The sequence below is a fragment of the Castanea sativa genome, chromosome 6, assembly GCF_040712315.1.
Source record: "Castanea sativa cultivar Marrone di Chiusa Pesio chromosome 6, ASM4071231v1".
Lineage (NCBI taxonomy): Eukaryota > Viridiplantae > Streptophyta > Magnoliopsida > Fagales > Fagaceae > Castanea > Castanea sativa.
The window spans coordinates 58,087,308-58,158,561 of NC_134018.1; the positions used below are offsets into that span (position 1 = coordinate 58,087,308).

General features: G+C 35.6%; 6 protein-coding genes and 1 non-coding gene across 10 annotated transcripts in view; 3 read left to right on the plus strand and 4 right to left on the minus strand.

Annotated features, from left to right (window-relative positions):
• The first annotated feature begins 2,394 nt into the window (after positions 1–2,394).
• On the plus strand, positions 2,395–7,395 carry LOC142638135 (exocyst complex component SEC10a-like). 4 transcript variants are annotated; one of them, XR_012844979.1, is made up of 10 exons: positions 2,395–2,504; positions 2,680–2,775; positions 2,921–3,148; positions 3,295–3,369; positions 3,811–3,912; positions 4,037–4,087; positions 4,169–4,274; positions 4,875–4,994; positions 6,745–6,823; positions 7,080–7,395. XR_012844979.1 is itself a non-coding variant. In XM_075812135.1 (9 exons), the coding sequence occupies exons 2-9, from the start codon at positions 2,680–2,682 to the stop codon at positions 7,167–7,169; spliced, it is 906 nt and encodes a 301-aa protein (XP_075668250.1). In that variant the 5' UTR covers positions 2,395–2,504; the 3' UTR covers positions 7,170–7,395. The 4 variants fall into 4 exon arrangements, 3 of the variants coding, with proteins under 3 accessions (XP_075668250.1, XP_075668252.1, XP_075668251.1); XM_075812135.1 differs by lacking the exon at positions 6,745–6,823 and having other exon boundaries at positions 7,042–7,395; XM_075812137.1 differs by lacking the exon at positions 6,745–6,823.
• Positions 7,396–9,738: 2,343 nt separating this feature from the next.
• Positions 9,739–13,691, plus strand: LOC142640805 (conserved oligomeric Golgi complex subunit 4). The gene is made up of 3 exons (XM_075815078.1): positions 9,739–9,980; positions 10,098–11,735; positions 12,874–13,691. Exons 2-3 carry the CDS (start codon positions 10,119–10,121, stop codon positions 13,501–13,503), a joined length of 2,247 nt encoding a protein of 748 aa, XP_075671193.1. The 5' UTR covers positions 9,739–9,980; positions 10,098–10,118; the 3' UTR covers positions 13,504–13,691.
• A 6,154-nt stretch (positions 13,692–19,845) lies between these two features.
• On the minus strand, positions 19,846–23,266 carry LOC142640483 (pyruvate dehydrogenase E1 component subunit alpha-3, chloroplastic). The gene is made up of 3 exons (XM_075814608.1): positions 22,691–23,266; positions 21,112–21,892; positions 19,846–20,434 (listed from the first exon to the last, which is right to left on the minus strand). Exons 1-3 carry the CDS (start codon positions 22,934–22,936, stop codon positions 20,157–20,159), a joined length of 1,305 nt encoding a protein of 434 aa, XP_075670723.1. The 5' UTR covers positions 22,937–23,266; the 3' UTR covers positions 19,846–20,156.
• A 3,702-nt stretch (positions 23,267–26,968) lies between these two features.
• Positions 26,969–27,040, plus strand: TRNAC-GCA (transfer RNA cysteine (anticodon GCA)). The gene has a single exon. It is a non-coding gene; the product is annotated as a tRNA-Cys (tRNA).
• Positions 27,041–27,411: 371 nt separating this feature from the next.
• On the minus strand, positions 27,412–45,732 carry LOC142641177 (uncharacterized). Its single transcript, XM_075815579.1, has 21 exons — positions 45,553–45,732; positions 45,157–45,201; positions 43,212–44,887; positions 42,164–42,475; positions 41,812–42,051; positions 41,574–41,694; positions 41,345–41,502; positions 40,586–41,219; positions 39,891–39,955; positions 39,700–39,801; positions 39,453–39,595; positions 36,863–36,918; positions 34,585–35,243; positions 34,285–34,475; positions 33,863–34,169; positions 31,657–31,944; positions 31,442–31,551; positions 29,118–29,445; positions 28,115–28,525; positions 27,783–28,023; positions 27,412–27,697 (listed from the first exon to the last, which is right to left on the minus strand). Exons 3-18 carry the CDS (start codon positions 44,724–44,726, stop codon positions 29,292–29,294), a joined length of 5,055 nt encoding a protein of 1,684 aa, XP_075671694.1. The 5' UTR covers positions 44,727–44,887; positions 45,157–45,201; positions 45,553–45,732; the 3' UTR covers positions 27,412–27,697; positions 27,783–28,023; positions 28,115–28,525; positions 29,118–29,291.
• A 6,485-nt stretch (positions 45,733–52,217) lies between these two features.
• LOC142640268 (uncharacterized) lies at positions 52,218–52,784 on the minus strand. The gene has a single exon (XM_075814339.1). It carries the CDS (start codon positions 52,782–52,784, stop codon positions 52,218–52,220), a length of 567 nt encoding a protein of 188 aa, XP_075670454.1.
• Positions 52,785–63,859: 11,075 nt separating this feature from the next.
• The window catches only part of LOC142641176 (uncharacterized), an 18,549-nt gene continuing 11,154 nt past the window's right edge, over positions 63,860–71,254 (minus strand). Inside the window, 8 exon segments of the mRNA XM_075815578.1 lie at positions 63,860–64,139; positions 64,225–64,443; positions 64,446–64,464; positions 64,556–64,717; positions 64,720–64,965; positions 65,558–65,888; positions 68,883–68,992; positions 69,108–69,395. Coding sequence (XP_075671693.1) covers positions 64,114–64,139; positions 64,225–64,443; positions 64,446–64,464; positions 64,556–64,717; positions 64,720–64,965; positions 65,558–65,888; positions 68,883–68,992; positions 69,108–69,395 — 1,401 coding nt within the window. The 3' untranslated portion in view covers positions 63,860–64,113.

Consider the following 71,254-nt stretch of genomic DNA (forward strand, 5'->3'; position numbering starts at 1 on the left):
GAGAGAGAGATTCTAAGGAGCACAAAAAAAGTATATATTTTAAATTTACATATTTCAGATTCAAAGTTCACTAATAATACAGACTTTATAGACTTTTGGACTCTTTTTTTTTTTTTTTACTATAGTTTCATTTTGTGCTAATTAGACTTGGTGTTAATAACTTAGTCTTAGTATTTAACTCTACTGCTTAGTATTTAACTTAGTGTTAGATGTTTAGTAGTGTAGACGTGTAGTTGTAGATACTTTTTCCTTTTGTATTTTTTTTCCTTTTAATTACTTTTTTTTAATAAATGGGGGCATGGCCATTGCCACTGGTGGCTACTAAATGACTAGGTAGTGTCAGTGCAATGCTTTTTGTCTTTATGTAAATGCATCTAGTACCTTGGCATGTAGTCTAAATATTTGCTAGGGAAAAAAAGTTTTAAGAAATGAGTTGGGTCACGAGTTAGCCGAGTTAGCCCGTAAAAGGGGGAGGGGGGGATCGCAAGTTGGCCCTGTTTTTTATTCGGATAAAAAAAATTGAGTTCAAGTTGGGTTGGGTTAGCAAATTTTGACTCATTTTGCGATGTGTAATAAATCCACCCATTTCCTCCTATTTTAAAAACAGATGAAAGACACTTGGCATCCAATAAATCTAAAGTTAAAAAAAATACCACGTCAAACACAATTTAATTCACACCTCTCAGCATACTCTTCTTCTTCATATACTTTGCCTTTCTTTCTCAATGTTGAACATCTATTACAATTTTCTTTAAACATGTTTCTTTAATATAAATATACTTAAAATTACAATTAAACTTATTACATGATATTAAACTGATTTTTAGTAAGGACTGAATAATATTATCTAAAGTGTTTAATACGATAATATCACAACAAAACAAAAAGACTAATATTCATGCATTTAAATGCTTAGTAATACAAATTAAGTCTTTAATATTAATAGACCTAGGCGGGGCTTAAAGGCCTATACCCATCATCACTTTGCCTTGAGATGCGGGGAAAATATCTTGTCCCATCCTGCCCTACCACCTTTGAGGGGTGAGAAAAACCCTAGCGAGGTGAAGCAGGTCAGGGCAGGGTGAAGAGAAATTGCCATCTCTAGCTCTATGCCTTGGTGTGGGTTTGCCTAGGAGGTTGATGAAGGGGTTGGATTTGGAAAAGAGAGAAATAAATTATATTTTGAAGTGGCATGTTTTTGACCTTCAAATTTATTAGTTGCCACATGTCTTTCATTTGTTTAAAAATGAGAGGATTTACGCTCCATTTGTTTTGATGAAAAACCATGTGTGAAGATAATTTTATGCGTTTTAAAGCATTTGATAGCATCATAAAAAATGAGTCAATGAGAAACTATTTCTAGTCAATATAAAAAGTATGAATTATTTTCTAAAGGTTGTTTTTTACTAAATTTTTTTGAAAAATAACTCTATTTCATTGCAATTTAAACAGTAGAGTAGCTAAGCCCCAAGGCCACTGCGCCTTTTTTACTTCTTTTTTTTGTCTTTTTCTTTCAGGTTTTTTCTTTCTTATATATAATAAAATAAAGTGTAAATTTTTATAAATTTTATTTTAATATTTTTAATTGATAACAAGTAATAATTTGATTATTTAATGAGTATAAAATATATTATTTTATACATATTATGTAATAAGAGTATAAGAATAGATTTACATAAGTTACGTTTTCTATTGTCTTTTTCTTTCCTCAACTAAACAAAAAAATTTGGGTAAAATATTATTTTAGTTTTTTAAATTTTATTAAAAGTTTACTTTTCATCTCTAAACTTTAAGAAGTTCATTTTTGTCCCTAAAATATTGAAAAGTTCATATTTCATCTCTAAACTATTGAAAATGTTTTATTTATATCCTTAAACTTTATTAAAAGTTTATTTTTTTATCCCTAAATTATTGAAAAAGTTCATTTTTCATTTTTATTTTTGTTTTTATACAATCCAAAAAACTCTGTACAAAATTTAGAGATAATTTTTTTTTTTTAAAATTTAAGAACGAAAAATAAACTTTTAATACAATTTAGAGACCAAAATAGGAGTTCAAATCTTCTGTCCCACTTTTCCTGCTCCACTCTATACTCCACCAATAAAAACTTGCCACGTGTTTACTTAATTAATTAAATATTACTATTAATTAATAATGGTAGCATTAATAAGTTAATGATGATAATATTTAATTAATTAGGTGAACACGTGGCAAGTTTTTATTGATGGAGTATAGAGTGGAGTAGGAAAAGTGAGAAAGAATATTTGGACTCATAATAACAAGAGAAGTCCAGCTCCATTGTTTTCACATTGTAAATTACCAACTTTACCGTCAATATCAAGCACCACGCGTGAATAATCAGAAGGCCAAAATCGTCATTCCCGATATTTCATTTTCATCGCGGTCTTCGTTGGCACAGAACCAAGGAATCAAACTCAGACTCAGCGCCACCGTCTCTGTGTGTGTGTGTGTCTCTCCGACTCTCTCACTCACTCTGGCCAGAGGTACCAATTTCCATTTCTACCCTCCACAAGATCCAAATCAAAAATTAAAAAAAAAAAACACTTTCAAATTCGTCGTTGTTGCATGAAAATGTAGTAATTTCAATTTCGTTTTTAATTGCATTATTATCAATGAGCTTTTGAAATCGTGACCTTATCAATTTTATTGTTGTAGTAGATGAAAGAAAGTAGGAATGAAATGAAGAATGATAGAACTTCAAACTCTTCATCAGTTAGCTCTCTTCCACTCATTCTCGACGTAGATGACTTTAAGGTAAGCCTATAAAAAAAAACCGAATCGATTTCAGTTTCGGAATCATAGGTCTTTGGCTCTTTTGTGATTGGTAGTAGTAGTAGTAGTAGTGTTATTAACATTAGGTTTGAGAACTTGCTTAATTTGAAGAGAAAAACACTTGTAGGGTGATTTTTCATTTGACGCGTTGTTTGGGAACTTGGTGAACGAGCTTCTTCCGTCGTTTCAAGACGAAGAAGCGGATTCATCGGAAGGAGGGGGGCATGGTGGAAACGATGGGTTGTCGAATGGACATTTGCGAGGTGCGGCCGTCGCACCTTTGTTTCCAGAAGTTGATAAGCTCTTAGCTTTGTTCAATGATTCTTATAAGGAGTTGGTTGATCTTCGAAAGCAGGTGCGGTTTTTTTTTTAGAACCCTAGGTTATGAAATGTTGACTTTGATGAAAAAAAGAAAAAAAAAAAAAGAAGAAAGGAAATTAGTTGTTTGCCAAGGTTTTATTATTTATTTATTTATTTATTTTTGTTTCATACTGCTTGAAGATTGATGGAAGACTGTACAATTTCAAGAAGGAGGTGTCTATTCAAGATTCTAAGCACCGCAAGACACTTGCTGAGGTAAGGAGTTGATTTTTAATATTTTGTGAAACATTATGAATGCTAGATACGGAAAAATAAAATAAAAACCCAAATTACTGGTTTTTGTGAAACCTCCAAAGTAGTGAAAATTTGTGTACTTTTTGGATATTTGGGAACCTTGCTTTATTTCTTGGGTGGGTGTGGATTGAATTATATTGGTCTTTTCTGTAGTTTCCACAATACTGGTTCAGGACCATGAGTGGGGGGTTGGGATTGATGCGATCTTGCGCTCTGTATTCTTGTGGATTAGAATCTGAAGAATGGAGTTGCATATAGAAAACGGATTTTTTGTTGTTGTAATTTTTGTAGTTGCTTTGCGTTCATCATGGTGAATATGAGGTGATCTTCTGCATTGATAAATTTTATTACCTATCCAAAAAAAAGGGAGTTGCATACAATAACTATGCATCTCATTTTCAGCTGGAAAAAGGTGCGGATGAGTTGTTTGGTAGCTTTGCAAGGTTGGATTCACGTATTTCAAGTGTAGGACAGACTGCTGCCAAGATAGGAGATCATTTGCAGGTAAAGCTTTCCTATGCTTTAATGCATTATGTCCTAGATCCCTGAACTTAATAAAATCTTGGTATCATCTCCATTGAAACTTTGTTATTTTATGTTTTTGTTTATATGTTATTTTTCTTGTCAGAGTGCAGACGCTCAGCGAGAAACTGTGAGTCAAACAATAGAGCTGATAAAGGTATTTGGTAATTGACCATTTAGGTTATGCTACCCTTTGTTTAATATCACTAATTCCATGTTATTAATTTAATTCTTGCAGTACTTGATGGAGTTCAATAGCAGCCCAGGAGACCTAATGGAACTTTCACCTCTATTTTCTGATGACAGCCGTGTTGCTGAGGCTGCTTCAATTGCACAAAAATTGCGTAAGAAGGCCTCACTTTCCTATATAGTTATATTTTCATGAGCCAACTCCTTATTGGTTTGCAAAGCTTGATGATGTTCTCTCCAAACTTAACTGCTTTTCGTGACCTATTCAAGAATCATTCTTTTGTTAGTAGAATTAGTTGTCAGAAGAGCAATGAAGACTTATACTGAAGAAGCATGAGAAAAATAGTTTGAGCTTCTTTGCAAATGCGAGAAGAGGGTTGAAGACCAAGGAAGGTTTAGTGGAAGATTGTATGATATAAACAGAATTAAATGATCTAAAGTTTCTCTTTATTGAGAATGGTTAGAGATGAATGTGCATAGGTCATCATTAGTTTGGAAGCTATTCCCATGATTAGGTTTCTTTTATGTTTACACCAATAACCAGACCAACAGTTACATGGCAAGAATGTTAGAGAAGTTTACAATATGATTGTGTCATATGTGAATTATCTGTGCTAATATTTTGAGGCTTTCATAAATGAAAGGAAGTTGGGGGTGGGGGGGCAAAAGGTTTTTTATCATTAATATTGCTTTTTATATACTTTTTTATGCTTTCCAATGCCTGCCAATCATCTTATTGTTTCTATTGATTTCAGGGTCTTTTGCTGAGGAGGATATTGGAAGACAAGGCATAGGTGCAGCATCAGTTATGGGAAATGCAGCTGCTAGCAGAGGATTGGAAGTTGCGGTTGCTAATCTGCAGGATTATTGTAATGGTAAGTTTTACACAATAGTGGACATTTTTTTTATTATTAATATCAAAACTATTTATTGTGTTTTACATAATTTAAGAAGATCACTTTGCTTGAAAGAATTTGAAGAGTGTGTGTATATATATATATATTTATAAAATGCTTCGATATAATTTCTTTTTGCTTGGATGACCCAATTTGAAATTTATGTTGGAAGTTGATATTGTTTTTCAATCGTAGTTCATCCGGGCAAAAAATTGAAAAATAAGATTGTTTGATATAAACAGAATTTGTAATCTTAGTGTCTATTGAGGTTCTTGTATGATTGGATGACTGCGTTGGGTAGCATCCCTTTGATGTCCTCTTTTGATTTTATAGACTTGTATGCGTGATTGTATTTTTTATATAGGGATAGATTCACGTATCTTATATGTTATCTTCCCCTCTTCTTTTTTGAATTAATTTGTTTACTTTTTAAGAAAACATAGATGGTACAAATAATAACTATATACAAAGTTTCAACAATGTTGCATAGTACTTTATAATTCTGCATTTTTGTAAGTAATAATTTCATTAAAAATGCAAAAAGGGCCAAGAGTCCAAGGCCCTAGTACATGGGATGTATGCAAAGGAAGAGCCAAAAACAAAGAGAAGAATACAATGAATTATCTAAAACTCATGTTATCCAAGAAATCAACTAATCAAGCAAACTTGAGGTGGAGAAAGACGATGCTAAAGTCCACTCATTTAGAGTCTTTAAAATAAAAATTTCAGCCAAGAGCTTTGTAGCTGAACTGACACATTCTTTTGTTTCCAATGGAGACGTCTATGGTTCAAATCATCCCTTATTGTAAATATTGAATTTAGCCAAAAAAAGGGGATCATTTTCGTCACAGGTAGCTCCTTTCCTTCAAAAAATTTTGTTTCTCTCTCCAGATACACCACCACAGACATAACGGCATAGCCTTCCATACTTCACCGTTACTCCTCTTTCCAAATAGTCCTTTCCAGCGGTATAACATGCCCACCACCAAATTAGGCATCGCCCAATTCACACCAAACAGGGAAAACACAAGTGACCACAATTGTCTGGCAAAATCACAATGGAGGAATGAATGTGCAACTGACTCCTCTTCACTCTTACGCATGTAACACCAATCCATGACACTTATTCCCATCATTCTAAAATTGTTTGTAGTTAAAATTTTCCCCAATGCAGTACACCAAAAGAAGGAAGCCAACCTCAAAGGTACACCAACTTTTCAAATGCTTTGCTATGGAAATTGTTTGTCTCCTTCCATGTGGCCTTATTATAATGACTTCTCACTTCAAACCGATGATTCTTTTGGGGTTACATGCCATTTTGTCTTCCTCCTCCCAGCTTATTGTACCAACATACAAGTCCTCCCTTAAATGTGCCATGGACTCTTTAACTCCTAATACTGAGTTACCTTGAGGAAAATTGGGTTCCAATGAGGGCTATTGTTGTGGAACTCTAGATAGTCTATCACTTTTGCATTGCTATCTATAGCTATTAAAAATAAATCCAGATACTTATCTAGTACATTATAAAAGACAAACAAATTAAATTATGTTAGGCTAAACAACAATTTATAATTTTTTAGTTAATGAAACAACAATATAACAAATTATAGTTTATAAAATACAAACAAATTAATGAAACAACTAAACAACAATAATTAATAATTTTATTAATATTTTAAATGAACTTATAGTTTATTGTTGTTAATATATGAATTTCTCTTTTTATTAGATTGTGTAATTTATGCTTCTTAAGGAACACTCTGAGAAAAATTTCTGGAGTTGCCATTGCCATCAGAGTATCAGAGAAGGTGTTTCCATCTTTACTTTTGATTTCTTATTCAATCCTATGTGCATGAGATGTCAAAATAATTAAAAGATTAAATTTAGGCTAAATATTATTAAATTTGTGGGTTTTTCTATCATTGTTAATAAATATAGGTAAGAAAAGAAATGGAAAATTTTCAAGAGACGTATGTGGATTTTCTAATAGTTAATATTTAGCTAATAGTTGTAATGTGTCAAGCAGGAATAACAAATCCTCATATTCTTTTTCCATGTTCTAAGAATCCTAGTGATCTTGAAGGGGATGATATCAGTTCTTTGCTTACAAAGTCTACAACTAGTAGAATTGAAGTTTTTTCTACCTATCTTTGAATGGAGCAGCCAATTCTTAGATATGAATGATTGTAAATAACCACTATTTTTAATTGTTGGAGCTAACAATTTATGCTACTTTTTGGAGCTCAAAGTTTGTAATTGTTATAGCTCATAGTTTATGGCTTTTTTTTTTGGTGCTTGAAGATTGTAATTGTGGAACTTACATTTTATGCTATTTTGTAGGAGCTCAAAGTTTGTAATGGTCAAAGTTCTTTTATCTCTACTACTACTTTGTAGCAAACAATTTATGCAAATTAGGACAATAGTATCTTTTCGAAGGAAGAATAGTATGTTGCTGTGCAATGTTTTTGCTATTATAAAATCGTTAATAGGTGCCTAGTGCAATGTTATAGCTGCTACATAACTGGTGCAGTGCTATAGCTATTGCATAACTGGTGCAAGTGTTGTAGTTACATCTTACCATTAAGACTGTTCCAAGAACTATTCTATCAAATGTTTTTGTTAAAGCTTTATTAACCTCAAACATGTTTGTACACCATAGCTCGATTAATCCAGCAATTTTATAATTTGCATCCTCTACATCCTTGAACTATGTTATCCATGAAGAGACTTTCAACATTAATGAAATTTTTTTACGGATCTAAAAAGTATATTGACAAAGAGGTACATATATCTAATTGAAGTTTTGAAATAAGTGAATCCACCGTAGTTGCTAACAAAGCATTTTCATAAGATACATTTGTCTTTTTTCTTCTCCAAAGAAACTTAAAAACAAAAAAACAAAAACTAGATAACACAACAATCTACTGCTTCGGATTGCTATTTGGCTTTAGCATGCTTCCTTCAAATACAATACTTCCTTCATAGTTTATGCTAGTTTGCCCTAGCCATATTTGAAATTCTTTGGGAACTTTTCTCAAGTACTTGGCATGCCTTCTTTTAAAACCCAAAATAAAAACTATCAATTCAAAGAGCACGCCTCCTCATTACAAACAATTAAGGTAGTCATCATGAAAAACTACAAAATTACAAGACTATCCCATGTTTTGGTTCTTAGTTGCCAGTGCAACACAATGTCGAAAATTTAATATTTCAGAAGGTATCAAATTGTTTGCACATCCCATGTTCCGGTTTCTCCATCTATTGGTGGAGATTAACATAAAAGTTTGAACAAAATAAAGTCTGTGTGGTTGATGATTCAGAAACCCACGCTAGTAGCATTCTTCATTTCACTGATGCGATGCGAAGAGGATGATGTTGCTGTGATGTGAAGAGGACGATGCGTTGGTTAAAATTTAAACGTTAACATATACAAGGTCTATTTGGATACTGTTTATTGCTAAAAACTGAAAATACTGTAACAAAATAATTTTTAAATGTGTAAATAGTGCCATGGGACCCAGATTTATTGTTTTATTTTATTTTTGCATTTTTTGTACTTGTGGGTCTCATGAAAAGGGGTGGCAATTTTTTACCGCCTCGCTTAACCCGCCCCTCCTCGCTTCGCTCCGTGTGGGTTTTCCTCACTTCGCAAAGGTGGTGGGCGGGGATGGGGCAAGAGTTTAGCCCCACACCACGGGGCAGGGCGGGGATGGGTTTAGACATTTTAGACCCGCCCCTCCCCGCCCCTGCCCCGCCCCGCGTTGTTAAGGGTTATAATTGTAAAATTTTCATACCTTAAAAGCCTACTATTTAAACAACCATATCAATATTAACTTATTTTATTCTACCCAATGTGATTCTTTGTCTTTATTTTGTTATGTGTTATATTATGAGATTTTTTATTTATTTTTTTTTATGATTGTCTTGTTAAACATTTGGATATATTATTCAATTTTTTCTAAAAATTGATTTGATTTGATTTGATGGGATAAATTTAGTTATAATTTCAAGTATATTTTTATTAATGAAATAGGTTTCATTAAAAAAATTGTACTAGTTGTAGGGTAAATTAACAAAAAATAGAGTTTTACAAGGTCGGGCGGGGCTTTGCGGGGCCTCAAGGGACAGGATGGGGTGTGAAAGTTTTCCCCGTCATGCGGGGCATGGCAGGGATGGGGTAAAACAAAATCATATAGGGCGGGAACAAAGACCCCATCCTTCGGCCCCATCTCATTGCCATCCCTACTCATGAACTGTGCACGAGACCTAGTAAAAAACGCAAATGCCTACTGTAGGATGTTATCCAAAGTCCAAACTAACGCACAGTAGCTACAAATGTTAGAGGTAGTATAAGTCTTGTGGGTGGGCTCTATTAGTTTTTGCTTGAAATTTAATGAGGTGACATTGAGTTTTAATCTCCATCGTTGGTTTATTAGTGGGCAATGTGACAGCTTCTATTTAAAACAAAAGAAAATATTTGGTTAAATTTTTACTAGAGGTAAGCTAGACCCGGGTATTAAGTGCAATTCATTTTGTTGATTGATTTGATTAATTCTCACTAAAATTTTGACAATTATTATTATTATTATTTTTTATATTAAAATTCGGGTCAGCCTGACCCTGCTACAACCCGATGCTCCAGGCTCATTCTAAAACTTATCCAAAAAAAAAAAACCTTCACATTAGATGTTTTTAGATGCTAAAATTTTTGGCGTTCCACGGTACGGAAACCAAATGCTAAAAGATATTTGAGTAATTTTGTAAATTTTTATTCAATTCCTCTCTCCTCTTTCGTCTCTCTCAATCTCAGATTTCTCTCAGACCTCGCCGTGGAGATGGGTTTTGTAACTGTAATTGTGAATGGGTATGGAGATGGAGGCATTTTCTCTTTCTAAACACTCTCTCTGTAACTTTCTTCACAGCTAGTTTTTCGTTTCCTTTACTTCAAAACCAAAAGCAGAGCTGGTACGTTTTTCAGAATAGAATCAATCACTTTAATAAGCTCTGTATTTCACGTTCTTCTTCTTTTTTGATACTGATTCTGACTGTGAATTGCTTTGTAATTATGAGTTGTTGTCACAGAGAAAGAGAGGGGGACCCGAGATGAAGAAGGTTACGGCGTCGACGCCAAACGGATCTGCAGCCATGGAATCCGACGAGGGAACGAAGTCCTCCTCCATCGATTTCGGTACGACGGAGGCGATGGACCACATTCGGACTCTAACCGATGTCGGAGCCATGACCCGACTCCTCCACGAGTGCATAGCGTACCAACGCTCATTGGACCTCGACCTTGACAACCTCCTCTCGCAGCGCTCCGATTTGGACAAGCAACTCCTCCACCTCCAGAAATCTTCGGAGGTACTCGATATAGTCTCTGCCGACTCGGAGTACATGCTCTCCAACGTTTCTTCCACGTCCAAGCTGGCTGATCAGGTGAGCCGGAAGGTTCGAGAACTTGACCTCGCACAGTCGCGCGTGAACTCAACTCTTCACCGCATTGACGCCATTGTTGAGCGATCCAATTGCATCGACGGAGTCAACAAGGCTCTCAATTCCGAAGACTTCGAGTCTGCCGCAAACTACGTTCAGACCTTTTTCCAGATCGATGCCAAGTACAAGGACTCTGGATCTCATCAGAGGGACCAAATGCTCTCATTCAAGAAGCAATTAGAAGGAATTGTACGGAAGAAGCTCTCTGCAGCCGTGGATCAACGTGACCACGCCGCGATCTTGCGGTTTATCCGGATTTTCCCGCCGCTTGGATTGGAGGACGAGGGATTACAGGTGTATGTCGGTTATTTGAAGAAAGTGATCGCAATGAGAGCGAGAATGGAGTTCGAGCACATGGTGGAGTTGATGGAACAAAAAGGAAACCAGACGAGCCAAGTGAATTTCATTTCTTGCTTGACGAATCTGTTCAAGGATATAGTCTTGGCAATTGAAGAGAACAGTGAGATTCTGAGAGGGCTATGCGGCGAGGATGGGATCGTTTATGCGATTTGCGAGCTCCAAGAAGAATGTGACTCGCGAGGTTCATTGATCTTGAAGAAATACATGGAATTCAGGAAGTTAGGCCGGTTATCATCTGAGATCAATGCTCAGAACAAGAATTTGCTTGCTGTGGGAGGAGGATCCGAAGGTCCTGACCCGAGGGAGATCGAATCATACTTGGAAGAGATACTATCGTTGATGCAATTGGGCGAGGATTATACTGAATTCATGGTGTCAAAAATCAAAGCCTTGAGTTCAGTTGATCCAGAGTTACTTCCTCGTGCCACAAAGGCGTTTCGGAGTGGAAGCTTTAGCAAAGTTGTGCAAGAGATCACCGGGTTCTATGTGGTTCTAGAAGGTTTCTTTATGGTGGAGAATGTGAGGAAGGCGATAAGGATTGACGAGGAGGTTCCAGATAGCTTGACCACTTCAATGGTAGATGATGTGTTTTATGTTCTGCAGAGTTGCTTGCGGAGGGCCATTTCCACCTCTAATATCAGCTCCGTTGTTGCGGTGCTCAGTGGTGCTAGTAGTTTGTTGAGTAATGAGTATCATGAAGCTTTGCAGCACAAGACCAGGGAGCCCAACCTTGGTGCCAAACTGTTCTTGGCTGGTGTCGCGGTTCACAAGACTGGGACGGAGATTGCCACTGCTTTGAATAATATAGATGTCAGTGGCGAGTATGTTCTCAAGCTTAAACACGAGATTGAAGAGCAATGTGCTGAGGTGAGTGGTTTACTTTGTCACAATGTGGTTTTATTAGTTTCAAGTTTAAACTCAATCGAAACAGAATTGTGCTTCTTAGTTTGAAGTTTGAACCTTGAACCAATCAAAGTTTTATAAGTTTCAAGTTTGCAACCAATTGAAACAGGACTATGCTTATTTGAAGTTTGAACCAATTGAAGCTGTATAGCAGCTGTTACATACTATATGACTTTGGCTTTTTGTGAGATATTGTTACCAACCAATGAAGTAACAAAACTTAAAGATATGGCATTTGATTTGTCTCGCACTTTATGGTAAAATCTAGTAATCTAGACCAATGCAGTGAGTGACTTTTAAGACAGAATGACAAGGCTCTAGAGCATTTACTGAGTTCTGAAAAAGATTGGGTAAAAGTGACAATGTTAATCCATTCCTAATGTAACATAGTTGGTCATGTTTATAATGCTCTAATGCCCAGTTTATCTTGGCAATTTTTGTTCACTATTGCTGATATTTATTCAGATTTAGAAAGAACCTTCAACCTACTGAGACCATTGTTTAGCATCCCTTAATGCTTAGTTTTGCTGCTTGTTGAAAGCTGTGATACACTGACATTTGCAACTAGCTATAAATAACTAATTTTGGGTATTGAGACTAAATAACAATGGGCTTGACACTGTAGTTTATGTTTTTCATTATTTTTTTTCCCATGGAAAGAAATTTTGGTGTCTTGTGTTGATCATTGTCTTTTTTTCTGGACATACTTGTTTCAATTGGTTGCCCTAGTAATTTATGCTTTTTATACCTAAAATATCCAGTATGGGCTGAGTTCAGGTTTATATTGTCAACTTTGATGAGGGAGTGATTGTTCCATCACTCCATACTAAATCAATCAGGTCTCCTGTTTAATAGTCGACCCCTTTTTTTTTCTAATCCTTTTTGTACTGTGTGACCCTACATGAAAACTTGGCTCTTATACTGGATGCTTCTCTCAGGCTTTGTTCTTCACTTCTCAATTTTATATATTTGTGTGATAGTCATTATCTGATGTGATTATACACCTGGTTAGATTCCTGTGCTCAAGTAATATTAACTTGCTTGTCTGTTAAAATAAATTCCATCTTTTTTGCATTAAATAGAGTTAAATTATTTTTATCAGGTATTCCCTGCCCCAGCTGATAGAGAAAAAGTGAAATCTTGTTTGTCTGAATTGAGTGATATGAGCAACACTTTCAAGCAAGCTCTAAATGCTGGCTTGGAACAGCTTGTGGCTACTGTGACACCCCGAATCCGTCCAGTGTTAGATAGTGTAGCAACCATCAGTTATGAACTGTCAGAGGCTGAATATGCAGACAATGAGGTGAATGATCCATGGGTTCAGAGGCTTCTTCATGCTGTTGAGACAAATGTGGCATGGCTTCAGCCACTAATGACTGCTAGCAACTATGACTCATTTGTTCATTTGGTCATTGACTTCATCGTTAAGAGGCTTGAAGTGATCATGATGCAGAAAAGGTTCAGTCAACTTGGAGGCCTTCAGCTCGACAGAGATGCAAGGGCATTGGTAAGCCATTTCTCAAGCATGACTCAGAGGACTGTTAGGGATAAGTTCGCTCGTATTACTCAAATGGCTACAATCCTCAACTTGGAGAAAGTTTCTGAGATTCTAGATTTCTGGGGTGAGAACTCGGGACCAATGACCTGGAGATTAACCCCAGCTGAAGTTAGGCGAGTATTGGGCCTCAGGGTTGATTTTAAACCTGAAGCAATTGCTGCTCTTAAGTTGTAGTTCCCATTTGTCTAGTTCCCTCTCTCCCCTCATATTTTTATTATTATTGTTGTATCATTTTTCTTGGTCTTTGTTCAGCAGAATGAAATACTCTCAGTATCCTCATGCTACATTGCCTTGAGTTCATTTGAACTTCAAGAAGTGTGGAACCATGATTATGCAGAAAATATGGGAATTTTGCCTTACAACTTTTTTGTCTCAATTGCTACCAATGATGTTTTGGAAGTTGGAGCATTCTTGATATTGTCTCTATACATTCACAATACTGAAAGTTATTATTGTTGTGAGTCACATACGTTATTCTATGTCCTTTGTTAATGGATAGATGAGTTAATTTTGATTAAACCTAAGTGTATTATGATCCTAAAAGTGTATTACGATCTATATCTATTACCTAAAATAAAAAGAGCAAAGAACCCATGAATAAATCTTTTTGTTGAGTGTGATTTTGGTGAGTCAATACACATCAATTCATGGCGACAATGCAAAGGCCATGGTGGGATGGAGTCAACTTTGTGGTTGGCAGAGCGGAGGCAGATGAGCAACACAAGTTTGGGTTTTTATTTTGTTTTGGTATTTTGGCGAACATGCATGGCAGGTAATCTCTCTCTCAATTTCCAGTTGAAGTTTGATTGATTCATTACAAATTAATACAAAAACTCACTCCCCACCCCAATTATGGATTTTCATTGTCACCTCCTTTGTGTTGTCAGCTTCTACCAGTCTTGACAAAGCCTTAGAGTATATTCTGATTTCTTTTTTTTGATAAGTAAGAATGATATATATACGAAAGGCTACTCTATGCCTGAAAAGCACAGAGCAACCTAGAAAATACAAGAAGAAGAAAATAAAGAGAAACAAGAGAGAAAACCAAACAACAAAGAAATTACAAATGGAAAAGGGAGCAAAGAAAAGAAGGGAGGGAATCACTAGACGTGAGTCTCCACGCCTGAGACCAATCAAAAAGAGTTCCACTAAAAAAATATTCTGATTTCAAGGCTATTTCATTATGCTTCTAAAATCACCATCTATGTAAATTGCAGTTGTAGAAGGTGTTCTTGAAGTAGTCCAAGGTCTTCCCATGGTAAGGTTTCACATTTACACATGAATACAGCTATATTCATGCTCCTTTCTTTGCTTTGAAAGATTAGAAAAAGAAAAAAAAAGAATATATATATGGATGAATATATTTGTGTGCGTGTTTTGAGATGGGGATGGTGAAGACTGAAGAGTGTGAGATTTGGGATTTGGATTTGTTTTCTTTTGATTTGGTGAATGTTGCAAACCATTAAGCATGCATTTGGGAAGCAATGAAAATTATAAATTATTTAACTATTTAGTTTATTTTTGCTATTATTGATGGTCCTATTGCATTTTTTGGTACTATTCATGGGCCTCACTGTTTTATTTCAATTAACTTTTACTTTTATCTATAGTATTTTCAGCAACAAGCTTTCAGTTTCATCAAAATAAGTGGTATCCAAACAGACCCTAAGACTTTTATGTAGAGGGATGTTTGGGTGCTGGAGTTATGTAAGAGTCTTTATGTTCCTAGAGGTGTAGATTAGATCTCAAAGGGTGGTGCAACTGGTTTGTTGCTACTTGCTTGAACAATTCTTGTTTTGCTGTTGTTGCAGCTTCTGCTGCTATGTGTACTGACTGTTTCTTTAAATAAAATTTCTCATTCATCCAAGAAAAAGGGGGCACTTTAGAAAGAAATGCATTCAAAAAGACAAATTACTGATTTCTTAAGCAATTGGTTTCTGAGAATTTGAAAAATCAACCATGCATTAGTCACAAAATGATTCTAAACCACAGGAAACCAAATTGCTATGCATTGTTTAGACCCATACCTGGTGCAAGCATCTGAGAATTATAGGCCTTGTGAAATGACAGGCCTATATGTATTATGGATCATAGAAAAATTGGTTTAGTTATAACTACTGTTTTTTACAATCAAGACCAAGATCAGTGATTGATTTGAAGTATTTTCTCATGCAAACTATTTTGGGATGGAGATGATCATCTGTTTGAATTTTTTCTTTAGAAATGTCGATGTGGCAAATGAAATGAGGACTGCCATGACTTGACTGAAATGGCATTGTGAATGAAATACTCCTCTCATGAGAGATTAAAATGTAGTGACATATCAAAAAATAAGAAGTCTAAACCATATTCAGTTAATCCTGGGCAACCAAATATACTCAACAAATACATGTAACATACCTAAAAATTTCCATTATTTGGATTCCAATATGTATGCTAACATGTATTAAGGCCTATGGTCAATTTTCTTCCCCTCATCCCCACTCCCCCTGACAGTAAGTGCTTAACTCAATTGCGTTTTTTTTGGATTCTAGATTAAAATGGTGTTAGCTTCTTCTTCCAATTTTCTTTATCATTTTAGTAGGAACAAAAGGGCTGGCATCACCATTGTTCACAGGTTAGTAGCACTATGTTATTAGTCAATTCTTGTTATATACGCGCGCGCATGCACACACATTATTGTCATTTTTTTTAATCTATTTTATGTTATGGCCAATGCAGGATGTTTATAAATGTTATCAATGTAGTTCTGATGTTCTTTTAAAAATTGAGCAGTGTAGTTCTTTAAAGAGCATATCGTTGCTGAGTTAGAACTACATTAGTTTATTCAAAAGTACAAGAAACATCATCAGAAGTTCCAATAAAAAATTTTCTCCAGTTATAGTCTTGTACAACTGGAAATATTTATCAAATCAATTTAGTGCTTTACGTCTTTTATACATTGATATAACTCAAGTTAGTGTTTTGGTATGTATCATGTTTCATTGCTTTTAGAACAACATTTTACTTTATTCACTTAATCCATGCTTTAATATAAAATGTGCCCATTGTCCTTTCTCATATTGTGTGTGTGTTCATTTATCATTTTTGTATGCTTTAAAATATTTCTTTCATGATTTGTTTTGCTTATATCATATAAATCAAATGCAGAATGTATGGGCTATATAGATGTATAAGGATAAGAAGAAGACTTGGAATGACGACAATAATTTCTTTTTTTCTTTGATACCTCAAAGAAAACATCAACATTGCAGTTCCAGGATATCTACACAAAATAAAGAGGCCTGATTGGCCCATTTTCTAACTGGACCTAGAACAAGGCTATTTAGGGAAAAAAAAAAAAGAAAAAAAAAATTCAATAGAAATTCCTTCCGCTTCCCAGTGCTGAAGATCATCAGCAATTACATAATCTTGCCATCCTACAGATCTGTTTCCTTTTAGAATACCATTCAGCTGCTTGTTCTGGGTCAGGATGATTATTCTGGTGAAGTTTTCTTGCTTGCCTGTTGCACTGCTTCCCTTGTGACTAGAAGTGTGCCTGCATTTTCATTGCGTCTTTAAAGGAGTGGCAGCCTTTGAAGATTTCCTTTCCTTCCCTGTCTTTTGCTAGATAAGACATGCCTCCCCTTTTCAACTTTCTCTGTAGTCCTGTTATGCCCAGCTATCAGAAGTATCTACCAATCTGGTTGAGTAACTTGTGGCCCTCCATTTTTGTGTTTACTGTCTGCTTGGTTTTGATCTTCTCTGAACTGAATGCTTTGTAGTACCTGTCAATCAAAACATTGCAAGCCATTAATGTATTATAAGGGTTGGGGGTCTTACCTTTAATGGTAGTTGACTCCTGCTCTTCCAGATAGACCACAATTTTACAGCCAAGGTATTTTCAAACTGAGGGTTAAGAAGTCTAAGTTTCTCTATATTTAGCAGCCATTGTTGCACCCAATGAATGATTGAGATAGGCTGTTGAAGATCTGATTTAATATTTAGACTAGAGCCAAGCCACATTGCATTAGCAAATGGACAGGAGAGGAATAGGTGATCCATGTCTACCTCCTCTGATTGGCATAGGATACACATTTGATCTGCAGCCATGTTTCTTTTCATTAGGCAAAGATTTAACAGGCAAAGTGTTGTTCAGCATTCTCCATAAAAAATGACTAGTCCAATAGGAATTTTTTTTCCATAAGATCTTCCAAACCCCCTTTTCATCCAATATTAACTCTGTTGCTCTGCTGGGTAGTTTACAAGAGAACCTGGTATCCTTGTTTTACTTAATATATATACCCCTCTACTGCATAGAGGGCAGATTAACTTGTCTTCGTTTTCAGTTTTGGAAATAGGTATAGAGCTAATTATCTTGGCCTCCTAAAAGTTGTAGATTTGATGCAAAATCAGAGGGTTCCACGTTCATGTTTCCTGATTAATTAGATCATACTCTTATGGATTTCTAGGTCTTGAAGTTAAGTGGAGGTGAGCTTAGAGGAAAATCAAGCCTGCAAGGCCTATATCAATGCTTCTACCTGATCCGACTCTCCACGTAGGCTACGTAGCTTTGGGTGTGAGCTTAATGCAGTTGTATTCAATTAGCATTTAAAAAAAAAAAAAAAAAATATAGTATGCATTCCCGTGTCAAATTGGTGGTAAAACACACTTTTACTGTTCACATGCAACTTTTGATCTAAGCTGTGTTTCAGATCGTGTTCATTAGTGAACTGGTTTATACGTTCCGAACAGAGAAAAACAAAGTTCCTGGTGGAAGGAGAATTTATTTTTTATTTTTTATTTACTAGCAAGACAGTATCAATGCTCCCTTTGCTTTGTTGTATTTCCTTTTCGGGTCTAATGGAAGTTTTCTTATAAAAATAAAAAGAGTTCACACAGATGGTAATTATTTCTTGGTCCATATGTCACTGTCCTTGTTAAACGGTTAAAAGCTTGGGAATTCTAGTTGAAGAAAATAGTAGCACCGTTTTCATGGGATAAATGGTATGAGGCCGATGTCCTGTGCATTGCACATGTGCAATATAATTTTATTTTAAAATATTTTATAAAAATCTATATTTTTTCTGTATGAAATTATTTTTATGACCATGGATAATACTTTTTCTCTTTGTTTGTTTCGACAATAATATTTTTTAAAAAATGAGTCATTTTTTGAAAAATATTTTCTATAGAATTATCTCATTTTTTAATATTTAATAGCAATCTTAAATGAGTTGAAAAATAATTTTCAAACTTCCCTTACTTAGATTGCTGTGAGATAAAGTTTTTTTCCAAAAAAAATTTAAAAGAAAACAATCTTTAAAAATAAGCCATATTTTTTCTATTAATACTCATTCTTTTTGATGCTACCAAATACTAGAAAATGCTAAAAACTATTTTTACACAAAGTTCTCCATAAAAACAAACAGAGTATTGCTGCCTCTACCATATCTCCCATCATTGATTTATCGTCCTCCATGGATCAAAGCATGTCAATAACATATGCTAAATCTCCCTCTAAAATGATATCTCTTACACCCATCTCAATTGCAAAATTAATAGCTTGGATAGCCATTGCTAGTTTTGTCTCTGAATCTGAATTACTTTCCCTTTGTAACTCAATGCTACAATGAGTGATCCATTATCATTTTAAATCAAAACTCCTACTCCTGCTTTGATTTCTAAAAATCACTCTATCAAAGTTTATCTTGAAGGACAACTCATAAGTAGGTTGTTATTTATGCTTGATTGGATAAATGTGTAGATACAAATAATCATATTATATAATGCATTGAATTTGACTCTTGCAACTTTACGTTGAATTTAGTTCTTGATTGGATTTTATTTATGCTTTGATTGGACAAATGTGTAGAGACATATACCGCTTATTTTGTTAAAACTGAAATTACTGTAAAAAAAGTAAAAGTTAGCTAAAATAGTACAATGAGACTCATGAATAGTATCAAAAAGTGTAATAAAGCTCATAAATAGTAGCAAAAATAAGTTGAATAGTAAAATAAGTTGACAAAAATAATTTTTGTCAAACGCACACTAAATATAAAATTACTCTAATAAAACATCACATAACAGAATCTCATGCTTCTCTGCAAGAGATATCTGCTAGATGGGAAGACTTGACTTCCTGTTTTGTTTGAAATCTTTAATGAAACTACACATTTATAGGGATCTTAAATTTAATTAAAATAAAATATGAATCAATAGTGCCACCATGTGTTACTTGCATTTGCATAGCAGCCAGCAGCACTGCAACTTGGGCCCATGAGGCGGCCCGCATGATTTAGGACAGGGATTGCCAAATAGCATTGCACAGCTTTGTGGCCGTGGATTAGCTTTAATTTTTCAATTCATTGCTTATCTACTGTTTTTTAAAAGCCTGCAAAGTAAAAAATCAGTAGAAAGCTAATCCAAACGGACCATCGTGAAAAGAAAGGAAAATGAAATGTTGTCCAGTAACAATCTTATTCAGTGGAGGAGCACTACTGTAGGAAGTAACTAACAAGAAAACACAAAAACTTATAAAAACGGGACCCTCATGTCATGAACACAAAGATATAGAACATCTTGATGCACACAGAATATGAAACTGGCCTTCAAAGCTTGCCATTCCATATGCTAGTCCCAAAGAACGTGATAAATTATACCCAAAAAGTAAAGTAAAAATACAAAATTTGAAATATAGAATGTAACCTAAATAACAAATTCTGCTTACATTAGAAAAGCTGACACATTTTTGAAAGTTCATTAGTGAAAGCTAGAAGCAAATATAAACCACGCCTCCATGGACTAAAACCAGAAGACATATTTTGACGTCCAAGCTTGAAAGGTTACACATGAGCAGTACCTTGAGTGAATTTAGGATCCTCGCATCTATATCTCCCATCAGGTCCAATTCCAAAACCTTTTGGATCTGCAAACACATTCTCCAATAGCTGACTGCGATGTGGACGAGGGCTCTCATCAGCAAACTCAACAGCATCCTCAACCACCTCATCTATCTTCTTCTCTATGGTCTTTAACTCTTGTTCAGTGACTAGATTGTTGTCAATCATATATCTCTTTAATGCTGTGATGGGATCTCTAGCAGCATAGTGTGCCTTCTCAGCTGCAAAAATTGTACCAAAAATTGAGGAGAACATTGATCACCGCATAAGAGAAGAATAATATACCAGAAGAATTTAAAGGTCATCTTTGGGTACTCATCCAGTTCATATAAGCCACAGGGCCAAATATTATTATCAAGTCCTAAAAATGCATCCTCCATTTCAAGAAGGGGGGTGGGGGAATCCCTGCTCCTAATACAATCAAACCAGGTCATGTCCTAGGAATCCAAAAGCTCAATCCTCTTACTTTTGACCAGAAAATTTTTTCACTTGACAATGCTATGCAACCATGCTAATTGACATGCCTCTTCCAATAAAAGTAAATGATCTAGTCCATCAAGACAAAGACCCAGCAGGCTCTATCTAGCATTTAAGCAGCCATTCCAAATTCTCCTCAAGTCAATAATCCAACAAGGAATGTAACATCAGAATATTTAAAATTTCCAACACAAATGGCATATGTGACACCAAGGATGGGGCAGCGTCATTTGAATTGGTTCAAGTTCAACCACATAATAGACCAAAATAAATAAACAAAAGTCAACAATACCAAGAGGCATAACTAAAACTAACTGTTTAAATGCATAATCTGTAGAAAATAGACATGTCACATTCAACAATTAAATATAACCGAAGGTAAATATGCAAAAGAGAAAGAAAAAAAATGCCAAATGCTCACCTGGGTCACGAAGCTCATCAGGATCAGCCAATGAGTGTCCTCTAAACCTATATGTCTCACATTCCACCAATGTTGGCCCTTCTCCTCTCCTAGCTCTTCCAATTGCCTCCTTTGCCACCTCCCTAACCTTCAAAACATCCATACCATCAACATGAACACCTGGCATCCCAAATGCAGGCCCTTTCTTCCAAATCTCAGGATCGGAAGTTGCCCTCACATGTGACATCCCAATAGCCCACAAGTTATTCTCCACAACAAACACAATCGGCAATTTCCACAATGCTGCCATGTTCAAACACTCAAAGAATTGGCCGTTGTTACAAGTCCCATCTCCGAAAAATGCCACTGTCACATGATCGCAATCTGCATCCTTCAATACCTCTCTCCTATATTTGGAGGAAAATGCTGCACCAGTGGCCACAGGAATCCCTTCACCAATGAAGGCAAAGCCACCAAGCACGTTGTGCTCTTTTGAGAACATGTGCATTGAACCACCCTGGCCTCGGCAACACCCAGTAGCTTTTCCAAAGAGCTCACTCATCACAGCACGAGCAGAGACCCCTTTGCTCAGTGAATGTACGTGATCACGGTATGTGCTGGCCACAGAATCTTCCTGCTTCAAAAGCTTGATAAACCCAGTTGACACAGCCTCTTGGCCATTATAGAGATGAACGAAACCAAACATTTTGCCCCTGTAATACATCTGGGCACACATGTCCTCAAATGCTCTCCCCAATACCATGTCCTCATAGAGCTCCAAGCCTTCCTCTTTCGTGATCAGCTGAATACCCAATTAACCAAAAGCAAAGACAAATCTCAGACTTTGTTTGTCTCACTAGAAAATACTTCCACCAAAATCTTCTTTCCAATAAAAGTTCATATGAAACATTTATATAATAAAATCTTGTCAAATACAAGTTTAAGAAATATATCAGTAACATTTAAAACAAATACCAAAATGAAAACATTTTTTTTTTCAAAGAAACTTCAATGTTATGATCTGTATCCTTTTGGTTGAAAAGTATGAACAAAGAATCCACCTAATTAAACAATTAGTTCTAATTAGGCTCCATTTACTTTCTCAGCTGCCCAACACGTATAAACCTTCAAAGGTAATACCTTTAAAATTCTTTTTTCCTTTAGTCAGCTTTCTGGGTAAAGAAAATATTCCCAGAAAGTGTGGATTTGAACGATTGAATTATTATAAGCACGTTAATCATTCGCATTAAATTAAAATCAAAAACAAAAAAAGGAAAAAGTTTTATGATCTGTGTTATTTTGGTTGCAAATTATGAACATAGTATCCACCTAATTAAACAACTAGTTCTAACTAGGCTCCATTTGATTACTCACTTACCCAATACCAATAAAACTCAGCTACCCAATACTTATAAACCTCCAAAGGTAATACCTTTAAAATTATTTTTCCTTGAGTCAGCTTTCTGGGTAAATAAAATTTTCCCAAAAAGTGAGGATTTTGCATAATTGAATTCTCACAAGCTTATTAATGATTCGCATTAAACTAAAACCAAAAACTAAAAGAAAAAAAGGAGGAGAAATGGGGTTGTGGAATGATTACCAGATTGGTGCTGGATTTGGACTTCTTTTCCTTGACAACATCGGACACAGCAACGATGGCGGATCGACGGTGGAGATTAGTTTGATTGGATTTGGAGAGAGAATTGAAGCAGCGCAACTTGTGAGTGGATCCGAGGAAAGTGTTGGTTCTGAAAGGTTCGAATAAGAGCTTGTGTTCCTTGGATCTGGACGAGGTGGTGTTCAGAGGAAGGGGCTGAGCGAACTTGTTGGACGACGTCAATGACATTCTCTCTCTTTTTTACGTGTTTGGGAGCTGAGAAAATGGGTTGAGAGAGAGAGAGAGAGAGAGAGAGAGAGCTGAGGAAATGAATGGAAAGAAAGTGAGAGGAGAGTATATGTATATGAAGGAAAGGGAAAAGATTTGGGCGGAGGAAACGAGGGTGGGAAGTGTGGAAATAACCGCCTGGAGCGTTGGGGTGTGGGTGTTGTGGGGGCAAAAGATTTGGATTTTATATATTGGAAGGGAAAACAAAGGCTTGTGAAAATGAGAAAGGGAAAGAGAAGGCCACCCAACTACAACCTACTTATTGTTAGTAGTACTAGTACCACACTTAGCACTATCTGCAATAGCTAATTACAAATGCTATTAATTGGGGCTTTGTAAGGTCAGTTGAGTGGGTTTATTGCTAATGTCGTGTCCTTTTCTTTGCTATAAGATGTATGTGGCATTTGCTGTGACTTGTGATTTGACTTTATTGATTTTTGCATGGATGTTATTATGTTTTTTCAGTTAATGGGTGTCTAAGACATTCGTTAAGGAAAAACAAAGGCTTGTGAAAATGAGAAAGGGAAAGAGAAGGCCACCCAACTACAACCTACTTATTGTTAATAGTACTAGTACCACACTTAGGACTATCTGCAATAGCTAATTACAAATGCTATTAATTGGGGCTTTGTAAGGTCAGTTGAGTGGGTTTATTGCTAATGTCGTGTTCTTTTCTTTGCTATAAGATAGTGTGTGGCATTTGTTGTGATTTGTGATTTGACTTTATTGATTTTTGCATGGATGTTATTATGTTTTTTCAGTTATTGGGTGTCTAAGACATTTGTTAAGGTTGAATTATTATATAATTATATGGATTTGAGAATGTAAAATTTATTGAAATGCAAAATATATTTCCAAATATACAAAATCACCCTATATTTGAAAATGTAAAATGTAAAAAAATTTACAATTCAACTACACGGTAAAATTTGAATATAGATATTACTGTGGCAAATCTCTCTCTCTCCAATTCAAATTGGTGGAGTGGTTCTCGACATTGTGTCATGATGGCTTATTGTGTGAAGCGGTGGTGTTTTGGTTGGAGGTGGTAGTAGCAGTGGGTTTGGCCTTGAGTTGTTTCTAGTGTTATCATTGTTGATGTGGCAAGAAAATAAATAATTTTAATGAGAAGGGTCGTAAAATAAAGAATGAGATGTAAGGTGTATTGTTAAGTGAAAATGTAAATTAAAGAAAAAGGTGTTTTGGGGAAATAAAATGCATAAAATATGCATAATTAGATGGGAATCTTCTAATGAAGTCAACTAACTTTTTATAGAGAGTATATCACTTTTAATTTGAATGACTTTTCTCAAAATAAGTAAGACCCATTTAAAGCCTCCTTAAGACATAAGAGTATCTGTTAACAAAAACCTTTATAAAGTAAACAAAATTTTGCAACAACAATGTTTTCAATTTATTTTCTATGCATTTTTTTGAATGAAATCGGTAGAAATTTATTGCTAAAAAACAAAATTACAAGGTGTTTAATCTAAGAGATAACCGTAGTCTCTCAAGAGAGAATTGCAACAAAAGTATAATGGGAACATCCAGATTAATCACAATATCAATCTGATAACAAAACACAAATTACAAAGGTTAAAATGCCCACGATTTGAACAAGGGAAAACCCACCGTGGCAGCTTAAAAAGGGATCAAGAGCACATTAGCCGCAAGTGAGGGGAAAAAAAAAAAAAAAACCCTTGTCCAAAAATTATTGCGTGCAAATATGTGTAGTTTTAGTATTGTTCTTTTTATTTTATTTTATTAAAAGTCAAAAAGTATTGTTCTTTTATTTATTAATTGTATTAAATTCATATCTTTGACTTTCAAAATCAAGTGAATTAAAAATCACTTTAGAAAGACAAAATGTATCTGATAAAATTGATAAAATTAATAGTTGATAAATATTGATTTGAAATAGGCGTAAATGTACTTTTGGTCTCTATATTTTGGGGTCATTTTTATTTTGGTCCCTACATTTCTATTTTACCACTTTTAGTCCCTAAAATGAAAAACGCATTCCATTTTGGTCCTTACCGTCACTCACTTAATGAAAGAATCATACGTAGCAAATGAAGTAGAGTACTGACACACTTTATGCTGAAATGACTATTAAAATAATAATTAAAAAAATTATTTGGCAATTAATAAATGACAGATCAGCATTTTAAATATAAAAAAAAAAGCCACATTAGAAAAAATAAAATAAAATAATTAAAATAAACTTATTATTTTTTATAAAATAAAATAAAATATTCTTTTCATTAGATTTTTGGAAAACATGTTCTTCACTAGAACATGATTGTTCATATTCTTCCCCGATCTCTCCTTTTTGAGCTCAAAATATCTTGCTCAAACTCTCTCAATCTCTTAGCTGAAAATCCCAAATCTTTCTCTTTCTCTATCTCAGATCACTGTCTCTCTCAAAACAATGGGTCTCTGCCTCAGATCGGTGGGTTTCTACCTCAGATCGGTGGGTACTCTTGGATCGGTAGGTGGTTTTTGTCTATCTCAGATCACTGTCTCTATCTCAGATCGGTAGGTGGTTTTTGTCTATCTCAAATCACTGTCTCTACCTCAGATCGGTAGGTGCTCTTGGATAGGTTTCTCTTTCTCTATCTCAGATCACTGTCTCTCTCAGATCGGTGGGTCTTTGCCTCAGATCGGTGGGTTTCTACCTCAGATCGGTGGGTGCTCTTGGATCGGTCGGTGGTTTTTGTCTCAAATCGGTGGGTCTTTCTCTATTTAATCTCTCTATCTCTCAGTTCAGTGGTGGAGATTTCGATGGAGATAGGTGGCAGCGCACTCCGATGGTGGGTTTGTGGGTGAAGATTTTTGTTGATCTGAGTGGGGGTTTTCACCTTGTTCAAATTTGGTTTTTTGATGAGGGCTTAAGATTCGGTTAAGGGAGTTCACTGGGTGAAAGAGTTTGAGGTGTGCTGGGTTAATGGTTTTGTGGGTATTTTGTTTGGGTGGGAGTTGTGTTTGTTGTTGTTGGTATGGTTGAGGAATTGAGTTGAGTTTGTTCAATTTTGTGGGTATTTTGTTAATGATTGTATTGATTAAATTTTGGATTTAAATCTATTTTTTCTTTTGGATGATTTGGTTTGTGCACATATATGGATTGATTATGTTTTTCACAATATTTTTTTATGATTTTTCTGTGTTTGATTTTCTGGGTTTGTATGATTTTTTGGGGTTTGTGCTCTTGTTTGTTCTTGATGGGTTTGTATGATTTTCTGGTTTTGTTTGTTTTTCTGGGTTTGTATGATTTTCCGGGTTTGTTTGATTTTCTAGGTTTGTATGGTTTTCTGGGTTTGAATGATTTTTTGGGTTTGTATGATTTAGATTTGAATTCGTGTGTTTTTTATTTTTAGTTCTTTTTTTTTTTCCTTTTTTTATTTTATTAAAATTGATAAATTAATTTTTAAAATTCTAAGTTGCCGTGGCTTTTTTAATTCTGTTTTTTCCTTTTTTTTAATAGTATTTTAATGGACACGTCAGCATTTATTGTGCCAACAGTGCACTCTGTTTGCCACGTAGGATTCTTCCGTTAAGTGAGTGATGGTAAGCACCAAAATGGAACGCGTTTTTCATTTTAGGGACTAAAAGTGGTAAAATAGAAATGTAGGGACCAAAATAGAAATGATTTCAAAATGTAGGGAACAAAAGTACATTTACGACTTTGAAATATAATAAACAAATTTGATACAATTCATAAGGACGAGACTGAAATTGTAACAAATCACAAATGTTTAGGAACCAAATTTTCAACCTTTTTAGTCCCACAAAAAAAAAAAAAAAAAACTTTTTTGGAGTACAACCCGTGGGTCCTACCGAGGAGATTCTACGGTGTGTGACCATAAGGATAGCGATTAGATTCCAAAGTTCAAACGTGGCACCGTCCACCGGATGAGGTCGGGTCGGTGTCATTACCAGCAATACAAATATATTTCAGCTAAAAATATAAATAGTCGAAGATTCAATCGAAAAGGGTCCTTAGCTCAGTGGTAGAGCATTTGACTGCAGATCAAGAGGTCACCGGTTCGAACCCGGTAGGGCCCTTAGTGTTAAATTTTTATTCCCTTTTTTAATTTTCTATATTATTTTCCGTCTCTCCACCCTTTTTATTTCTCCAATATATATATTTTTGGTGTACCACTTCCCACACGGTCGGTACTCGTTACCATTGCAATTGTTTTATTCTTCAAAATGATTTTTTTTTTTTTCCTTTTTATCATATCTTTTACCTTCTACAATTTCTGATACATTTCAGTTCATTTTTCTCCTCTTCCACAAATGCTTTAAACCAATTTGCTAATGAAAACTCAATCTCATTGATATTAGCACATCACTAGTTTTTTTTCCTCCCCTCTGGAAAAGCATTGCTTTTTACTCGTCTTTTCATATATATGTTCACATGCTTAAAGATAGGCTGGTGAAAACATTCCTTCATTATTTGATTGTATTCTATTTCAATTTCATTACAAGTGCCTCTCCATGGTTCATGTACAATTTTACTCTATAAGATATAAACAGATACAACAACCAGCAACAACCAAGCCTCCCAAAATTAATATAAACAAATCAATTATGAAAATATACAAAAAAGAAAAAAGAAGAATAAAGTAAGAGTCAAAATCTCAGCCGAAATGGTCTTCATCATCTCCGGTATGTTCTATACATGACACTCGCATTACCGCTTGCTGGTCTTCTCCTTGCCTATAGCAGAGTTTCCCATGTGTTAGAATTGGAAAGTATCACAAAAGTTTAGTAGCTCTAAAATTGAATTTAAAACACAACTCACCAAAAATACTTGATTTTAAAGGGAACCGAAGAGATGATCCTTTTACTCTTAGCTCCCTTAATTGCTTGCTTTTACTTTGTTTCTCTATTTTCTCAAGGCTGTTGCTACTTTCTCCTGTAAAAATATCTGTTCCTTTCTTTACCCTTTCATGATAAACAGCTGGCGGTGCAAGCCTCAACTGAGGCATGTGTTCTATTTGAACTAATCTCTGGTCCTTTTGCAAATTAGTCAAGATCTCAAACTGCAGCATCCAATTCACTTTTGATTAATTTTCAATGTTAGTGAAGTCCAGGAAATGGAAAAGATAATGACAATTAAAAGTCGATGCTTACCCGTGAAATTTGCTGAAGCCCATAGAAATTCTCTAATGTATCACTTTCATGGGGGTGTAGAATACTAGTTCCATGTGATTGTTGTGGCCTGGACGAAAATTTACTTACTAAACCATTTTCTGCAAGAATCGATTTATTTCTTGCTTTGTGTGATTTCTTCTTTGGCATACATACTGGGCATCCAGATGAGGCACCTCTACTTGATGCCTCATTTTCTGGAACTTCACATTGAAGATGTGTTGCATGACCACAATTAAAAACGCGAATGCTAAAGCTAGAAGAATTCTTTGACAAAGGGCAATTACATATACAACATATAGGACTCCGGGGTGCATACGCATGAGAGGCCCCCTTCTTAAGTAAGCTCATGGTATAGAATGTATCATCCTCTATTAAGGATTTGGCAGTGTCCTAAAACAACAAATTAAATAATTATAATCAATAGAAAATTTTATACTCTGCAATATTTTATAATTACAGTTGAGCAAGTCAGCCTTATATCTAACTTTAAAAAGAAAGTCATTTATCCACTAGAATGTCAACAATTAATATGCACATGTAACCAGAAATTACTATCAAACTAAAATATCACTATAAGTGTGCTTGAGCACTGTACAAGAGTAGCTTGTATCTAAAACCAGATGCCTTGATGCAAGTTTGCTGCTCACTTCTGTACAGCAGAAATACTAAATGCAACGTGCCATGCAACTCTATACGACAATTATACAAGCAACTTTCAAACTCATTGCATTAGCTATGAGAAGATGTTAATATCCCAAAGATGGGAGAAGAGTTCATTCATGATCCTAAACAAAGGTCCTAGAATTGTACTAAAGAACTCAAATTCACAAGAAGAAGCTTTATGACCTAATCATGCAAGTTGGCATAGTTAAATCTCAACAAAGATGCAAAAATAATTTCCATTATATAAACTAATGCAACAAGTATACACAAGGCCGACCACATGACTAAAGCAAATGATGAGTTTAAAAAGTATATCTACCAGAATTCGCCTTTCAAAGCCATATATTCCGAGCATGCCCAGTATGGTAAATTTAAAATCACCAAATTCCTGGCTGCCATTATCAGAGAGGAGTTTGGACATGATGGTTGGAAGGCGAACATAGCCTATCATTCCCTCAACAATCTCTTTGATGAACTGAGAGAACAATTTCCTCTAGATATGAGCCCCTCTGTGTGATTTTGATATTCTCCAATTAACTATGCATGCTTCATCCTCATGTGAGACTGAATCAGTCAGCAGTGGAACATGATTTTCTCCTCTAGATACCATTTCATCACCATATGAATCCATCAAAGCTTCACAAAACCTGAAATGAATTTTTGTAACAAATTAGCACTATTTATTATTTTTCCTGCATATGTATATATATTTATCTTAATTCTTAACAATAGAATAACTTCCTCCTAAGAGAAGTTGCTTAATTAGCAACTTTATAAAGAGCAGAACAGTTGTTAACATGAAAACAAAGCAAGTGAAACTAAGCATATGGAAAATCAGTCTCTTTCAAGGTCATGTAAAAGCCAAACAAACCATACATGATGACAACCTGAGCCTTAATGATATATTCAAGTCTTTCCTAGCTATATCTATCCTTGTTGATTTTCTAGAAGCTACTATCTCATTCAATCTCCACTCTGACCTGAAAAAAATTAAAAATAAGAGAGAGAGAGAGAGAGAGAGAGAGAGAAATCTACTCCACTACCTTATTTTTAATCTTTTAGAGGCTACCTTATCCTGGAGCAATTGCAGTTCACCATTTCAAAACCTTTTGTTTTACTGAGAAGAAACTCTTTAATGCAGGAGCAAACCAGAAGTTATTTCGATATTTTATTTTAGATTTTCAGTGGATAATTTCAGATTGTAACATACTTATTTGATTAGTATTGGATTAGTATTTGAGATTGTTTAGGACTATCGGATTAGCATTTGAGATTGTTTAGGAGAGTTTATCCTTATTATTGTGATTCCTAGAAGCTGCATATAAAGCTCCATATGATTTCTTTCGTATTTTTAGACTATGATTATTATTTTTCAGATTATTTGCAAAATTGCATTGCATTTGTTTGGTGGTGAATCCAAACACCTTAGGTGGGAAGCCTAAGGTTCTACTGTAGGATTGATCTAGATAGGAAGCCTAGGTTGTCCTGCATCACTCTTTTATATTAACTTGTTATTTTGTATTAGTGTAAGGGTATTTTTGTAATCATGCTATTTCTCTAAAAAATATATGCTAAGGTGAGGGACATATTAATGTAACCCTAATCTCTCATATTTTACAACTCAACCATTATTAAGTTAGAAACACAGTATGTCTTCAACCCACGCCTTATCCTCCACTCCATATTTATGGGGGGAGGAGGAGGATGTTCCAATTGAGCTAAAGTTTATTGCTACCATTTCACATGCAATGCAAATAAATGATATAAGCTCACATATCTTAGACTGCATTAACTACTCACAAGAAAATATTAGTAAACATATTGGAATTGTAAAAAAATTATTTAATATTACTACCAAAGTATATGGATATCAGTCATTTGGTAGTTTTCAGGTTCACTTGGTAAAAAAAATTTATATGGTTTCCAGATTCTTGGAAGAATCAAAATTGGTGACTGTAACTTGCTGGTGTTTCATACCAATCACATGAAACCCCACCCCCACCACAAGACTCACACACTTGCATAAATATGACACAAAACATATAATGATCAAAGAGAAACACCAAGTGCTTAGGCTTTCAGAGGAGCAAGTAAATCCAGGAAACAAGATTGAGGAACAGAAGCTTACTATGAGTTTGTGCCATAATTAAACAAAAAGAATAGAGAGCATAGCATTTTTTTTTAATAAGTAGAGACCATAACAGTTCATAGAACTTTATGTTCCTCAAAATAACATAATCATAGAAATAAATGTAATTTCTTCTAAATCTTTTTTTCTTTTCTTCTCCTTTTTTTCAATGATAAGTTACACATGCACCCAATGGAAGCGCCAGTTGAGCTATAGCTCATTGGCATTCTCAATTTTTTGTTTCTTAAAAGAAATAAATGCAGTGTCATAGAATGAATGTGCTTCTGGTATAGTACCAATATACCCCTCCTGTTTAATTGCAAGTATAGATCTACTCCATTACATAACAAACAAATGGATGTCTGTCATATAATCATGATAATCAATTAATCAGCATGAGGCAAACTGCTAATAGTGGATGATTATATACTGCTCCAACGATTTTGCAATGAAGAAAACTTACAGTAAATCTACCGTAATAAAGAAAGCAAAAGAAAGATTGATGTTCAACTTACGAGTCAAGTAATCTGAACCAGAGCGTCTCTGACTCCTCAGGGTTCAAGCGAGGGGTGTTCCGCTGACATAATCCAATACAGGCATTCAATATCTTGCGTATTTCATTCACCTGTAAGAGAAATATCAGAGGTAATATAAAGTTGTAAAACAATTGTACACAAACACACACAAGAAGCTTAAACATATCATCTCATTAGAAGTCATATCGACAGACCTCTTTCATATTTAATACAGTCTTGAGATGCTTTGTATCAGCAGCAGAACCCAAAGTCACATCAGAAACCACATTTCCAACAGCAGTATCAAGCTCAACAAATTTACTGTCAAGGCCAGAAAGTGAAAGTAAAAGAGCACTCCCCACATCACCAACCCTTTCTAACAAGAAGGCAGCAGCATCTATAATCCTATATTCCTGACACAGGCGTAGACAGTGTTCCACACGATAGCTATCAAAGGTCTCAAGGAATTTGAGAACTGAACCAGGTTCATACTGACATAATAGCTGCAAAAGTGATATGCAAAACATTCAGTACCTTAGGTGCTATCACCAAATGGAGAAGTGCTACCAGGAAATTTGAGCAATAGCTAAAACTAAAGTAAGCCATTATGAGACCATAACAATGACCACCCTTTATGGTGCAGAATCTGCATAGTCTAGAAATATGTATACAGGGAGTATGATATATGGCCCAATGATGAGCAGACTGATGAAACAAGATCTTTATTAGTTTATTGCCAACCCAAAATCATTGTCACATATCAAGTGGAGGTGGGGGAAGACATTTAGTGTTGACAATAGCTATATAACAAGGAGTTCAAAGACCATAGGATAAGACTGAACAAACACATTCATTTGACATTGGGGGAAAGAAAACATTCAACCACTTCATATTTCAATTTAGGCCAAATTACATCTTGGTCCCTCCAAGTTTGAGTTTGTTGTAAGTTTCATCTCTACAGTGACACTATGAGCGATTTCATCCTAAAGTTTCAGACTGTTATCAATGTGGTAGTTCCAATTCCTTTAACCTAGTGCCATCAAATGTCATGAGCTGTATTGATGCGGGAGATGCAAGAAGATTATTATTTAGTATTATTTATGTTTGCAAGTAAATTTTATTTTTATGTTTTAGGTCCTAGTAGTTTATTAGGATATTAGTATTTTAATTTGGAAGCAAGAATATTTTTGTAATAAGGCAATTAGAGTTTTCTAGCTAATTAGAACTAAGGTTTAGCAATTCTTTATAAGCAACCTATTGTACTCCTTGAGGAGATAGTTGATATTTTGATGAATGAAAAAAATAGCCGTTTGGTCTCTTTCTTTGGTCTGGTGCTGACTCTTAATAGTTTCCCCGCTTGGTGCTAACTCCAAGCCAGACCAAGGTGCTGGCTCCTAGGTCACATCCCTTTATTTTATTGTTGTTTCAGTTTTGTTCTGGTTGTCTTGCGTCATGTATGTAATACCAAAACGTTGCCGTTAATGTTTTAGTGAAAATTCCATATAAAAATAATAATAATTTGTGAGAAAACTATATAAAAATGCTATAAAAAAGAAGAGGGAGGAAGTTCAAAGGGAAAAGAAAAGAGCAGGTAAATCCAAAAAACTCAAAAATTTAAGGAAAATAATACGGTAAATTTCCTAGGCAGCATGTTCTCTAACATCCTCAATTCCCTCAACTCCAATCCCAGAACCTTCTTTGCAGTCAAGTTTTCCATTCTCTTCGCCCAGATCACCTTTTTTTTGATTCTTCCTTCTGCCTCTCATTCAATTCCATCTCTCACCATCCTCACTGCCTTCTTCTACACCAAGACAAATTTCTTGATAGCTCTAGGCCTCCCTTAGGTTCAAGTGGATTCACATCTAGAACACTTCAATAGTCCTTGTGCTCCAATTCCTTTTGTTCACATAGGTGCCTTCAGCTGCTTCTATGCTTTACACTTGGACCACCATCTTCTTGGTTGGTATGAACAATGCCTTGCCCTTTTTCCCTTTTTTGGGTGGGGAAGGGGGTAAGCTCTTAAAATTATTCGTGGTAAGTGCATAGTCTGTTGCCTTTCCTCCATACCTTGAGTTTCATTTGTTAAGATCAAGCAGGATGTGAAGAACCATGGCAGAGAGGTCCTGACGATAACTTTAATCCTCGGTTTGCTAGCAATTCGTTTTCTTACATTGTCTCTGACATTATCTTTTTCCTTTTAAAGAAATTTTTTTTTTCGTTACAAAAAATTTCACCAAGATGACACAGTTTGATGACACTTAACTGAGTTAGACAAGGGGCTATATTGACAACAATCTAAAACTTTTCGGATGAAATTGCAAAAAGCAGAACTATAGGGACCAAAATGACAAGAAGTCTGAACATAAAGGGAGTAAAATGAATTCTAGCTTGAAATATAAATATAGTTGTAAAAGTGCTCACCTCCAGATAAAGCTCAATCATATCATCAGTCACTTCAACTGGATCATTACGCATTAACTTGGGGAAATCAGAGATTTTTTCCAAGTAAGCCTCAAGTCCTTTTGACTGATCCTTCAACCTTATTCCATCAGAAGGATCCACAAAATCATCTCGTCTTAAAGAAGAAAAATTGAGAGTGCCAGATAAGTGAACCTCAATGACCGTTTTTAAATAAAGGAATAGGCTTCTTGGATGAGAGCGGAGTTTAGACAGGATATGCAAACCTTCTTTGTTGAAATGATCGACGAACAACAAGAATGTTCCCTCTCTACAAAGGATAAACAAATGCATGAGATTGCAGAATTAATTAATTTCTGAGCAACAAAAGATCATATGTACCATTTAAACAGGATCCCAAGATAACTTCAAAAAAAAAGCATTACCTGCTTAAATCAACCAGCTCAGGTATACGAGAAATGACCGCTGATTGAAAAATAGCACGTTCATTATCACTCAGCTGTAATAATGTTTTGTTGATAAAGGAGAAAGCATGAATGGGTTCATCTACATCCTTCATGTAGCTATCCAAAGCAGCAAGATACTCATGTCTGATAGTATGAATGAAGCCACATACCTATAAAATTACAACAGAGCTAATATTACAGGTAAGAAAAACAGAGGATTTCTAGATTGCAGCAATATGCTTCCCAGGTAAACATCATAAGAAATATATTTAAATATACCTGGTAAAATTGCGCTCTCTCACATAGGCCTAATACATAAGAAGCATTCCAGTCAATCTCAGGCACTACTTCTAGAAGGGCAAGCACCTGCTTCTCCCTTCTTGTTGAAGTTATGTGATGTGAGGAAACACTAGTTGGAAAATTATTTTGTGATGTCAAGTATTCTAAAATCTGACTCAGGACACTTTTTGAGACATTAGCTCTTTCACATGCAACATAGCATGCTATAAACTCAAACATATGGCCTATGTCTTTCTTAGAAGGCCATTCTTCAACCAATCCACTGACATCTTCACTATCTGACCTCTCTGTTTGGGAAATGTCCCTATTAAGAATACAAATAAGAGAGTTCACTGTATCTTGGACCAACATATTTTGACATCCATTGTCATTCTCTATTTTTGGCTCCGTATTTTCATCTGCTGAATCATGTGATGAAAATTTGGGTTTTGGGATTTCATCTTCTACAAAAGCACATCTCAGAACATCTAAAGTAGCTTCAGTATCTAACTGTAAGAGATGATACAGGTTCAGGTATGCTCCTCCAGATGATAAGCTTGAAACTGCTTTTGAGTTAGGGGCATCAGAATGTTCTAATAGAAACTGCAGAAGTTCTGTTCTAAGAGATGGCAAGCGTGTAGGGGGCAGAGTTCCTTGTCCTGCAAAAGGGAAACTTTTGGCTTCAATGTTTCTAAATCAGTTCCATCCTGCATACATTGAAATGAAGCTGTACAAGTGATACAGCTTCAAAAAATGTGGATTGTAAAAAGAAACAAGGTATTCTTGCTTTGATGCCTCACACTCATTTCATAGCATCTAAACACCATTTCAGAATTATGTAGACTCCCATAAACACTAAAAGATGAAACCAAACAGGTTGCCATTCTTTATCAATAGTAAGTTGTATAAAAAAAATTTACCACATAGAGTCATAATACTGGTTTTAAGCTGTAAAATGAATTGGCTTATTAGAAAAAGGCCTTGTTCTTCCAGGGTCATTAACCAGTACAGTTATATATATATATATATATATATATATATATATATATATATATATATATTTATTGACAAAAAAAATACAGATGCTAATATCACTACTTAAAAACCACACATTTGAAAAGATAACAATAGCATTTTAAAGAATGAATCCGAATTTGATAAGGATGTGGTGCAAAACTCATGGTTTTCACCATCCAATCAATGCCACATCAGATTTGTGTGATAACGAGCATAAGCACCACTACACACAATCCAAATGACATTAAAATCCTCGAATTAAAAATAAATAAATAAAAGCCTTTAAAATAGAGGAGTTGCTGACCACATCTTAATTGTCACAAGACTGCAATCCAACTCACCCAATAAGTACCAACAACCATCACTAACCACCACACCAGGACCCTCCACCATATCCATAACATGAAACAAACCCATTAATTCCGGCCACTGTGCACGGTGGACAAATTACTTTTACCCACCTAGAACCCCCTTGACTGTCGCCTTGGAGAGATGGCTGAGGTTAACTAGAGAGAAAGGGGATTTGCAGCAAATGAGAGAAAAAGTGTGATTCTGAGGAGGGAATAGTGTGATTCTTGGGAACTTGGAATAATAAGGGGTGTTGAAGAATGCAATGGGAGGAACAGTATGATTCTGACTCTGACAAGGCTTATGAGGATGAGAAAAATGGAGTTTACAGTGGTTGGGTTCGGAGCAGGGAGATGGCAATTGAAACAAATGCTTGCAGATTGTTATGGAATCATCAAAAGGTTTTTTCTATTGAATGAAATTCAGACAACACCAACATTGACCCAGCGACTTCTCAGTGGGTTCAGAGTCTTCAGACAACAGTAATTTTATTATCGGTTTGTTTTTTTTCTTAATTAATATTTGATTATATTAGCTTTTAATGGGTTGTTATCATATGTACTAGTCACTATGCTTTCATTTTAAAAATCTGACAGTGTCAATATTTTATTGGAGGGTGTAAATAGGTCTTTTACGTCACATCCTTATTGAATTTAATCTCCTAAAGAATTACATAAGAACTGTAAGAAAGCAGTAACACAGCTAAACAAAAATATAACACTCTGAGAAATTAGTATGACATGTATACGTACAACATAAAATGGCCAAAACAAATTTTACAAGATAAACAGTCACATATATTTGGTTTTCCATAATTTAGACAATTCAAGATTTATTGAGAAATTTTCACATACTTGCACAAAGGATCTTCAAACCGATCAATTGGAAAGTGCCGCCAATAATAACTCCTTACCTGGAGGAAAAGCAAGACCTGAAAAGCAGTATTTTAGATAAACAAGCATCCGGTACCTGTAAGCAAGAACAAAAGGCAAAGATTAATACTACAAAGTGGTAATAAAAAACCAACTATAAGATGGTAAAACATAAATAATGGTATAAAAAAATATAATCCTGCTTGTAAAACCTTTCAGTACGATTACCATAAGACTGCAAATAAGAAAAAGTGGTAAAGCAGTTCTGTCTCTCATTTTAATTTATTTTTGGGGGGCCAGGCCCCCTCCTACATGCACAAACCCCAGCGCATGTGCGGGGGGTGGAGGAGTGGGGGTTGTGGTGGGCATCCAATCTAAAGAAAATGAACATTTCAAGTGCGCCATCCACGACATTTTCTAAAATTCTATCAATACCATACTGAATAAAGAAACTTCTTTTCAACTAAAGATATTTTTTTTTTGATAAGTAAGAATGATATATATACGAAGGGTTACTCTATGCCTGAAAAAACACAGAGCAACCTAGGAGATACAAGAAAAAGAAAACAAAGAGAAACAAAGACAACAAGAAAATTAGGAAAGGAAAAGGGAGCAAAGAAAAGAAGGGAGGGAATCACTAGACGTGAGTCCCCACGCGCGCGACCAATCAAAGAGAGTCCCACTGAAAAAAACAAGCAACTGTTCACTAGAGCTATCCAAATCCTCAAAAGTCCTCCGGTTACACTCCTTCCAAATACACCAAAGGATGCAAAGCGGGACTAAATTCCAGATCTGAGATGAATGCTTCCCCAACCAATTCCACCAACCAAAAAGCATTTCAGGAATCGATCTAGGCATAACCCAGGCCAAGCCAAAAGTTAGGAAAACAAAGCTCCATAACCGGTAGGCCATTTCACAATGAAGGAGAAGGTGATCTACCGTCTCTCCACTATGACGGCACATAATGCACCAATCCACAAAATCCAATCTTCTCAATCTCAGATTGTCTCCCGTTAGAATCTTATTCCAAGCTACACACCAAACAAAAAAAGAAACTCGCCTTGGGGCCTTTGCTCTCCAAATAGCTTTCCATGGAAAGATAGTAGAAGGAGAATTTCTCAATTTGTTGTAGTACGATCGGATGTCAAAAGCTCCAATAGACTTCAATTTCCATCTCATCCGATCTCCAACATCCATAGGAGGGGTTATAGAACCCAACATACGAAGAAACCGCAGCCCTTCATCCATCTCCCAATCATTAAAAAATCTACTAAACCGAACATTCCAAACTCTTCCATCCTCCGCCCCCTGCCTTTGCAAAGAAGCTTCAACAGAAGCCTCCTTCACAATGGCGATGCCAAACAACCTTGGAAAAGCCAATTGAAAAGGTTGATCCCCATGCCACCCATCCTGCCAAAACCTCACCCTGTCAAACGCCTCAAAAAGTTTTATTCAATCAAAATTTTAAACCACCTTTCCCCAGAAATATTTCATACTATCTCTTTTTCTTCCCAGTAATTATTTACACTACCAACCAGTAGAGGAAGAAGCCATCCCTATTTTCTGGCCTATCTGTTGGAAAATTATCTTATACGACTACTTGATACCACTCACAACAAGTGAGACCCACACATGATGTGAAAGGGAGGTCTCATGAGATACCTTTTCCTATCTATCACTTTTTGCTCATGGTTTAAAAAATCATAACCAAATGAATATAAATTTTTTGTTAATTGTAATGTCTGAATAGCATATGCCCCCAAATGAATAAATCTTCACTAAGGCACAGTTGAGATACAAACAAACCAGAAGTGTACTTTTGATGCAATATTTGAAAGTTTTCGTTGCGGTTTAGAAAATAAAAACCAACTTAATAGGAACCTTAAATTTGTAACCTCTGGATAGCACATGCCCCCATATGAATAATAACACTTCACTAAGGCACAGCTAAGATATATGTATTTCCAATGAGAACACAAATACTATCACAAAGTAGAATAAGAAAATTAATGTGAGGGAGAAAAGGGGAAGGGAGAAGGAAGAAGCAAGCTTGCACACTGAATGCAATATTTGACAGTTTTCGTTGCGGTTTAGAAAATAAAAACCAACTTAATAGGAACCTTAAATTTGTAACCTCTGGATAGCACATGCCCCCATATGAATAATAACACTTCACTAAGGCACAGCTAAGATATATGTATTTCCAATGAGAACACAAATACTATCACAAAGTAGAATAAGAAAATTAATGTGAGGGAGAAAAGGGGAAGGGAGAAGGAAGAAGCAAGCTTGCACACTGATTGAAATTTGACTCCAAGTCTCCAACTCCATGCCACATAGACCCAGATGGAGCCTAATTCAAACCAGCTGATTGAAATCTTTTAAGATTAGGGTTATTTGCAGCTCCTATAAAATTACATTCTTAATATGATGTTATACCTGCACATTGATTACAGTCCCTTAAAAGTAGAAAATGTTTCCCATATATATTCTTCTAAATAAATCCAGTCAAATTATAAATATTGAAATGACAGCATTCATAGAAGAGAAGCAAAATAGAATGAGAAAACATGATATCAGAAAATCTTCCATATTCAATGAATAAGAACACAAGGAACACATTATACATACCCAAGGGCAGCAGCACTCTCCTTTTGACTATTTCGCAAGACCACCAACAGCTCCTCTAAAGGAGCCCTAAAATCATCCAATCCTTTATTGAAGAGATACACCAGAGCACCATATAATCCATGCTCTCTACATAACCTAACAACCTACAAGGAAAAATAATAATCATTATCCAATCAAGTCAATAAATCATAACAAATGAATTCACTCCAACAACAAAAATGATTAACAAAGGTTTTGAAGGTAAGACCTGATTGAAATCCAAAGAAGAGATATCCATGTGAAGGACACATTGTTCAACTCGTTGTAACCATCCTTTGCTGCTATAATGTTCTACAAGTGCTTGCATAATCTAACAAAATAAAGTGAAAAAGAAAAAGAAATATCAGAATTTATGATTAAGCTGCCAATAAGGCTAAGCACTGGGACATCAAGCTATACCTCAGGAGGCAGTGATCCAAGCATGTCCTTCAATATATATGGTTCCAAAAGCTCCAAAAATGTGTCTGGAAAATGTAATGAAACAAAAGGTAAATCACCGAAAGAATACACACCCTTCACAGGCAATTAGACCACGGCAGACACTAACTAAACCTAGTTTTGTACTAGCAAAGTGTCAACACGGAATACATCACTCTCAAGGTGCTAGGAGAGCACTTGCACCCTTCCTAGTAACAAACCCAATCTTAAAAGGCAAAGGTAAAATAGAATATAGCATTAGAAAGGCTTCATCACAAGGAAAGCTCTCTAAGCAGCCAATGAGCTTGGCTCATTTGGCACTTCCCCGATGAGAATGGGGTGGAGGGTGAGATTGTGGGTTCAACAACCACTAGTTGGGTTTGTAACTTGCCAATAATAAATAAGAAGGAAAGGTTTCTCATATTCTTTCACAATTGATAATATTCCCCCCAAAGATCCAAACATGTCTTGTCGATAGCCTAGCAAAAATCTCACTGTCCAAACAGTCTGACCTTCAAAGTCTGTTAAACTTTCTAGCCTCATGTTATGTAGTTATGGCTATCACAAATTGAGTTACCAAGTTTCACTTAAAAATGAACTTCAACCCGGACATCAAAGATCAAACTGCGTAGTAATTGAAGTATTCAACACAAGAAGACACAGAGATGTAATGATACCTCTCTGTTGTACTGCCACAAACTTGGAGAAAATTTCATCAAAAAGGATGTCAGTCCTCTTGATATGAACACAGAATTCCACAGCAACTCCACCAACACGAGTGTATTGCTCTTTTATTTCAGAGTGCACAGAACTGCTTCTACTATTTGGGTTGTCCAGTGGTTCCATTTTCTCAACTTGGTTGCAAAATGCCACTGAAATATAAGAAAATACTTCATCTACATATGACAAAAGCAACTCCACAAGGTAGGGCATTATGGCCTCCTGTACAGCATCCAAGGTTCTAGGGAGGTCAATAACACCATGCGCATGGCCATCATAAAGTGTCATTGACATGTTCAGTGCACCCATCCAGTCACCCGCTTTCCGCAGAACCTGAATCCGTTCCTTCCATGGGAGAAGGCGAGAAACAGCAAGATGCATAGGTCCAAGGATGTATACTGAAGCTCCTCTTACAGCTATGCAATTGTGAAAAGCTTTCTCAGGATTTCCATAGATATTAATAAAGTGGGTATGGTATGCAACAAGATCATCTCCACCAAAACCATCCAGAGAAAAACTTGTTTGGTGAATCACAGTTCCATCCTTAGCAAACAGACAGAGTTGTCCAGTTGATGTAAGAACAACCAGTATCTGGTCAAGTACAAAAATCTCATTACATGCAAAGCATTTAAAATTATTTACTAGGCAATGCTGCCTAAATAACATTATTTAAATACAACAAAAGACCAACAATATATGAATAACTAAATGCGTACCTGATCATCCAACCAAGCCACACCTATAGCTGCACTGTCAAGAGACCATTTCCCATATACTTTTAGCTCTGATTTGATTAACTTTGCAACTTGAACTTTTCGGTCCCAAGCAATTGCGAGCAAGTAGACTCTCTCTGATGCTTCCACAGGTACATTCTCTGTAACAAATTCATATCTTAGAAAGATGAAATATCTCAACATAAATGCCCAAAACTCACTCAATGCATACCACTAGGCAAACTACGTGATTGTGTCATGCATTTCCACGCAGTATAAGGCATAGAACCCTCTCGAACCCCATCTGGCTTAGAAAGCTGCGAATAGACCTCCAAAGTAGGAGTAAGCCTTACCTGAAACATGCAAATGTGGCTTTAACACATTTTGAACAAGATATAACCACTAAGAAGAAATCAATTCACAAGACAAAAGGTACATGGAATTTGTGCAATCATCTGAGGGCTTCATACCACCAGAGCAGTTTGATGGGTGACAAATATGACCACACCTTCTTCAGCTAAAGAAGAGCCTTCATTAAAGAGTTTCCAGCCAGCATCTCCACCTACTACACCTCCCATCATACTACCAAGACTGCTGGATGAAACTGCATTGTTTCCCTGAGAGGACAGGGAAGCACCTCCAGAGAATTCATCAAAAAGGACTGGTGAAGCTGATAGCACAATTCCCGTTTTTTGTCCATCAAGAAGACACTATTTGAAGTAACAATATGATCGTTAGTTTGGAGATAATGTCAACTCAAAAAGCATATTATACATAGTGCCACAATCATAAATCACATATTAATGCTTACTAACGTTTTACCTGGGTTTTGATGGAGAACCTGTTGAGCAAGGGAACAACTGAGAAAGCATGCAACAGAACGAGACCCTTACTATCACCAGTAACTGCTTTAAATTGACGAGTAACCTGAGAATCCTGCCCCAGAAATAATGTATGCACTACTGGTGTTGTATGCTCTCCAGTAATAACTTTTGCTGATGATGATCTCTGCACATCCCAAACAGTAATATGACCATCACCATAACCAGCTAAGAGCAGGTCCCCTTGCTGATTAAAGCACATGGAAGTTACCGGGGCATGAGACCTATCCCCTTGCAGACCGAGCATCGACATCTGGAACGTAAACAGCATGGTTTATTGAGTAAAGTTATTTATGTCGTAACTACAATGTGGCACATAGCAAAAGCAAATGTACTAAGAAGCTTCACAATTTAATTAAACATCCAGATGTTTGCATACTTACCATAAAAAGCCAAATTCCTCAGTTAACATGTTCGATTTTTGTAACAGAAGAAATTTAGATATTACCAATCAATGGTATCTTCACGGATAACCATATACTAAGGGCATATCTGAATAAGAACTTTGTTGAGGAAGTACCAACACACTCATGCTAAGTATGCACCTTATATTAATGTATATAAGTCATCCTTACAGAATATACTCATACTAAGTATGCACACCAAAGGTTTTTCTTTTTCAATTTTTAAAGCTGATACATTGTGTTTCTTTTCAATAATATCAAGTGATTTGTGTATGGAAGTCATCCTGTACAAAATCAAGTATGTAACTGCTGTTTTGTGTGAAATTCATTGGGGCATTTTAGAGATTGAAATAAGCAATTAAGTTGATACTTAAGCAATTCTGCAAAGATGACACCAGGAATTGACTATTATTTTAAAGGGCACATGCACGACATTCTCCCTCGACTCTAATTACACCCAAAATATATTTCCTGGAATAGTTTCAACCAAAAGATGAACAAATAACATATAGAAACATAGAATCCTGAAAGAACATGAAAGGCTAACAAGTAAGAGCAATATAAGCAGATTAATGCAAAAGTAACCTTTGGGTCCATATGGTCAGCATTATAACCGGAATATTTACTGGGCACAACGAGAATGACCCCTTTTGACATTCCAATTGCAATATAATTAGTATGAACAGCCAAAGCTTGAGGTGAACCGTGATCTCTCCTGAATGCCTGAGAAGAAATGGTCCTTGTAATAGCATTATCCGCGTCAAGATCAAAGTATCCTAATGTGGTTGATCCTCTCCGCACGCCCTCAAGCCTCATTGGCTGAGCAGCTGCACCCTCTTCCCAATGCAAACCAGTAGAAGCATGCTTCTTCTCAAGCTCCTCAGCTAACTCTAATGGCTTCATAGAAGCAGCCCGGGATTTCTTTTCCGCTCTCTTACTAATCCTCCTGCTCTCCAATTGCCCAATTCTCTCTTCCACAAGTTCAGTAATATCACTCAATGAACTCGTGTCATCATCATCGCTGCCACCACCCACCTCAGTATCTTCCAAAACATTCACTTGTTGCTGTGTTTCCAATGCCTCAATTGTCGATTCCTCCTCTACCTTCGCTTCCAAATGATCAACCTTACCTTCTCCTGAGTCCAAAATTTCAGAGCTCTTGTTCAGCACACCAGCATTCTCATCTACATTTACATTATTCTCGTCCTCCTCAACACTTATGGATGAAGAACCAATCCGCGGCTCAATGATATCAAAATTAGAAACTGAATCAGCACTCGTTTGCAGCAATTCTTCATGATTACTACTAACCTTTAATCCGTCTACTTGAACCACATTTTCGGCTTCGCTTTCGACCTCTTTAACACCAGAACCCTGAGCAAAACCCTCATTCCCAATCACACCTTCCAAAACCTCATCCTCTTTCGCGTTACGAATTTCACTATTAGAGCTCAATTCATCCGAGGCCGAGACCGAAACCGCATCGGAATCTTCAAGAACCTTCTGGAAGCTTCCACTGGCAGCCCTCCTCGACTTGATCGCGGCGGCGTGTGGCGTCGGGAGAGCCCTCGAGGCTGCCACTGCCGCTGCAAGCGCTGCCCCCGGCTTCGCATTCGATCTCACACCGCCGAAAAGCGACGGCAACGGCTTCGAGTTCGAGAGCCTTTTAAACGGATCGTCCGGGTAATTAATTCCGGGTCTGACCCGACTGAACGAAGACGAACCGGGTCGGGACTGGAGCGATGGGTTTTCATCATGTTGGGCTTGTAATGGAATGGAGGAAAAGTCTGAGGAGGGTTGTTTAGTTGTGGAAACCGAAACGGTGTCGTCTTGATCGTGTTTGGGATCGGAGACGCGGGAGTAAACGGACGGTGGAGATGTGGGCGGAGATGAGGTGGATGAATCGGAGGCGTTGAGGATTTCGTCGATCGTACGGCGAGGGATGGAGTTGAGGCTGTGGTGATTGTCTTTGTTGTTGTTGTTGTCGTCGTCGTCGTCGTCGCTGGTAAGAGGTGAGTTAAGGAAGGAGTCGAGGTCGAGTTCCATAGCCGCAGGTAATGTTTCGGAGGTACTGGTGAGATTCTTGGTCATGTGAGTCATGTAAAATTGCACCAAAACTTAGAAATAGATTCTCAATCTCTCCACCGATGGCTTAGATTGTGGCAGACAAAAAAAGAGCGTCATTTCCTCCTCCCTCTAGCACTTGCTTGCACATATTTATAAAAACAAATGTAACAGGTGAAAAATCTAATCAGCAGGACCTGTCAAAACAAACATAAATAATATTAAAAATCTAACTTCATTAGATTTTTATGGTAAACATCTCATTACTTAACTATATTATGATCAGAACGCCAATCATAGCATGAACTACTAACAGCCAGCACTTCTTAAACAGAAAATTCACAATACCCATATATTGTTTCATATTCACATACACAAACACATCAGCCAACTAACAAACCCGGCATACCAGTTGCCTGCACATAGCAGAGTAAAATCAGTCTCAATTAAAGAAGAGAGAACATACCAGTAATGTTCTTATCCCTTGGAACATCAACTAATAGCGCAGGACCTGTCAAAACAAACATAAGTAATCATCAATGTCACATAAATTAATCAATTTATTGTACGCAGGAGATGAGTTCCAATGTAAAGAGAAAATAGAAATGGAAAACTGCTTTTGTGTCCCTTTAAATTCCTACTAGTTGAAATCTGACCCAAAAACATAGACCAAAATGTAACACATACCCAGTTGATAAAATTCAATCAAAAACCAAATTCGACACATGCCCAGCTGTAACAAACTCTAAAACCAAAATCTAACACACACCCAGACGATAAATTCAATAAGACAACACAAGTAAACAACAAGCAAAGAACAGAAAACCAAACTAGCAAAAGTGGGAAAAAGAATGTCATTTACCTGAGGAAAGAGAGTGGTAGAAAGACCCAGTTGATTTGCAGAGAACGAGGAACAAGAATCAAGCGTAAAATCGATGCCAAAACAAATAAAAGTTTGTATATGTGAAAGACAGAACCTGCCCACAACATGAAGCGGTGAGGAGAGACGATGAGGAGAAGCGGAGAGAGTGTGAGCGACGGTGAGAGAGGTTCAGGGTTTTTTTTTTTTTTTTTTTTAAATATGGGTTGGGTTGGGTTTGGATAATATCCAAACCCTATCAGAACAACCCAAACCCTATCAGAACAATTCGGTTAACACCTATACCCGACCCAGATAAGCTCTATCATAAAAGAAAAAATATATATATATATATATATAAATATATTTTTCGAAATATTTGAATTGGATAGATTGGATATCCATTACCCATATAGCCACCCTACTCATGCCAGTTTTACTTTTGAATTTGTTGCTTTCCACTTAAGGAATTAGTTTCTTTCAAGTTATCACCGATGTCCATCAACTATGCGACTGTGTTGTAGCGTTGACTACCTCATTAATTTATTTTTTTCTTATTACTTAAAATTTTATTTTTATCTCTTATATTTATACAACTATTTTAAGAAGTTTTTCTTGTTTAGTCCGGATTTTTTTTTTGTTCTAAAATATCTTTACACCCCTAAATTTAAGTAGAGACAAATCAAAAGGATAGTTTGGTAAAAATACATGTCTAACTTGCACTAAAATATTGCCTATAAAATAAAAACATTATTTCACTAACCTACTTCTTCAAAGTAACTATACGTTTATTGTTTTTTTTTTTAATAGAAAAATAAGTTAATCAACCCACACTATTTTTTTCCTTAAAAAACACCCCATGTTTATCCAAAAAAAAAAAACTAAATATAAAAAAAAATAGTTATCCAAAAAAAAAAAAAACTAAACTAAATAGATATATACATTTTTTTATAAGTAGATACGTCTTTAACTCCCACTAAAACGTTACCTATAAAACAAAACCACTCTCCTGATGGTTTTCAAATTGCTCTTCTATTTTTTTTTTTGTAAAGGTTAATAATTTGCATCCATTATAATTTGCATCACACCCCTAATTTTTTTTGTGATTAAAAAAATGTAGTAATCTCAAATTATAATGGATTCAAATTATTAACTTTTACAAAAAATAATAATAATAGAAGAACCTCTGAGCTCGCGCCTGAGCACGTGGTCAAAGGCTAGTATAGAATTAAAAATTTTAATCTTTTATTAATAAACTCTACTAATAATCAATATAAATAATATAAATTTCTCAAAAAAAAATAAAAAATATAAATTATAGTTGAAAGTTGAAACTTAAACAAAATAATTTACCAACTTGTATTATTTTAAATTTTACTATGAAATCGGATATTTTTATTATCAATAAATTAAAAATACAGCTTGATATCTTAGAAATTTATTTACAAACTTACAAAATTTAATATTAAATTAATACAAGTATGGTTTTATAAACAAATATCATTATATATTTTACATTGAGTATCATGCTCACAAGTTTGTTCACTAACATATTATTATATTTGTGTTTCACTCCTTTAAGAGTAAAATCCAAAATTTGGCTTAATCCTAGCTCATTGGTTAAATAAACAAATACAAATAAGTTTTTCCCTGAGTCATACCAGGTAGATTTGACTCATTAAAATTGTTTGTAAATAGTTTAGTTCATTTACAATCCTAAAGATTGCAATACAACTTGAAGTTGAAATTTTCTTTCCTCCCAAAATAATTATTTTTAACATTTTATTTAATGATTAATTCTAAAAATAATTATTTTTAACATTTTTTCCAAAGTCAAACTGAGTAGATTTTGACTCATAAAAATTGTTTGTAAATAGTTTAGTTCATTTACAACCTTAAAGATTGCGACACAACTTGAAGTTATAATTTGCATTCCTCCCAAAATAATTATTTTTAACATTTTATCCAATGATTAATTCTAAATACATAAAACTTTCAACATATTTTACTTTAAGTAAACCTATATTACCAATATTTTAAAAAATAAAATACTAATTGTAGGGATAAAAAGTTCAGAAATATGTATTGAGCCATGGACCTTGTCCGAGGACAAGTAGACGTTAGTGAATGGGTAGAAATTAGTGGGTTATGAAAAGGTAATGACTATGAGAATCTAGGAAGGTAGTCCAAGGAGGAATATCTCATCGGCTAATCAAAGCAGATGTCAGAAGGTGTAGCCTGCCATCAAGAGCAACACTCCGGAGGATTTCATGGATAAGAATAAATATCAAGAAAACATAGGGCAAAGGGAAGCTAAGAAATATCTAAGAGAAAACTGCTACCACCGCATTGAAGGTTCTGCAGCTAACTCTCTGGCCATATTAATGTGGAGGTAATACCTGAATAATGATATTCAGCCTTACAGCTACTCCTAGAGACTTCAAGAAAGTGTTGATGAGACAAAGATCAAAGCCAGCCAATTGACCTACACGTGGAGGGTGGAGATGAAGAAAGGAAGATAATAGAAGAGCGAAAGAAGCCTTTTACAAAGGGTCTATTTGAGAATCTGTAGGAAAAAACACTGTAGCTACAAGAGCTGAAATTGTAGTCAACTAAAAGAAATATATTCAAGAACCGTTCACCTCGGACTTTGCTGAGGAAGGATTCTTTTGCAAAAAGCTTACTTTTCTCTGTTTTCATATCATCTTTAGTCCATGTTGAACATTGTTCATTCCATTAGAGCCTAGTTTTAGCCAATTCTCTACAAATTCATTGTATTGGGCTCTTTGGGTCTTAATCCTATTACCTCTTGGTTTTAGGACTCAAAACTTGTCCTTACACTAATCCAACTAAAACTTACTTATCAAAAGTTTTGAAAATTTTAAAAAATAACTTTATTATTTATTTTACCTTATTATATAACCAAATAAATTTTTTTTACATAATTTAGTTTTATACTGTAAGGGCTCAAATTGACCCAAAGCCCAACGATTATGAACAGTGGCCCAACAAGCCCACGACAATTAATTTGTTAGAGAGTTGGCTTGATAGATGAAAACTTAACGAATCAAATATGGATCACAGTGAGTGGGTCTAGTATTGTTATGGCTGTAAGATAAAATTTGAAGAAAAATATTCCTCGGCCAAGTCTAAGGAGGATATATTCTTATATAAGTTTCAGACTTGTAACAATGTTCAGAGTTCTTCGTTACATTGAATTCTTAGCTTTCTCCTTTCTTTTCTCCGATGCCCCCCTCATGCAAAGGAATACTTTCCCTTTTATACTCTTCCTCATTCTCCCATCTTAGCCTTCCACTTGTTGATCAAACAATTAATCTCCTGGATGCTTGTCCTATTAGTTCCTTCTTTAAATCTCTGTGTGTAGCTGTAAGACTTAAAATCACTGTTTAAGTATCACTTCCACATTAATGTGGCCAGTTGGTTAGGTATAGAGTATTCAATATGGTGGTAGCAACTTTCTTCCTAGATATTCCTCACTTCTCAGTTGACTCACATCTTCGGAACTTATCTTTCTAAGCATGGTTTCCCCTTGCTTAGTATTTGTAGGGTTGGTTGGGCTTCAGACCTCCGTTCTATCATCCGAGGAAGTTTAGCTTCTCGGACAACATCACTTGTTTGTTATTAGTGGCCCTCTTCCTCGGCCCCGTAACCTACTTGCCCTTATTATCACTTGGTTGTCCTCGGGCTCTTTAGCATCCTCGGACGTGGCCCATGACCCAACGCTCTTATCTGATTCTCTTATTGCATTCAACAAGAAAATAAAACAATTTTGTTATTTATGTTTACTATATATTTTAGTACTCAATTTTGATAATACTATTAAAACAATTTTTAATTTATATATATTTTATTATATTATTAAAATTTTAGTTTGTATAGAGTTATTTATTCAATTTTGACTATATTTTTAAATATATTTTTCAATTTATATATAATTAGGACAAAATTTAGCTACAAAACTGGTTGTAGCATTAGGTTATAATCGTACTCAATATCTTTTTATTAGAGGTGAATTTTGGTAAATCTACCATTTGAGTACGTCTTCTTCTTATATTCTCTATGCTTGCAAAATTTCTAAAAAATTAAAAATCAATAGCTATGTTATCAATAAATTATTTAAATTGCAAGTTTTTGTAATTTAAAATTATGCATAAAATACAAGCTTATAGATCATATAGTAAATAATATTCGATTTACAAAAAATTTAACATGTGTATTAAGAGCGTAAAATACATACAATTTAATGGTTTGATTTTCAAAATATGTAGTAATATTTATTTTATTGAGTAAGGTTGTAGATTTAGGTTACAACTAATTTTGTAACTAAATTTTTTTTATATAATTATTGATTAGTTATCTTTCCAAAGTCAATGTTAAAATTCTAAAATAAAAAGAAAATAAATATTCAAGTAGTTAAAACTTAAAAAAACAAATTTATCTCTCTTTTTCCCAGTTTTTTTGTTATAGTAACTTTTCACTATCTCAACAAAAGCTTTATGTGTGTGTGTGCAAGAGCCATATAGTGGCACTACTTTGTCTCATTTATAAGTTTTAACTAAGATGGGAGAAGATCCCCCTCCTGTTAGGAAGAGAACTAACGTCATATATATTAAATGCTAAATTTTCTTTGAAATTTGCAAAACTTTCCTTGTATTTATTCATTTGAATTGTATTTGTATTGAAACAAAAAGATTATGATCTAAAATTGGAATTTCGTTCAACCGAAATTCCCATGTTAGGCAACTCGAGCAAACTTGATAGTTTTAAAAATCAATTAAGTTAGAAAGTCTCGCTTGTATTTTGCCTAACACTCACTTAAGTGAGTTGGCACTTGAGAAAAATTAGCGTTATTATCAATTAGATAATTTTTTTTGGGTAAATCAATTAGATAGTTTCTATATTGTAATAAATACTCAATCACAAGAATTAAATCATTTGTATAGTTATTGTTGAAAATGGAACTTAACTATTATGTGTAGAAGGTTCAGAATTTAAATGGTTGTAGTAGTACTTACTCTTCCAGTTTATGCCATAACTTTGCAACGAACGCGTTCACCCATGAATTTCATTAAAATTAGGTATTGCAACAAAATAGAAGATAATAGTGTAATGGATTTTTTTATTTTGTTTATTAAAAGAGAAATTGCTACGAAATTTAGTACAAAATTAATCATAGACATTTTCTGGGATTTAAAATAATGCCATGTTCCATTTTGATATGCCAATAATTATTGAGTTGGAATCTATTAAGAAACAAATTTGTGTATTTATTTCTCAAAAAAAAAAAAAGTTTATTTGTGTTCTTTTTTTGTTTATACAAATAGATGCTACTTTTATATTTCACTAGTAGTCTGCTTGTGTAATGCGCAAATTAATTAAATTTTTTTGCAAGAGAAAAAAAAAGTATTTTACAAATATGGTATACGACGTGTTAATTTATTTCTATCTTTATTATTCTCAAATATATTTGGTCCTCATAGGTAAAATTCAACATATTTCTTATTCATGAATTTTATCTTTGGTTCTCCTCAGATAAAATCCTCGCCCTATCTTAGAAAGAAGAAGAGAAAAAGTCTAGATGATGTTTGTACGCGATACTCTCTGTTTATATTTATTTGGGAAAAAAAATTGATGGAACAATATTTTCTAGGAGGGTGTAATTAGAGGGTTTTATACTAAAATCTGTATAGAATTTAATCTGAATAAGATATTTGGCAAAGGACTCCTAGCTATTAGTGGGTATTTCTCCAATTGGGTCAACTAGTAGGAGTAGTTACATATTTTGGTTGTAATTAAAATCAATTTATTTCATTATTTCATTTGTTAATTGATTAATTAATGAAATTGATTCTTAAAAAAAAAAATATTGACAATCGCATGATCTCTAAGGAGAGAACACCATCCAAAAAATGTTCACAAATAATCTTCGATGGCCAGCCTTGAAATCTTCTCTAAAATTGTTACTATTTCCACTAGATCAGTCTGTGTATTTCTTTTTCTTTTAATCATGTAAAGGACACTGTAATATATATACACACACTGTAATATAAAAGACAGAATAATATGTTAATATATGTAGACTTCCAAAGATGATAGGATTTGAAGATAATCAATTAATAATAGGTTTGCATAATAAATTAGTAAAAGGGGGAAATTGTTAAAATACTTAGGAAGGAATTTTTTAAACCAATTTAAGGATCTTCGTTTCTTTCCCTATGCAGAAAACGCAGTTACAAAAGTGGTCAAGGATATAAGGAGCCCTACAACTTTTTTTTTTGAAAGGCCGCCCCAACAGGGGAAAGGCACTACGTAATATTAATGGTTTCAGCAAGATACAGAGCATAGGAAATTACAGGGACTTCCTCCATCCAAGTGCAAAAAGGAGAAAAATTACAAGCAGCTCGTGCTAGACTGTGAGCTACTGAGTTTCCTTGCCTGCGAGTGTGTTGGAAGGTCAAGCTGCTGAAGTGAGTAGATAGAGCCTTTATGTCAGCAACTATATGCCCAAAGGGAGCAGCAGAAAATACACCACTCTTCATAGCTCGAATAGCAATTTCTGAATCACCTTCAAGGATGACTTTATCAAACCCAAGTTCTTTGGCGAAGATAAGAGCCCTCCGCGCTGCTAACACTTCCACCATCTCCACTTAAGTGGGTAGAGGAATAACTTGTGTCAGTGCAGCCATAACTAGACCACAGTCGTTACGAATGATGGTGCCCAAACCAGCTACTGCGCGCTCCTGGAAAACAGCTCCGTCAAAATTGGCTTTGAAGCACCCAGACGGGGGAGGCATCCATTTTGTAGAGGTTAGAGCAGGAGGGGGTTTAGAGGGAGAGGAGTTGGCCAGATTGAATTCTTGGAGGGTTTCTCTAGCCAATAGATTGATCAGATTCAGCTCAGCCATTTTTTCTCCCATTCTCAATTTATTCCTTCTGAACCAAATCAAGTATGCGAGCATTGCGAACAGGTCCGTGGGGTGAGATTTCTCCAAACAGATGCAGAACACCTCTAAGAAAGACGAACACCCAGTAGTTTCAATCATCAGCTCACCAAAGTGCACGACCCAAACCTCTTTGAGTGATGGACAAGACCAAAGAGCAAGCAATGTGGACTCTGGCTTGGCACCGTAGGCTTGACAAATTGGGTCTGTGAGGACCTTCCTCTTTACGAGATTAACTCGGGACGGAATAGCATCCTTAGTTGCGCGCCACATCAGGGTCTTTGCTCTATTGGGAATTCTCAGTTTCCAATGGCCCTTCCATATGCTCCTTGGTTGTGATATATTTGGCAATCCAACATTTGAAATCAACTCCAGTCACCAAGAGCCTATAGCCTCCCTTAACTGAGTAGATTCCATCCACATTGCTCGGCCAACACAGCTTGTCAACAGTATCACTCAAACTGATGGGAATGGATTTGATCATCTTGGCTTCAAGAGGCAGGAAGTTGTTGACCACTGCATCTTCCAGCCAGCACCTTCTCTCCTTGTCTATCAGAACAGAAACCTGAGCATCACTACTATAGAAAGTTTGAGGAGATTGGATTCTAGAATTCTGGGGGTTAGGAAGCCAATTATCCTTGTAAATGAGGATGTTTTCACCATTTCCCACTCTCCATTTGCCCCCCATTTTTATGATCTCCCGGCCTTTGAGAATACTCCTCCAAGCAAAAGAACCCTTGTCTTCCTTCGCATCAAAAATGTTACCCTTTGGAAAAAACTTCGATTTGAAAAACTGGTGGAAGAGGGAATTTTTATTTTCTAGCAGTCTCCAGACTTGCTTTGCCAACATTGCATCATTAAATTTCTGTAGTTCCTTAAAGCCCATTCCGCCAAGGCCTTTTGGAAGGCAAAGAGAACTCCATTTCACCCAATGTATTTTCCTTTGGTTTCCTCGGTGACCCCACCGTAATTTACGAATCAGCTGCTCAATCTCATTGCATAGTGTGATGGGGAGTTTAAAGCAGCTCATAGCAAAGGTTGGGATAGCTTGAACCACCGCTTTGAGCAACACTTCGCGCCCGGCTTGGGATAGGAGTTTTTCTTTCCAACCTTGTAACTTGGCCCACACCCTCTCTTTGATGTACATGAGGCTTGCCCGTTTATTCTTGCCAACAAGGGTAGGAAGACCGTGATATTTTTCGTACTGTTTAACCACTTAAGCCCTAAAGAAACTAGTGATTTGCTCAATGTCTATTGTGGAAGTGGACTTACTGAAGAATAGTGATGACTTTGATCTATTTAACTGCTGGCCCAAGGCCTTTTCATAGATACTTAAAATTTCTTGAATCCTGTCGCATTCGGAAATTGATGATCTACAAAAAAGAAGGCTGTCGTCGGCAAAGAAGAGGTGAGTCAGCCGAGGACCTTTCTTACAGATGGAAACCCCTCTAATATGACCCGCAACCGCAGCGTGATGGAGGAGGTTGTGAAGGCCTTCAGTGCAGAAGAGGAAGAGGTAAGGGGAGAATGGGTCCCCTTGCCTAATACCTCTAGTTGGATGGAAGGCCGGAGAGGGAACACTGTTAACAAGGATGGAGTAACTAACAGATGAGATACATTCCATCATTAGCGCAACCCATCGATCAGCAAAACCCATCCTTTTCATTAATTGCTCCAAATATTTCCATTCGACACGATCGTAGGCCTTGCTCATATCTAATTTCAAGGCCATGAACCCCGACTTGCCCTTTTGGTGATGTTTCATATAGTGCAGGGTTTCAAAGGCCATCAAAATGTTGTTTGTAATCATCCTAACTGCCTGGAAAGCACTTTGATTTTCCGACACAACTGAAGGGAGGATACACTTAAGCCTGTTAGCTAGCACCTTTGATACTACTTTATAAATCACGCTGCATAAGCTTATAGGGCGAAATTCAGAAATTCTTTCTGGAGATTTCACTTTCGGAATTAAGGCAATATGAGTAAGGTTAATTTCTCTAGGAATTCTACAATTATTCAGACAGTCCAACACAGAAGAACATACATCATCACCAACAGTCGACCAAAAAGATTGATAAAAGAGCGGAGGCATACCATCAGGGCCCGAGGCTGTAATGGGCTCCATCTGTTTCATGGCTACTTCCACCTCTACTCTGCTGAAGTCCTTGAGTAACGACGCGTTCATAGTTTCAGAAACTGAGGGTTGGACCTTGTCGAGGATTACAAAGAAATCCGATGGGGAGGATGAGGTGAACAGAGTCTGAAAATACTCCATTGCAATGTCTTTTATCTGGTTATCCTCAGTACACCAGATATTCTGATTGTTTTTTAAACCAAGAATTCTGTTTCTTTGATATCTTTGGGAGGCCTTGCTGTGGAAATAGGCCGTGTTCCTATCTCCGCATTTTAAGAAGAGGGCTTGAGACCGTTGTTGCCACATTTGGTTTTCTTTATCAAGGATGTCGTTTATTTCCTTTTGGAGAGATTTAACCAACAGTGTGTCGCCACCCTTAGCTGCATCCATTTCAGCAACTAAAAGGAGCTTCTTTTTCTCCTCGAGCGACCTCCTAACGCTACCGAAATGAATTTTGCTCCACTCAGTGAGCTTCTCCCTATAGATTTGAATTTTTCTGGCAACCTCAGGCATTGTAACCCCAAGGATAGGAGAACCCCATGCAGAAGTGACTGTGTCACTACAGCCCCTATCTCGGAGCCACATTTGCTCGAATTTAAACGTTCGATTAGGTTTCGGGCTGATTCCTTCAGGTTTGACAATGATTGCCTAATGGTTCGAGGAATTTGAGTGGAGATGTTGGGCTTTGGAGCCCGGGCTCTGAGAGAGCCATTGTGCGTTAACAACCGCTCTGTCTAGCTGTTCAAGAACATAACCCCCTTGCCGTCACCCTTTCCAAGTAAATTTCTTGCCAATGTACCCCAAATCTTTCAGCCCCGCCTCATCTAAGACCTCACGGAAGGCTCGCATTAGCGATTCGCTTTTTGGACCCCAAACCACACTTCTCATGGGACCAGAGAATCTCGTTGAAGTCCCCCGCACACAGCCACGGCAACGAGCGACTTGCGTGAAGATGACGGAGGAGAGCCCAGGTGTCACATTTTTTGGACGGATCAGCAAACCCGTATATACCTGTGAGGCGCCATTTGTTTTCCAGGGACGCTCCAACCAGAGCATCAATGCGATTCGGTGACACGGATATCACTTCGATTTTGATCGAGTTCTTCCAAAATAGAGCCAAACACCCCAATCTATTTACTTGCTGGGTAACCCAATGGTTGTTAAATCCCAGCTCTGCACACAAACTGACTAGCCTAGCTTTGCCCGCCCACGTCTCGGCTAGGAAGAGGGCGGTGGGACCTTGTGCTCGAACAAAACTTTCGAGCTCGTGAACGGTGCATTGGTTCCCAAGCCCACGCACGTTCCAGAAGAAGAGACTCATCTTGGTCAGCGGGGCTATCGGCCAGCCACCGCCATTTGGGAGGGAGGTGAGGAGTGAGCATCTTCGCAGGTTGCTAATCGTTTCAGAGGTTTTGTGTTTTCTAAGGATGGAAGTGATTCTCGTTTGCCTAGTGTGGTCTGTATAGGTTCATCATGTGGGCTGAGGTTGGGTCGTTGCATTTGGACCCATTTTCTATCACCTTCTGAATTCAGCTGAGGGTGGGCTGCAGGGATATTAGTAACCTCCTTTAGTGGGCCTGGCTGGAAAAGCTCATTGGGCTGCTGCTTTGGGCTTGAAGAATTGGGGGAGGGTGGCCCAATGTGATTGTCCTTGAAGGGGTTCCTTTTGTTTTCAATTTGACTCGGTTGCGTTACAGCCTCTCTATCAAAACAGTGTATATCCCTATCTATATCAGCAATTAATTGATCAAAGGAGGTAGGTTGGGTAGTCTACAGTGGGGGGATCGAGAGCGAAGGCTTCGATACATCTGATATAAAAGTTGTCACTTCTAAGGGGCTATCCATGGCAGGCTTCGCGATATGTTCCGGGATTTTCGGCGGTAGATTTGATGGGGATTCACATGTCGTCATTGGGAGAGGGTCTTGAGGTTGGGACTGGACTCCGGTATGGGACTGACCGGAATTTTCAGCCTTCTTTTTCGTATAGAAACCCGGCACTGATAGGGAGCTTTTCCTTGAGGCCATGAAGGGGGCTGCCTTCATCCAGGGACCGAAGTGCTGATCCTCCTTAATTAGCGATCCTTCGCTTTCTATCCATTGTTTGCAGTCCTTGTCTGGGTGGGTGAGGCTACCACACCAATAGCACAAATTTGGTAGGCATTCATACTTGAACGAGACCCAGTGAACCTCATTGTTTTCAAGGGTAATAAGCCGGCCTTGGCATAAGGGGAGGGAGATGTCTAAGATTACCCGGACACGTATGAAGCTAGCTCCATCACAATCAGTCGGGTACTTTGGTTGGAGGACAGAGCCCATTGTGCCACAAATCTGTTCAGCCACTCCTTCATTTCTAAATCGCAGAGGAATGTCGTGCACCTGAACCCAGAACACCACTTTGGTCATGTTTGAGGTAGTGATGGCGGCGGAATTATCATATCTCGATAACACCATGATGTATTTGTCGAAGCTCTAAGGCTCGGTTGCTATGATTTTATCGACGTCTTCTTTGGAGTCGAAGGAGAAGAGTATAAGGTGGCCTCCAATGAATTTCATCCTAAAACCTCTTTTTGGTCTCCACAGTGGGTTGAAGGTGTTGGCAATGGAGTCTAGGTTGATAGGACGTTTTGTGAGGAATCTAGCCAGCATGGAGAACTCAGTAGTAGCTTGGTCAGATTTTAAGGCCAGGCCGGGACCTTCCCTCTCTGATAGTGAGAGGGATTTCCAACGGCTTGACAAGTCTTCCATTCAGGGAAAGAAAATAGAAATGTGGAGGGAGATGAGAGAAGGAGGGATGTGTTTCCCTGTAACCCCAGAAAAACAAACCTGCTAGCCTGGTAATAACAGTGTTATTCCTAGGGACGGAGACTACTTGAGTGAGGAACTACAGTGCTACGAAAACTAGAGAAAGTCTCCAGAGAGAACCCTCACTAGGAACGAGCAACACTTAGAAGCCCTACAACTAATAGATCATGATAGAGAATAGCATTTCAACTTCAAGTGTATACATGGATTGCAAGTTTTTGCAAAAATTTATGACCTGCAATTTCTCATAAGAACACGTAAGGTTCTATAATGAATTTTTTTCCTTGGGATACCTAAAGAGTAAAAAACAAAAAAATGCAAGCAGGATAGAGAGAGAGAGAGAGGGAGAGTACTTCTATTACTAGACTATATCATTAATATTAGTTCATGGACCTAACGTTCCATGATATACCAAAAGAGTACTTCTATTACTAGAGACACATTAAATACCACAAAAGAGTGTCATTATTACTAGACTATATCATTAATATTAGTTCATGGACCTAACGTTCCATGATATACCAAGAACAACCTCCCATCTTCAGTTATTGATGCAGAATTCCTTGTAGAAATACACCTTCCAGAATTGAGGACCTCCCAACATTGCAATCACTAATTCCAAAAGTGTTTTGTTGTACACCATCGTTTCTTCTTTACTTTTTGGTAAGCAAAAATTGATTTGCAATGGTTGGATTTATATAGGCTTTAAGAAGCATGAGAAAACCTATAAATCACGTTAATTTTATAATACAAGAAACAATTATCATTAAAACAAAGACATGACTCACCATATTATATAATTCTCATTCTATATAAAGCAAACATAAGGAATATACAACAATACATTTTGATATATTTCAAAGTGCAACATCATCCAGATTATTTCCTAAAAAGCAAGGCAATGCCAATATCACATTTTTCGTGAAATTAACAAGTTTTCCGTTGGGTGGGTTCCAGTTAGCTCAACTGATAAAATCTTTGATAGTTGAATAAGAGATCTGGAGTTCAATCCCTGCCTACACCAAAAACCAATTGATATCTTAGTCTGATGATAAAGAGCATCATCAGGAGCGGACGCCATAGATTGAAACTCTCTAAAAAAAAAAAAAAAAGTTTTCCGTTGGAAGAAAATTTGACAAACAATAAATTAACTTTAGTACCCCAATTAGTTCTCCGTTTCCATATTTGAAATTATATTACCAAAGATGTTTATAGCTATAGGTTTTTCTTTGTACTCCTTAATGTTATTGAATTTTCTTTTTTGAATAACAAAATTTCATTGAATTTTCTTGTCATAGATATTGTACAGATTCTTTGCATCTCCAATTCTTATCATAATTCTTCTTACTGTAAGTTACTAGACTTTTAGAGGGACATTCGTGGTACCGTACTCAAAATTCTTGGCTGTCCCAATGGTTGGCACTTTCTGTAATACGCAAGACCTTCCATTTAATGAATAATGCATGAGAAATTGATTGAAAAGTAACTATAAGTAAAAGAATTTGTAAAAAAAAAAAAAAATTGTGTAATGTAATTAAATTAGAATTTATTTAGAAAATACCAAAAGTAATTTAATTAAAACTTCATTAGCATAGGGTTGCTTTATTCTAAATTTCTAACAAGTAAATAATGAGTTCTAATTGGATTTTAGTGAATTTCAGTTAGTTCAGCTGGTAAAATTTATTGTCGTCGAATAATTGATATAAAGTTTGATCTTTGTCTACATCCAACAACCAATTGGTATTTTGGTTTTTTTTTTTTTGGAAAATTTTTTTCAATCATTAATTGGTTTTATTCAATTTAAAAAATTTGACAATTAACTGCAACATTTAACATAAGTTGATGGAAAAACCTTAATTATATAACTTGATACTTAGAATGATTGAAATAAACAAAAACAAAGTTAGAAGACTGAATGAATTCTGATAAAACTTAAATTGTGAATTTTGTATTTTAAGCTTAAAAATAATACACCGAATAAAATTATACTTCAAGCATTTTTAGAAATGTAACATAAATTTCATTATTGATTATATATTATATTAATAATCAATCATAACGTTTTGCTTAAATAATAAAACTTATTTCATACACGTCATGTTTGCATTATGTTTTTTTTTTTTTTGAGAAACACACACACACACACACACACACATATATATATATAGGAGAAGGGAAATGAGATAAGGGAATACACTCACATGTCAATACCAAAACTGCATGCCGGCAATTAGTGTCGTGGAGATGTTTGCATTATGTGATTTAATATAAAAATTACAAATCGTATAACATAATTTTGCCATATGCTTAAATTAAAACTATGAATTCTTTAACTCTTTTTAAATCACCCACTCAATAATTCTCTATTAATTAAAAGTGACAGAAATCCTTTAAATACAAAAAATCATTCCATGTGAAATTATAAGCTCTCTCTCTCTCTCTCTCTCTCTCTCTCTCTCTCTCTCTCTCTCTATATCTATATATATATATATATATATATATATATAAATAAGTCTTCAAATCATATATCTTGACGAACAAGAAATATTCATTAGTTCTTTGATAATGATTACATTATTTTTATGATAAGAATTAGATATTTCTTTGTCACAAAGAAAAAAAATCACATTATATATTAAATTTAGTATTCATGCTTAGGGATGTTCGCAGTGCGGTGCGGTTTTGGGTCATGTGCAGTGCAGTGTATAGTTTAGGCAAAAACCATAACCACATTGCACCTCATTTTTGCAGTCAAATGTGCAGTGCGGTATATAAGATGCAATTTGAAGTCAATATACTTTTCAAATTTTGGAATTTTTCTACCTAACTCAAAATTGATTTTTCCCTTTGTTTTGGGCCAATTTTAAACTATTGAGCTAGTTTTTCTTTATTTTGGGCTAAATTTCCTAATAAACACTTGCTAGGTTAGTTTGGGCCAGCACAAAACTTTGTTTTCAAGAACTATAATATACTTGGTATATAAAAAAAATCGAACATATAACACTATCTCAGCTTATTAATATATATATATATATATATATATGTTATGTTGAAAACTAGGGTTATTAAATTACTAATAATATATTTAATATTAAAAAAATAAATATATTAATATATAGAAAGGGTGTGGTGTGGTACTGCGGTGCAGTTTGTGCAGTTTGTGCAGTGCACTGTTACCTACTTTGCAGTGCGGTTATGCCATTTTGTGGGTGATTTTTGCGGTTTGTGTAGTTTGGTGAACACCAGTCACAAGTTTGATTACTAACACATTATTATATTTTTGTTTAACTCCTTTAATAGTTGAATCTAAAATTTGGCTTAATCTTAGCTTGTTGGTCAAATGAACAAATAGAAACAAGTTTTTTCTTGAGTCAAACTAAAGTAGATTTGACTTATTAGAATTGTTTGTATATAGTTTAGTGCATTTACAATCTTAAAGACTGCGACACAACTTGAAGTTGTAATTTTCATTCCTCCCAAAATAATTATTTTTAACATTTTATCCAATGACTAATTCTAAATACATAAAACTATGAACATATTTTACTTTAAGTGAAAATATATTATCAATATTTAAAAAACTAAAATACTAATCCAACTAAAACTTAATTATCAAAAGTTTTGAAAATTTTAAAAAATAACTTTATTATTTATTTTACCTTATTATATAATTAAATAATATTTTTTATATAATTTAGTTTTTACTATATGCATTCATCAAGAAAATAATATAATTTTGTTATTTTTATGTTTACTATATATTTGGTGTGGGGCCACGAGGACCAAAAGCAATGAATTAAATGGGAAAGAACATTCCCGAGGAGATAGTATTTTGAGAAACATCCTTAACAAAGGAGTCCAAATCTTCTGTCCCACTTTTCCTACTCCACTTTATACTCCACCAATAAAAACTTGCCACGTGTTCACTTAATTAATTAAATATTATCATTATTGACTTATTAATGCTACCGTTATTAATTAATAGTAGTATTTAATTAATTAGGTAAACATGTGGCAAGTTTTTATTGGTGGAGTATAGAGTGGAGCAGGAAAAGTGGGACAGAAGATTTGGACTCTTAACAAAGAGCCTATACAACTTAGGAAGAAGTTGAGATATCATAGTTGATAAAGGCTACGAGGACACCCCTCTAACCTCAGAAGGTCGAGAACCAATGATAAAGGGAACATGGTGCAAACCGAAGAAGGAAAAGAGTGACATGGCACTAAACCAGAAAGAGGAGTAGAAGGAAGGACACAAAAGCCATCACATCCGTATTAAATGCAATGCAACCACTTATCTGGTCGCATTGATGGGGAAGTGACCATGAACAATGCATGCACAACTATAAACCCTAGTGAAAAGCCTACTAGTAAGATCCCAATGGGACAAGTATCCAACAAATGTGATCCCAACCCTCCAAGTGTAGAGTCTAGATGCATTGAGGTTAGTCATATAAAGCCGAGAAACGTCCGGACCAGGCAAAGAAAAAATTGGGAGAGAGAGAGTATCTTTCTTTGTAACCCCTTCCTCGGACCAAATCCGAGGATGAACACTTAGCCATTTCAAGGTTCTTCCTTATTCAAGTACAATTTCTTCGTAATATAAACTGCTCTGATTGTATTTCATCATACTAGAACTAGCTACTCAAAGGTTGACTTGACTTCCTATCTCTAAATCTATTGAGTGGGCATATAACAACATGTGAATATCCCCTTGGTTTGTGAACTGTCTATTTGGGCCCACCACATTTAGTATTCAATTTTGATTATATAATTAAAATATATTTTTTTCTTTATATATAATTATTGATTTATTTTTATCATATTATTAAAAATTTTAGTTTATATACAGTTATACTTATTTACTCAATTTTGATTATATTTTTTAAATATATTTTTTCAATCTATATATAATTCTTGATTAGTTATCTTTCCAAAGTCAATGTTAAAATTCTAAAATATAAATTCAAGTAGTTAAAACTTAAAAACAACAAATTTATCTCTCTTTTTCCAAGTTTTTTGTCACATTAACTTCTCACTATCTCAACAAAAGGCTTATAGCTTAATTGACACTTTTAATAGAAACATTCAAGTTTCAAATCTTCCCTCCCCTAACTATCAATCGAATTATATATATCACCATGAGCCTTTTAGTGGCACTACTTTGTCTCATAGGTTTTAACTAAGATGGGAGAAGATCCCCTCCCGTTAAGACATTTAGAGAGCTAACATCAGATTTGTTAAATACTAATTTTTTTGCTAATGAAAACTCAATCTCATTGATATTAGCACATCACTAGTTTTTTTTTCCTCCCCTCTAGAAAAGCATTGCTTTTTACTCTCGTCTTTTCATATATATGTTCACATCCTGCACAGCTATAAACCCTAGTGCAAAGCCTACTAGTAAGTTCCCAATGGGACAAGTATCCAAGGAATGTGATCTCAACCTTCTAAGTGTAGAGTCCAGATGCATTGAGACTAGTTATATAAAGCCAAGAAACGTTTGGACCAGGCAAAGAAAAAATTGGGAGAGAGAGAGAGAGAGAGAGAGTATCTTTCTTTGTAACCCCTTCTTCGGTCCAAATATGAGGATAAACACTTAAGACATTTCAAGGTTCTTCCTTATTCAAGTACAATTTCTTCGTAATATAAACTGTTCAGATTGTATTTCATCATACTAGAATTGACTACTCAAAAGTTGACTTAACTTCCTACCTCTAAATCTATTGAGTGGGTATATAACAACACATGGATATCCCCTTGGTTTGTGAACTATCTATATAGGCCCGCCACATTTAGTATTCAATTTTGATTATATCATTAAAATATTTTTTTATTTATATATAATTATTGATTTATTTATATTATATTATTAAAAAATTTAGTTTATATATGGTCATACTTATTTACTCAATTTTGATTATATTTTTTCAATCTATATATAATTCTTGATGAGTTATCTTTCAAAAGTCAATGTTAAAATTCTAAAATAAAAACTCAAGTAGTTAAAACTTAAAAACAACAAATTTATCTCTCTTTTCCCAAGTTTTTTGTCACATTAACTTCTCTATCTCAACAAAAGTCTTATAGCTTAATTGACACTTCTAATAGAAACATTCAAGTTTCAAATCTTCCCTCCCCTAACTATCAATCGGATTATATGTATCACCATGAGCCTTTTAGTGGCACCACTTTGTCTAATAGGTTTTAACTAAGATGAGAGAAGATCCCCTCCCGTTAAGACATTTAGAGAACTAACATCAGATTGTTAAATACTAATTTTTTTGCTAATGAAAACTCAATCTCATTGATATTAGCACATCACTAGTTTTTTTTCCTCCCCTCTAGAAAAGCATTGCTTTTTACTCTCGTCTTTTCATATATATGTTCACATTCTTAAAGATAGGCTGGTGAAAATATTCCTTCATTATTTAATTGCATTCTATTTCAATTTCATTACAAGTGCCTCTCCATGGTTCATGTACAATTTTACTCTAAGATATAAACAGATACAACAACCAGCAACAACCAAGCCTCCCAAAATTAATATAAACAAATCAATTATTAAAATATACAAAAAGGAAAAAAGAAGAATAAAGTAAGAGTCAAAATCTCAGCCGAAATGGTCATCATCATCTCCGGTATGTTCTATACATGACACTCGCATTACCGCTTGCTGGTCTTCTCCTTGCCTATAGCAGAGTTTCCCATGTGTTAGAATTGGAAAGTATCACAAAAGTTTGGTAACTCTAAAATTCAATTTATAACACAACTCACCAAAAATACTTGATTTTAAAGGGAACCGAAGAGATGATCCTTTTACTCTTAGCTCCCTTAATTGCTTGCTTTTACTTTGTTTCTCTATTTTCGCAAGGCCGCTGCTACATTCTCCTGTAAAAATATCTGTTCCTTTCTTTACCCTTTCATGATAAACAGCTGGCGGTGCAAGCCTCAACTGAGGCATGTATTCTATTTGAACTAATCTCTGGTCCTTTGCAAATTAGTCAAGATCTCAAACTGCAGCATCCAATTCACTTTTGATTAATTTTCAATGTTTGTGAAGTCTAGGAAATGGAAAAGATAATGACAATTATAAGTCGATGCTTACACGTGAAATTTGCTGAAGCGCATAGAAATTCTCTAATGCATCACTTTCATGGGGGTGTAGAATACTAGTTCCATGTGATTGTTGTGGCCTGGACGAAAATTTACTTACTAAACCATTTTCTGCAGGAATCGATTTATTTCTTGCTTTGTGTGATTTCTTCTTGGCATACATACTGGGCATCCAGATGAGGCACCTCTACTTGATGCCTCATTTTCTGGAACTTCACATTGAAGATGCGTTGCATGACCACAATTAAAAACGCGAATGCTAAAGCTAGAAGAATTCTTCGACAAAAGGCAATTACATATACAACATATAGGACTCTGGGGTGCATACGCATGAGAGGCCCCCTTCTTAAGTAAGCTCATGGTATAGTATGTATCATCCTCTATTAAGGATTTGGCAGTGTCCTAAAACAACAAATTAAATAATTATAATCAATAGAAAGTTTTATACTTTGCAATATTTTATAATTACAGATGAGTGAGTTAGCCTTATATCTAACTTTAAAAAGAAAGTCATTTATCCACTAGAATGTCAACAATTAATATGCACATGTAATCAGAAATTAAAATCAAACTAAAATATCACTATAAGTGTGCTTGAGCATTGTACAAGAGTAGCTTGAATCTAAAAACAAGATGCCTTGATGCAAGTTTGCTGCTCACTTCTGTACAGCAGAAATACTAAATGCAACGTGCCATGCAACACTTTGCGACAATTATATAAGCAACTTTCAAATTCATTGCATTAGCTATGAGAAGACGTTAATGTCCCAAAGATGGGAGAAGAGTTCATTCATGATCCTAAACAAAGGTCCTAGAATCATATTAAAGAACTCAAACTCACAAGAAGAAGCTTTATGACCTAATCATGCATGTTGGCATAGTTAAATCTCAACAAAGATGCAAAAATAATTTCCATTAATAAACTAATGCAACAAGTATACACAAGGCCGACCACATGACAAAAGCAAATGATGAGTTTAAAAAGTACATGTACCAGAATTTGCCTTTCAAAGCCATATATTCCGAGCATGCCCAATATGGTAAGTTTAAAATCACCAAATTCCTGGCAGCCATTATCAGAGAGGAGTTTGGACATGGTGGTTGGAAGGTGAACATATCCTATCATTCCCTCAACAATCTCTTCAATGAACTGAGAGAACAATTTCCTCAAGATATGAGCCCCTCTGTGTGATTTTGATATTCTCCAATTAACTATGCATGCTTCATCCTCATGTGAGACTGATGATTCAGTCAGCAGTGGAACATGATTTTCTCCTCTAGATACCATTTCATCACCATATGAATCCATTAAAGGTTCACAAAACCTGAAATGAATTTTTGTAACAAATTAGCACTATTTATTATTTTTCCTGCATATGTATATATATTTATCTTAATTCTTAACAATATAATAACTTCCTCCTAAGAGAAGTTGCTTATTTAGCAACTTTAAAAAGAGCAGAACAGTTGTTAACATGAAAACAAAGCAAGTGAAACTAAGCATATGGAAATATATTCTGAGTCTCTTTCAAGGTCATGTAAAAGCCAAACAAACCATACATGATGACAACCTGAGCCTTAATGACATATTCAAGTCTTTCCTAGTTATATCTATCCTTTCTAGAAGCTACTATCTCATTCAATCTCCACTCTGACCTGACAAAAATTAAAAATAAGAGAGAGAGAGAGAGAGAGAGAGAGAGAGAGAGAGAAATCTACTCCACTACCTTATCTTTAATCTTTTAGAGGCTACCTTATCCTGGAGCAACTTCAGTTCACCATTTCAAAACCTTTTGTTTTACTGAGAAGAAACTCTTTAATGCAAGAGCAAACCAGAAGTTATTTCGATATTTTATTTTAGATTTTTAATGGATAATTTCAGATTGTAACATAGTTATTTGATTAGTATTGGATTAGTATTTGAGATTGTTTGGACTATTGGATTAACATTTGAGATTGTTTAGGAGAGTTTATCCCTATGAAGCACGGGTGCGTTTTCGGATTCAGGTGCTGGTGCGGGACTCGGCAATTTTTTTAAAAATAGGGTGCGGGTGTGGCGGGGTGCGGTGATTAAAAAAATATTAAAAAAAATATTATTTATATTTTCTATATATTTTACTATTAAAATATTCTTAAAAAACACATGGTAGGTTATTTTATCAAAACCCATATAAATTTTTAAGAATTTTATAATTATAAGTTCATATTTCAACTAATACATCAAACTTATTAAGCCCAAATCCCAAATATCACTCAATAATAATAAAAAAATTAATAATTATTTTTTAGATTATACCAAGAGTAATGATAAAATTAAAATGAAAAGAGAAAAAGAAATTAAAAATGGTGAGACATAGCTTAGCCACGTGGAGTGGGGTGGCTTAAAAGTCAACACAAATGACTAAAGGCTGAAACTTTCAGCTATCCAATGACTCACGTGTGAAGGGCTCCCAAAACTAAAAGAAATTAAAGTATTAACTATTAAACAATAAATCAATACAAGGCAGACTACACGCAAAGGACTGAAAAAGAAGAAGAGAAGAAGCAGAGAACACAAAAACGCAAAAGAAGAAGCAAAAAAACAGAGAAGCTACTAGCTGTGAGGAGGTGGGTTCCTTCACGAAACCAACGACGTGTTGGTGACTGCTGCCACGGGATCATTTCATTCAGCAAAAATCGTTTAAAACGTAAAAGGTATGTCTTTTTCAGTACCGCCTGGAATTGATATATCGGCTGAAATTCAACGAAACAGGCCGGAATGACCTGATTTTGGACGAATCGGCCCAAATCAGCGCAAGTCGAAGCCAAGTCGGCGCGAATCAGAGCCGAGTCAGCACGAATTGGAGCCGAGTCTGCGCAAATCCGTAAAAAAAAAAAAAAAAAAAAACTCAGACGCGGCACCGACGTGCAGGCAGCCGCGTCGCTCGCGCGTCGCCGCGTCGGGCCGCATCCATGCATCATAGGTTTATCCTTATCATTGTGATTCCTAGAAGCTGCATATAAAGCTCCATATGATTTCTTTTGTATTTTCAGACTATGATTATTATTATTCAGATTATTTGCAAAATTGCATTGTGTTTGTTTGGTGGTGAATCCAAACACCTTAGGTGGGAAGCCTAAGGTTCTACTATAGGACTAATCTAGGTGGGAAGCCTAGGTTGTCATGCATCACTCTTTTATATTAACTTGTTATTTTGTATTAGTGTAAAGGTAATTTTGTAATCATGCTATTTCTCTAATAAATATATGCTAAGGTGAGGGACATATTAATGTAACCCTAATCTCTCATATTTTACAACTCAAACTATTATTAAGTTAGAAACACAGTACGTCTTGAACCCACACCTTATCCTCCACTCCATATTTATGGGGGGAGGGGAGGAGGTTCCAATTGAGCTAAAGTTCATTGCTACCATTTCACATGCAATGCAAATAAATCACATAAGCTCACATATCTTAGACTGCATTAACTACTCATAAGAAAATATTAGTAAACATATTGGAATTGTACAAAAATTATTTAATATTACTACCAAAGTATATGGATATCAGTCATTTAATAGTTTTCAGGTTCACTTGGTAAAAAAAAATTTATATAGTTTCCAGATTCTTGGAAGAATCAAATTTGGTGACTGCAACTTGCTGGTGTTTCATAGCAATCACATGAAACCCCACCCCCACCACAAGACTCACACACTAGCATAAATATGACATAAAACATATAATGATCAAAGAGAAACACCAAGTGCTTGGGCATTAAGAGGAGCAATTAAATCCAGGAAACAAGATTGAGGAACAGAAGCTTAATATGAGTTTGTGCCACAATTAAACAAAAAGAATAGAAAGCATAACATTTTTTTTAATAAGTAGAGAACATAACAGTTCATAGAAATTTATGTCCCTCAAAACAACATAATCATAGAAATAAATGTAATTTCTTCTAAATCTTTTTTTCTTTTCTTCTCCTTTTTTTCAATGATAAGTTACACATGCACCCAATGGAAGCGCCAGTTGAGCTATAGCTCATTGGCATTCTCAATTTTTTGTTTCTTAAAAGAAATAAAAGCAGTGTCATAGAATGAATGTGCTTCTGGTAAAGTACCAGTATACCCCTCCTGTTTAATTGCAAGTAAGATCTACTCCATTATATAACAAACAAATGGATGTCTGTCATATAATCGTGATAATCAATTAATCAGCATGAGGCAAACTGCTATAGTGGATGATTATATACTGCTCCGACGATTTTGCAATGAAGAAAACTTACAGTAAATCTACCATAATAAAGAAAGCAAAAGAAAGATTGATGTTCAACTTACGAGTCAAGTAATCTGAACCAGAGCGTCTCTGACTTCTCAGGGTTCAAGCGAGGGGTGTTCCGCTGACATAATCCAATACAGGCATTCAATATATTGCGTATTTCATTCACCTGTAAGAGAAATATCAGAGGTAATACAAAGTTGTAAAACAATTGTACACACACACACACACACACACAAAAGAAGCTTAAACATATCATCTCATTAAAAGTCATATCGACAGACCTCCTTCATATTTAATACAGTCCTGAGATGCTTTGTATCAGCAGCAGAACTCAAAGCCACATCAGAAACCACATTTCCAACAGCAGTATCAAGCTCAACAAATTTACTGTCAAGGCCTGAAAGTGTAAGTAAAAGAGCACTCCCCACATCACTAACCCTTTCAAACAAGAAGACAGCAGCATCTATAATCCCATATTCCTGACACAGGTGTAGACAGTGTTCCACACGATAGCTATCAAAGGTCTCAAGGAATTTGAGAACTGAACCAGGTTCATACTGACATAATAGCTGCAAAAGTGATATGCAAAACATTCAGTACCTTAGGTGCTATCACCAAATAGAGAAGTGCTACCAGGAAACCGAGCTATAACTAAAACTAAAGTAAGCCATTAAGAGGCCATAACAATGACCACCCTTTATGGTGCAGAATTTGCAGTCTAGAAATATGCATACAAGGAGTATGATATATGGCCCAATGATGAGCAGACTGACGAAACAAGATCTTTATTAGTTTATTGAACCCAAAATCATTGTCACATATAAAGTGGGGGTGGGGGAAGACATTTAGAGTTGACAATAGCTATATAAATCGGTTGTCTAGGATGCTATGGGACCACTTTCCGATTCTTCTAGAGGGAGGCAATTTTCATAGAGGAAGGAGGCCTTTTAGGTTTGAGAATATGTGGTTAAAGGATGAGGGTTTTGTAGAAAGGATACGCTCTTCGTGGGAGTCTTATCAGTTTTATGGAGCTCCTAGTTTTGTTTTAGCAAATAAATTGAAGGCTCTGAAGGTTGATCTCAAGAGATGGAATGTGGAAGAGTTTGGTAATGTAGAAGAAAAAGGGAAGAAGTTGTGGAGTGATCTTAGGGGGTTGGAGACTATTGAGGAAAGTCATGTTCTTACGGTAGAGGAAAAGCTAGATAAGGAAAGGATTAGATGAGAGTTGGAAAAAATTGACATTGTTGGAAGAAATTTCTTGGGGGCAGAAATCAAGAGTTTTTTGCATTAAAGAAGGTGATAGGAACACAAAATTCTTCCATCGTATGGCCAACTCTCACAGACAATTTAATTCTATTGATAAGCTTATGGCGGATGGGGATATGTCTTCCGACCAGGGATCCATTGCGGAATGTATTGCTCATTTTTATAGAAGACTTTATTATGAAAATGAGGTTCATCGCCCTATTCTGGATGATGTGGAGTTTGGAAGAATTTCTGAGGAAGATGCCTTGTGGTTGGATAGACCTTTTGAAGAGGATGAAGTGTTTGGGGTGGTTAGTGGATTCAATGGTGATAAGTCAACAGGTCCAAATGGTTTCTCCATGGCTTTTTTTCAATCTTGCTGGAGCATTCTAAAATCAGATATTATGGCTATCCTTCATAATTTCCATGAGCAACGTGTGTTTGAAAGGAGTCTTAATGTTTCTTTCCTTGCCCTCATTCCCAAGAAATCTGATGTTGTGGAAGTGAAGGATTTTCGTCCTATTATTTTGGTGGGAGGGATGTATAATATTATATCTAAGATTTTGGCTAATCAATTGTTAAGGGTAGCGCATAGTCTTATCTCAGATTCTCAAAATGCTTTTGTTAAAGGTAGGTAGATTTTGGATTTTGTTTTAATTGCTACCGAATCTATAGATGGTAGGATGAAGATGGGGGTGCCAAGGATTATTTGCAAATTGGATATTGAAAAAGCTTATGATCATGTGAATTGGAATTTTCTTACGTATTTGTTTAAGAAGTGTGGCTTTTCAAAAAAATGGAGAAGGTGGATTATGTGGTGTATATCAACCATCAAATTTTCTATTCTAATCAATGGTACCCGAGTTGATGTTTTTGGAAGCACAAGGGGTGTTCATCAAGGGGACTAATTATCTCCACTCCATTTTGATATTGTCATGAAGGTGTTGAGTCGTATGTTGGATGCAGCTGCTATGCTGGGACAGTTTTCGGGCTTCTCAACAGGTAATTCAGCTGGTACGTTGCTAACGGTGTCCCATCTCTTATTTGCAGATGATACACTTTTTTTTTTGCAATGCTGACTCACATCGTTTAGCCGCTTTGTGTGGAATTCTGGTCAGATTTGAAGTGGTATCAGGGTTAAAAATTAACTTACTGAAGTCAGAATTGGTACCAATTGGTAACG

What these genes read in the sequence shown, in the direction of transcription:
- LOC142640268 (XM_075814339.1), bottom strand. Translation starts at nt 52,784, where the DNA reads ATGTGGCGCGCAACTAAGGATGCTATTCCGTCCCGAGTTAATCTCGTA.
- LOC142640483 (XM_075814608.1), bottom strand. Translation starts at nt 22,936, where the DNA reads ATGTCATTGACGTCGTCCAACAAGTTCGCTCAGCCCCTTCCTCTGAAC. An exon ending in CCAAATCCAGCACCAATCTG is followed by an intron (nt 21,893 to 22,690) that starts GTAATCATTCCA and finishes TTGGGTATTCAG; the next exon opens with CTGATCACGAAAGAGGAAGG. An exon ending in TGATGAGCTTCGTGACCCAG is followed by an intron (nt 20,435 to 21,111) that starts GTGAGCATTTGG and finishes CAATTTTTGCAG; the next exon opens with CTGAGAAGGCACACTATGCT.
- LOC142641177 (XM_075815579.1), bottom strand. Translation starts at nt 44,726, where the DNA reads ATGACTCACATGACCAAGAATCTCACCAGTACCTCCGAAACATTACCT. An exon ending in AGAGAGCGCAATTTTACCAG is followed by an intron (nt 34,476 to 34,584) that starts GTATATTTAAAT and finishes GTAATTTTATAG; the next exon opens with GTATGTGGCTTCATTCATAC. An exon ending in TGATTGAGCTTTATCTGGAG is followed by an intron (nt 31,945 to 33,862) that starts GTGAGCACTTTT and finishes TCACTTTTGCAG; the next exon opens with CTATTATGTCAGTATGAACC.
- LOC142638135 (XM_075812135.1), top strand. Translation starts at nt 2,680, where the DNA reads ATGAAAGAAAGTAGGAATGAAATGAAGAATGATAGAACTTCAAACTCT. An exon ending in TCGACGTAGATGACTTTAAG is followed by an intron (nt 2,776 to 2,920) that starts GTAAGCCTATAA and finishes AAACACTTGTAG; the next exon opens with GGTGATTTTTCATTTGACGC. An exon ending in TCTGCAGGATTATTGTAATG is followed by an intron (nt 4,995 to 7,041) that starts GTAAGTTTTACA and finishes TGTGTCAAGCAG; the next exon opens with GAATAACAAATCCTCATATT.
- LOC142640805 (XM_075815078.1), top strand. Translation starts at nt 10,119, where the DNA reads ATGAAGAAGGTTACGGCGTCGACGCCAAACGGATCTGCAGCCATGGAA. An exon ending in TTGAAGAGCAATGTGCTGAG is followed by an intron (nt 11,736 to 12,873) that starts GTGAGTGGTTTA and finishes TATTTTTATCAG; the next exon opens with GTATTCCCTGCCCCAGCTGA.